The 71821-nt window shown below is 45.5% G+C and overlaps 1 protein-coding gene and 1 pseudogene across 6 annotated transcripts; both read right to left on the bottom strand.

Annotated features, from left to right (window-relative positions):
- Positions 1 to 22877: 22877 nt before the first annotated feature.
- Positions 22878 to 55738, bottom strand: SNX19 (sorting nexin 19). Of its 6 annotated transcripts, none has more exons than XM_036353477.1 (11): positions 53511 to 55738; positions 51250 to 51388; positions 50099 to 50199; positions 49862 to 49981; positions 47909 to 48039; positions 46596 to 46692; positions 45992 to 46172; positions 42312 to 42441; positions 25266 to 25450; positions 24431 to 24518; positions 22878 to 23401 (listed from the first exon to the last, which is right to left on the bottom strand). In XM_036353477.1, exons 1-11 carry the CDS (start codon positions 55218 to 55220, stop codon positions 23269 to 23271), a joined length of 3015 nt encoding a protein of 1004 aa, XP_036209370.1. In that variant the 5' UTR covers positions 55221 to 55738; the 3' UTR covers positions 22878 to 23268. The 6 variants fall into 6 exon arrangements, with proteins under 6 accessions (XP_036209370.1, XP_036209371.1, XP_036209375.1 ...); XM_036353478.1 differs by having other exon boundaries at positions 53715 to 55738; XM_036353482.1 differs by lacking the exon at positions 25266 to 25450.
- Positions 55739 to 67751: 12013 nt separating this feature from the next.
- LOC118678575 overlaps positions 67752 to 71821 on the bottom strand; it is a 6003-nt pseudogene continuing 1933 nt past the window's right edge.

Here is a 71821-nt window from a genome sequence, read left to right as displayed (position 1 = left end):
CTTTTCCCCTCTGACCATTGAAACCTCCCTCCCAGGCGACATCATTTTCCCATCTTGTCATTACCCATGCTTCCATAGGTCTGTGGCTGTCTCTCTCCATGAAGGTGCCCACCATGGCTCCCATCCCTCTACCCTCCACCTCCACTGACTCTCAGAAAGGAATACACTTCTCACAGAACGATTTAAGACCAACCTTAAGAAATCCATTCAGGTCCCAGAGCTGTGACAGATACAGTTGCAGATAATTTGTGTTCTGTCTAGCCCAGCAATGATTCTTGCCAACATATGAGAAATCTTTATGGGAAGATGGGGCCCTGGGACCCAGGCCTTCCGGTTGCAAGCAAATAACAAACCTTCTACCTGAGTTCTCTGGGGGCCAAACCACTTATAAGAGCATTTTAATCCTCATAATTGAGGTGTTTATCATCTAGAACAGCGGTTCTCAACCTGTGGGTCGCGACCCCTTTGGGGGTCGAACGACCCTTTCACAGGGGTCGCCTAAGACCATCGGAAAACACATATATAATTACATATTGCTTTTGTGATTAATCACTATGATTTAATTATGTTCAATTTGTAACAATGAAATTGGGGGTCACCACAACATGAGGAACTGTATTAAAGGGTCGCGGCAGTAGGAAGGTTGAGAACCACTGATCTAGAAGCACAGCCATTCCCCTGTTGCCAGTTCACATAGCAAGACCTCAATGCTGAGGAGATTGTCGAGTTATTAGGCCACTCATTTGGATGCGTACAAAATAAGGCTTTATACAACAGTCTGGGCAGGTGCTGGGCAAGAGGAGAAATCTGTTTTAACCCAAGGAATAGATTTTTATTTGGGGGAAACTCGAGGTACCCCATCAGCAGAGGGTAGGAAATTGTGTGCAGGCATGCTTGTTCTGTCCTCGTGGGCTTCAGACCTTCAGAGTTGTTCACCACGTCCATGCCGTTTGGAAAGGTGGAGATGGCTCGAGGACCTTCCCGTGTTTAATAGTGAACAGAATACAGTCTTCTCAAAATTCCTCTGTGGCTTGGTTTATTCATTCCTATCATCAGCAAACGTTTGTTTACTTGGGCACCAGATACTCAAACGTAAGGGCGAGCCTGCCGTAAGTAGTTTAGACTATCAGAGAGAAGCACATTTGAGGGCTAAACAAATAATTGCAGCACAGGCCACTAAGTGCTGTTATTGAATTAAAGTAGAAGGAGCCGAGGCGACACAGACACAAGGGATTATGGGTGGTTTCCTGGACAGTTGCTTTGAAGGAGAAGCTTGACACTTTCGCCGAGAGGTAGGCGAGAGGGGAAGCCGGGGAGGGCATATTTTAGGCAGAGGTAGGGCGACCAACCATCCTGCTTTGCCTGGACCTGAGGGGTTTCCTGGATGCGAGGCTCCATTGCTAAAACCCAGATGGTCCCAGGCGAGCCCGATGCTCCATCCCTAAGCAGGGAATGAATGCCAAGCATGAGAACGGCTGGGTGCTTACCAGCTTACAGTAATGACATGTCCCATGTAGCCGATGCCCTTTGTGCTTTTTAGGGCGCCTTTTTTCTGGGCTAGCAAGAATTCCGCTTATTATAAGCTGTTTACAGTGAGAACTTAAACAACATACACCTCATTGGGTCTCCTCAGCAATGAAGTCCTGGGAAATAGAGACTTGAGATGTTATCGCCCTGTCTTCCCTCCCCCTTCCTCTTTCTCTTCCTTCTGCCCCTTCTTCTGCCTCCCTCCTCCTCCCAGTCTCCGTCTCCCTCTCTAGCACCAAGCACCTCCCAACTTTCTCTGCAGAAGTAGCAGAGCATCTGGCCCAGAGAAGGTCATTCCTGGGTTCTAGAGGCGGCCGTGCAAGAACTGACCAATGAACTTGCATGCATATATGCATAACCCATGGACACAGACCATGGGGTGGTGAGGGCGTGGGGCGAGGGGGATGGGAGCAGGCTGGAAGAGGTTAATGGAGGGGCGGGGGGGGGGGGGGGGGAAGAAAGCCCTGAGGTATGTAACACTTTCAACAATAAAGATTGAAAGAAGAAGAACTGACCTCACAGATGGGGATTAAACAAGCCCTCTTACAGTCTCCAAAGGAAACTATGTGACAGTGAAACAGTAAGAGCAGCAACAGGGAGCCGGTTCCCTCAGGGGCACGCCAGGGCCTCACTGGCTGCGGACCTTGCACAGGGTCCAAAGCCATCAGTCTGCCCACAGTATCTGCAGTGGCTCTTTTTCAGTGGCCAATCCCTTAATGAATCAGTGTCGGCGGGAACCCATTCACGCCCTCCCTCTGTTAGAAGCTAGAGATGAGAGTGGCCACAGCCTCTTTGGTCCCAGTGCCCATCCTCACGTTTACAAACGCTTACCTCCCTGACGTAGACTCAGATGCCTTGCCCCATCTCTTGGGCTATCGGGCCACATACACAAGCAGAGCTCTGGGCAGATGAGGCATGGGACCCCGCAGAAATGTCAAAAGCTGTGCCAAATGGCCTAGACCAGCGGTTCTCAACCTGTGGGTCGCGACCCCTTTGGCGGTCAAACGACCCTTTCACAGGGGTCGCCTAAGACCATCCTGCATATCAGATATTTACATGACGATTCATAACAGTAGCACAACATTACAGTTAGGAAGTAGCAACGAAAATAATTTTATGGTTGGGTCACAACATGAGGAACTGTATTTAAAGGCCCAGAAGATTGAGAACCACTGGCCTAGAGAGTACAGGGAGGAGCTGAGACCTGACCTGTAGTAGCTCTGAGAGCCCCCGCTGAGGGGAGTCCTCAGCCATGGTGACCGCCTCTTGAGGGAGAAAGGGGAGAGCAGGGCCCACGGGGTGGTCTGCAGACCCTGCAGCATGGCCCCAAGGCCTCGTTCGTCAGGGCCTCCAGCACAGGGCCTGGGGCAGGCCAGTCTCACTGGGATCTGTTGACTTGCTGATGAGTATGCAATGGGAGAGATTCAAACTAAAGACAAGGATCCTAACTGCCCAGCAAACAACACTATGAGCAGGAGAATATTATCCACCAGTTTTTAAAAATACATATATCTTTTTATTTCAGAGAGGAAGGGAGAGGGAGAGAGAGAAACATCAGTGATGAGAGAGAATCATTGATCGGCTGCCTCCTGCATGCCCCACACTGGGGATCAAGCCCGAAACCCTGGCATGTGCCCTGACCGGGAATGGAACTGTGACCACCCAGTTCATCTGTCAACACTCAATCAATGAGCCACACCGGCCGTAGCTATGTCACTGGTTTTTATAACCCTCTTCCCAGGATCTCAGTGCCCTCTTGACTCCCCAAAGCGGTGGTGCCCCTACAGAGCGTGTTTGCCAGGACACAGCTGGTATTCCCATTTTCCTGTTTCTTACGTATTCAATGAAGATTTGGGAGCCAGCAGGTAAAAGTGATGGGTTTTAGCATCAAACACGTGTGGGTTCCCCTCCTCGCTGTCTTTAGCTGTGTAATTCTGGGAAACTTGTTGAGTTACTGAGATGCTGTTCTTTCTCTAGAAAACAGTGGTCAAAAGACTTGTGCAGAGATGAGGACATCGGGATCCGCGGTCATCACAGCCACGCAGGCACCGGGGCGGGCCAGGCCAAGCAGCCATCCCCACCAAGGTGGCCAGTGGCTGAGCCAAGAGGGAAGGGTACTCTGAAAGGTCTCTCATTAGCACTTTAAATAGGTAACAGGCCTAGGTGTCTGGTTGGCTAGAACCAGTCACATGGTGCCACCCACCACAAAGGCGTGGACAGTACAGTTCCCAGGGGCACCAGGAAGGCAGAGAGCAGGAAATCTTGGGCAATTAGTGCGATGTGTGAAGTACCTAGCGCCATGCCCGGCATGCTCCCAGCGCTTGTCCATGGAGCTCTATTTCAGCTTGAATCTGTTAGAGAAGAAATGGTGTGTGTGTGTGTTATTTTAGTATGTTCAGCAGTGTTAATGGCTGATAATTGATGTGTTATGTTTTCCCGTTCAGACACACCTACAGTTCAATAGATTCTTGGAAACAGGATAGTAAAAGGCAAGGACTAAATCTCGCCGGGAACTCAGGGTGCAAAGATCCAGGTTTCCCGGAGGAGGCAGGACCCGGACTGGCTCTGACGTTTGGGTAGCGGCTCAGGATCAAGCAGCCCAGGACAGCTCTGGGTGTGTGGCACCGAGCACCGAGGTCTCTGCCTAAGGCCTGGGAGTTTGTTTACCACTTACTCACTGGTTTACTTACTCACCTACTTATTCATCGAATGCTTACTCCACGCCCGTGTGTGCCAGGCACTGAGGATGTCATCGGAGAAAGCGAGGACGCCGCCTTCCCAGGGCCTGCATTTTAGTAGCAGAAGACACTGAACAGCAAGAGTGAGCACATATGTAGCAGCAGATATTGTGGGTTGTTTTTTTTAAGTATTTTTTTTATTGATTTCAGAGAGGAAGGGAGAGAGAGAGAGATAGAAACATCGATGATGAGACAATCATTGATCAGCTGCCTTGTGCACACCCTACACGTGGATGGAGCCCACAACCCAGGCATGTGCCCTGACTGGGAATTGAACTGTGACCTCTTGGTTCATAGGTTGATGCTTAACCACCGAGAAACACCGGCCGGGCAATAGCAGCAGATGTTGACAGCTGTGTCTATGAACACAGTGCAGCATGTTGGACATGCCAGGGCTGCAGAGGGCAGGAGGGCGCTGCCCTTTTATTTGGGGTGGCCAGGAAAGGCATTGAGGGAGCAAGCCCTGCGGAGATGGAGAAGTGCATTCCAGACTGAAGGACCCACAAGGGCCAAGGCTCCCCATCCAGAGCTTTCCATCGAGTTAAGAGTCAAGCCCGCTGGAACATGGATTCGCTTCGTGGGGGGGTGGGGGGGGTGTAGGCGTCGAGGAGATGCGATGTTTTTAGGACAGCGCGGCACCTCCTCCGGGGATCACCCACTGCACCCAGAGGCGCTCCGGGTCCCACAAGAAGGTTCACAGCCCGCCCCAAGCTCGCGCCTTTCTCCTCGTGTTGCTTAAGGCAACAGTGCCACCTCCTGGCCACGATGTCACCGCTTGTGGCCTGACTTGGGAGGTCTTGGGCGCCCTCTGGTGGTTATTTCCAGATCACAGCTAACAATGAAGCCCCTGGGGCCACTTATCCCTTTGATGTTTGCCCTGGAACCAAGTGGAGAAAGAAGGCTTTTTAACGATCAAAGGTATCCGATGTGATAAGTTGCCGGGCACTGATGACAAGGCATGCTCTCTGGAGACAAAATGTCGACACACCCCCTCTAAGAGGCACATACAGCACTGAACACAGTGGCAAGTGGTGAGAAGAGACTTGTGGGCAATGATGGAAAGAAATTGGGTAGAGAATAGAAGTGGAGGGAAAGGAAGGGGGATGCTACTCTGACCCACATTCCCCTCCTCCAAGACTTCAGTCCCTGAGGAGGCCTTTTAAGCCCAGCAGGCCCGAGTGTGAAAACCCTTTCCCCCAGAGGGGTTGTGTGGCATTTCCAGGTCCCCTTGTCTGAGCCATTTGGTAACATCCTTGGCCCCGCATCTTCACTCAGCCCTGCTGTGCTGTTGATGGTCCCTGACAGCCCTGGCAGGGCTCAGCCTGGGCTCCGCCATCAGCCCTGCAGAACCTCGGGCCAGCCCCGCTTGAAACGCATGTCCCTGAGCGGCTTATTGTGATTTGGGACAAATCTCATGCCAGTGTGTCCTGCCAAGAAAGTATTGCTGTTGGTTTTCATTGCTGTCAAACAGAATCTTCCAGGGAGAGCAAGGGAGGAGCCACCCTGGAGGGCCGCTGAGAGAGAAGGCTTTGCCTGGGTGGGTGGGACTGTCTAGAACCCTCTGGAGAATTTTTTTTTCTTTAAAGAACAACTAGAATGGCTGTTTTCTGATGAACACCGACAGGAGCAGTGCAGCGAACCCCTGACCAGCGGCACTGATTGGCCTAGTCCTTCCTCAGTGACCACTTGCAGCTTAGCTTGGGGCACGTGCTTCTTTATTCCACATTCGGACAGTCCTGGAGGGTCTGCACAGAGGTTGGAGAGAAGAGACAGTTTGCCAGTATTCGTGCAGGTCTAGGCTACTGAAGGGACTCTGAAAAAAATCAGTGTAGATGCTCCCTTTTCAGCAATGCTTCTCAAAATACTTTGGAGGCATGGAAGGGTGAAATTTTATGCTACTGGCTCTGTTCTCTCTTGTTTGTTCTGTTTTTTATTCTGATACAAATTGTTTCTTGTGCCGTGCCAGCACGGCCAAGGGTGAACCTGCGTGGGGGCGGCTGAAAGGCTTAGAAAAGACAGACAAGAGAATGAAAGCTGGGTCTTGGTGGGACGCTGCTTCTCTGAGAGACAGCGACCACGCCCACAAGCCGTGTCTTTATTTTATAGCAGATGCCACGAGGCAAAGTAAGGGCGTGATCAAGATGTTTACAACATTCTCGTGGGATTCAATCCTACTCAACTACATGCACCTGAACTCTATCAAGCCCACCTCACTCAGGCATGTGGGGCCACGTGTTCGGACCATAGGTTCAAGCTCACAATTGCAGCTGTTGGCTATCATTGTGCTGGGAGGGCTCTGCCCTCCAAGCTGGGACTTGCACGTGGCCACGAGAGGCCTGTGCCCTCTCATTAGTTCAAGGCTTGAACCTGTCCAAAGACTATAGCCACTCTCCGGTTTCTAATGGAAAGCCAGTAGAAAATTGAAAGCTCAGCATCTGTTCAGATGACTTTTCACATGAGACCTCCAGGAAGAGTTAACTGTTAGAAATCAAAGACATTAACTTACCGAGTGTTCATTCCATTTATTTTCCCTCCTGGGACTCAGTTTCCTTCTTTGCACAGTTGGGGGTTGGCCTCTCAAGGACCGTCATAGTTCGAATGCCCTTTGGTTCTTTGAAAGGAAGCCTCTCTCATCCCAAAGGTCTACAGGTCGCATGGTCACACACAATGGTTCTGACTTGAGAGAGAAATGTTCATTTGCTCATGCCTTTTCCCATTCAGTCATTCAACAACTAGTGAGGGCCTTCCATAGTCCTGACACCAAGGACGAGCTGGAAGTACTGCAAGGTCTTGGCCCTCAGGGAGCTTTCAGTCCGATGAGGGTCAAACACAGTAAAACATGCAAAGATGTGCAGTATAATGGGGTGCAGTGTAGAGTGATAGCATGCAGTGGCAGCTGGTAACACGTGCTAGGAAGAGAAAGGAAGCAGGAGAGGGCTAAGGGATATGGAATGTTATATAGACAGAGCGATCAGGAACCTCTTCTCTGGGGGGATGGCATTCGGGCAGAGGCAACGGAGTGAGCGTGGGGGCCTCTGGAAGTGCCTGGAAAGACGATGCCAGGCGGAGGGAAGAGCAAATGCGAAGGCCGATGCCGGTTTGCTGGGTGCGTTGGAGGAAGACGAGGAGACTGGGAGGTGGGGGAGGCGGCTGCACCCCTGATTCCGTCTTATGTTTTTGTTATTTAATTTGACAATGGCTGAAATTGCACGTGGAAAATGTCTTTATTTTTAAAAAGATGTTTTTATTTATTTTAGAGTGAGAGGAAGGAGAAGGGAAAGACAGAGAGAGAAACATTGATCTTCCTCCTGAACTCCCCCTCCTGGGGGTCCAGCTGGCAACCTGGGCCTGTGCCCTGACCCAGAATCAAACCTGAGGCCTCTGGGTGCAGGGGACGACACTCAACCCACTGAGCCACACCGGCCAGGGCCTGTCTTACGTTTTGATGCTGAGTGTGATGGGTCGTCATCAGCGAGCAAGTATGTTCAGAAGGAAGAGTCACTGTTGGGGGCACGTTGCTAGGCACTGCGAATAGCAAGAGATGCGATACCGTCTGCGCTGAGGGACCCGGGGATGAACGCACACCGACCCCCACACTGACGGAAAGGACGGGGGAGTGGTGTGTGCCGGGACACTGGGTGGCACGGACACTAGATCCGAGGGGGCCCAGGACCTGGAGGGCCTCCCCAGCAGGGCCCTGGAGAATGGCGAACAGAAGAGGAAGCTTTCCAGGCAGGAAGGACCGGGCACTGCGGAGCTGTGGGCAGGGGGCGTGTGGACACCGGCTTGGCTGTGATGTGAACGCGCCACCGAGGAGGAAAGGGCGCGGCCCCTTTTAGGCTGGATGGGCAGGTGCCTCTCTCATCCCTACGCTCTTCTGTGATGAACACAGTTAGGAGCCAAAGCCCCTTATTACTCCTTGAGAGCTAGTGGTTTCCCTTGGATGCCTCCTCCTCTCCCAGTGCTGAGAGGGGTGGTTACCGCATAGGCCCGGCCGCCCTGCCAGTGGGGAAAGCATTCCTGCCTCCAGGGGCACAGCTGAGGAAAGACAGCAGCTTAGCGCTCATACCCAGTGCCCTGGCTTTTGCTCACACCCAGTGCCCTGTCTTGCGTCCTGCGAATCGAATCGCTGCTCTCTGCATTCTGACCAAGCCCTCCACTTGCTCGAGGGCCTCTGCACCAGGGCTCCCCTTTCTGCAAACCATCAGAGTTTGTCCAAAAATGAGCCTGCCTCCACCTCGGCCTGTGTGTTTGTCTGTGTCTGCTGCTGGTGTGGACATTTACTAGGCACAGATCGGAGTGGGGGACTTCCGACCATCTGTCCGCCGAGGACTGTGGGGCGCTCCCAGGGCCGGATCGGAGCCGTGCCTGCCAGCAGCACACTGGTGCCCGCCTGCTGCCACCGTCTATGAGATCATGTCTCTCCATTTGGGGACTGTGACATGGTTATATCAGGCCTCCACGGCCAGCGCTCACATTCCAGGCCCAGACCGGTGTGGCCGCAGAGAAACCAGAGCTGCGAGGGACATTCTCCGGCTCCAAAATCACAGACCCGACAGGGAAAGGCATTTGATCAGAAAACGACACCATTTGGGTTATTTTAAAGCTCTGGATTTGCGCTGCCCTTTACGTGGGGCCCCTCCTGTCACAGGACGACGGTGCCAAGTGATCCTGGTGGCTGCCTCTCGCTTGTTTTTCACTGCAGAACAAGGTCACGTCTGGTTCGGGGGCACGATGAGGTTGTATAGACAAGAGGGACAGCCCCAGCGCAGGCCTGTTTCCTGCTCACGGGACGTGCAGTCAGCGGCCTGGGCCAGGTTCTGAGGCTCAGGGGCCTGTTGTGAATACAGGGAGAGCTTTCTCCCCTCCTCAGCCCCTGCTGCTGCCCCAACACACAACTCCTGTGCCGGGGTCCAACCCCAGGGCCCAGGGGTTCCCAAAGGTATGGATGGAGTTGGCGAAGAATGTTTTACACGGAGACAGCGTTCATAGCTCTCTAGCTCTCTTTAGTCTCCGTGGATCTTCCTGTGCCTGGCTGAGGCCACAGAGAAAAGATCCCAGGCAAGCTGAGCCTTTATTTTTATAGTCAGAGGTAAACAAGGTAGTGGTTACCAAAGTTACACTGTTCTTGTGAGTTTCACTTGTTTTTGTTCTTGTTGCACTTCCCTCAGCCCATTAGCTTCCCAGGTTAGGGCAGCTGTGGGCAAACTACGGCCCGCAGGCTGAATCCAGCCCGTTTGAAATGAATAAAACTATTGAAATAAAAGACCGTACCCTTTTATGTAATGATGTTTACTTTAAATTCATATTAGTTCACACAAACACTCCATCCATGCTTTTGTTCCGGCCCTCCGGTCCAGTTTAAGAACCCATTGTGGCCCTCGAGTCAAAAAGTTTGCCCACCCCTAATCTAGGGAGTGTCATAACGTCTAGCCTAATTATGCTAAGAGGACTGTGCCCTCTTAGCTGGGACTTGTTTGTGACTTTGCCAACAGGTCAGTCGGAGGCTTAATCCTATATCGGCTCCCCACACTCCTGAAACATCTACCCACGTTCAGGGTACTACACTGTGGTGTCCAATGCCATCGAGGCAAGTTCTTCGACCATTCTGAACTTGCAGCCAAGAGGGAGGGACCATTGTCAACCACTTGGAGAGCCCACTATCAAATAATCAACTCATGTGTCTGCGATATACTGAGGACTTTGCTATGTGCACCAGAGAATACAGACCCCCACACAGCAGACGTAGTCTGTGCTCTCAAGGAGGACGTCAGGAAGGTGCAGAGGCAGGGCTTGTACTTAGGGAGCTGTAAACAAGTGGTCAGATGTTGACGGGTCTGGCTCTGATGATGACTGCAATAGGAAGGGGCAGAAGAGAGACTGTTCCTTTGGGCGACAGCGGGAGAGACCTGTGACACACCAGTGAGTCACCCTCAGCCTTTTTCTCTCTTAAGAGTCCCAGGGGTCCTCAAACTACGGCCCGCGGGCCACATGCAAATACAAATATTGTATTTGTTCCCATTTTGTTTTTTTACTTCAAAATAAGATATGTGCAGTGTGCATAGGAATTTGTTCATAGTTGTTGTTTTTAAACTATAGTCCGGCCCTCCAACGGTCTGAGGGACAGTGAACTGGCCCCCTGTTTAAAAAGTTTGAGGACCCCTGCTTAAGACTGACGGCAGAAGACCTTTTCTCCAGAAGAGTGGGCGAGCCTGCCTTCAGGGTGTCAGCAACATGGAAGGAGAGTGCTGGGTTTATCAACTTTAAAAACCCAAGAGTGTTGATGCCCTCCTCAGAGCAGTGAAGGGCAGCATGGTTTAATGGTGAGCGGACTAGACTTCCAAGAGACCTTAGCTTAGACCCAATGAACAGAAAGGCTTTGGATGAGCTTTTCCTTTACCAGTGGTTCTCAACCTTCTGGCCCTTTAAATACATTTCCTCATGTTGTGACCCAACCATAAAATTATTTTCGTTGCTACTTCATAACTATAATGCTGCTACTGTTATGAATCATCATGTAAATATCTGATATGCAGGATGGTCTTAGGTGATCCCTGTGAAAGGGTCGTTCGACCGCCAAAGGGGTCACGACCCACAGGTTGAGAACCACTGATTTAGACATTGAAGGCTTTAGGTTGTCATCTGCATATCAAGGGTAATGTTGGTGTAGGGCGGCAGAAACATCATGAAGCTAGAAGGGAAGGTTCTAGTCGCGGCCCTGCCAATGATAATAAAAAACTCACTCTGCATTGCGTGCTAGAAGTTGTTCTACGAATCCTGAGGACACGAAGATACAGAGGGTGTAAATCCCAGAGCTCATCAGTGGCAGAGCTGGGATTCCCACCCGTGTCTGGCAGAGCCAATTTCTTAACCCATGGGCTGCTGCCTCTTGAAAAAATGGGTGAGTGATCTTGGGCAAGAGACAAACTCTCTGCATTTCAGTTTCTTCTTTAGTAAAATGGGGACACTGTTCAATTCTCAAATGTCTTAAAAAGCGATTCTCAAGCTCAAGATATTGGATATGAAATACTTTGTAATTTAGAAAATCCTATACATGTGTAAAGGATTACATTCCTCAGAAGAAAAAGATAAAATGAGAGGGTTGATGAAAAATACTCTTAGAAGTGGAAAAGTATAGACAGTACTTTGATTATCAATACTACTATCATCTTGAGAAAGGCCAGTTGGAGGTGAATAGGTCCTTGGACTCCATAAAAAATTGGGGTGTAGCTTAATTTGATTTCGGCAGGCCAGAGAAAGTCAAGACCCTCCTCTCAGGAAGAGCATCTCTGTGCCGAGCCGGCACGGCCATGGGTGAACCTGAGAGAGGGCGGTGAAGGATTTAGAAAAGACATAGAAGAGAAGAAAGCTGGGTCTCGGTGGGACGCTGCCCCCTCTGATGGAGAGACAGTGCCATGGCCTGCAAGCCGAGTCTTTATCTTATAGCTGATGCTACGAGGCAAAGTAAGGGCGTGGTTAAGATGTTTACAACGTTCTCGTGGGTTTTGAATCTACTCAATTACATGCACCTGATCAAGCTTTGTTTACTTGCTGCACCTCCCACAGCCCATATCACTCAGCCACATGGGACCACAGGTTCAGACCATAAGGTCCCAGCTTACAACTATAGCCTTTGGTTGTGCTGGGACTTACATGTGGCTTTGCCACGAGAGGATTGTGCCTTCTCATTAGTCCCAGGCTTGAACCTTTCCAAACGCTGTAGCCGCTCTCCACGCATCTCAAAACTTATTTCCTTCCCTCTTCACTATCATTACTCTGCCTTCTTCAAACTGAGACCCAAATGAGGTGGAAAAAAATCTCTATTGAGATCCAAGACAAGATGAAATCTAATCATTCATTTATTTTCATGGCAAGTGTTTAGAGAGCATTATCAGTGTCCTAGAAACGGGCCCGGATGGAAGGAGAGAGTCTGTACTCTCTAAGTGATGTTCTGGAGCTCGGCAGGGCCTTATCTCTGACCCAATCCAACCTCTGGAAGGAAAGAAGTCCAAGTCCAGAGTAGTGAAGAGATTCGTCCAAGTTCACTATGGCCCATGACTAGAAGCCAGCTCTGCAGATGCCCAGGCCAAGGTGTTCCACCCATTTCATTGCTTCCCTTCTGGGTGAGTTTGGGGCGAGTGGGAATTTGTTCAAGATACTTACTGTGTCCCTGCGACAATTCCAAACAATGTCAGGGGATTTTTTTTTTTTTTTAACTCACCTTTGAAATGGTTTCTTTTCGGCCTTTATGTGCCTGAAGAACTAAGTCGGCACAATCTATTTGGGGTTCATGTTTACTGTTAATCCCCTGATTTCCTGTGGCAAAGAGTTTTCCCCTTTAGGACTGAAATCTGCACCCATTTAGGGTGTTGTGTGTTCCTGTGAGCTGAAACAATCAATCACCGTCATTCAATGTCAGCAAATCCCAAGGAAGCAGACTTTCTGCCCCCCTCCCTCTCTGCCTTCTCTCTTCGCCTCTTCCCCTCCCCATGGACAGGAAGGCAATTCAAGTGCTTTGATGTTACCGCTCCCCCCACTTTAGTGTAACCTAAAGCGGAGGAAAGGACCTTTTACCTGGGTTGGGTTGGAGGTTGGAGAGTATGTCTCTCAGGGGGAAATGAACACCATCATGTTTTGAGCCCAGAAGTCATCAGATTCCTCCTTCCGTGGTAAAGGGCCCTTTCCCTCCAGCTCCCAAGTGGTTCCAGCTGGGTGTGTGCTCACAGCTGGGTCACCGTGAAGACTTTCTGGGGACATTTCTACCTTTGCAAGTTTCAGGAGCTGCTGTTACTGTGGCAACGGGTCCCCCAGAGTTTCCCCAGTCTCAGCAAGGCTGCCCCACCCATGAACACGCTTAGTGTGCAACTGGGAAGCGGGTGTATTTTCTCAACCAAGGGGCAACAGAGGAGACGGGCCCGGGGCTTCCCTCGCTCTCATGGAACTTGTGTTCTGTCATCTGGTTTACTAGTAGTTAAGGGGATTTCGCAGGGTGTGGGCTCTATGTGTAGGAAGATGGAAAGAAAACTGCCAGATGGCAACAAGGATTCCAAGCCTATCAGAAGGAAAGAAAAACATTACTCACGGACACAAGAGGGCTGCCAACTTCATTTCTGGAAAAGGCAACTGGGCGCAGGCAAAGTCTGTTAGGAGCCTAGGTGGAGAGGAACTGTGAGATGACAGAAATTCATTTCTCACAGTTCTGGAGGCTGACAAGTCCAAGGTCAGGATGCTGGTGGGGTAGGTTTCATTCTAAGGCCCCTTCTCTTGGTGTGAGGTGCCCACCTCCTCATCATATGCTCCCATGATGTTTTCTTCATGCGAGTGAGGAACGAGGAAGCCATGGTGCATCTTCCTCTTCATATAAAGGCACTAATTCTTTCATGGGGGCTCCACCCTCATGACCTCATCTACATCTAATTTCCTCCCGAAGGCCCACCTCCTAATACAGTCACATGAGGACCAGGACTTCAACATAACAATTGTGTGTGTCTGAGTGTGTGTGGCGGGGTGGGGGGGAGGGTGGCACAGACTGTTTAATCTTGGGTTGGAGGATATTCTGATTTCATAGAAGGGAATACTAGGGCAATCTTCCTCATAGAATATAAAATGTGGAGTCAAGGACAAGAAATATTATTATATTTACCATTGACATGTAACCTTAAGTCAGCTTCCATATTCATTTATCCAAATGACAATTAGCCTAGTTAGGCAGCCAAGTTAACCCACAAAGATTGGTTACCTGACACGGGAGAACAATTTTGGGATAAAGAGGAGGTCGTTTTGGAGGGGCACAAGAAAGAGGAGAAATGGCAGAGAAATGAATTTTTTTAAAAGGTTTTCTTTTCTGTTGTTACTTAGTTTTGTTTTGAAGGAAAAGGTTTCAGAAATAAACACAGAGAAGGAAGGCTACTGTGAACGCCATATGCCACTCACAAGCCCACATCTAAGCCAGGAACACACCTGTACATGGGGCAACTCCCCTTTCAAACATCAGAGCACCCGCTTTCTCTATCTCATCCAAACAGATCATGGAGAAGGAAACTTTTTGGGTCCTCACCCCTATGCAGGACGCACAAGGCTGTCTGCAACAGATCTGGTGCTAATTGCCCAGCGCTCCCCACTGGAGTCCATGGTTAATTCCAAAGAGTTCACACTGGAGACTGCAGACTCAAGTCTTGGCTGCAGAGCTATTCCACACCATGTGCTCTGCAAATGTGCCCTGGCAGAAGGAAGGGACTCCGGCCCACATCAGGCGGGCTTCTCGAGCAGGCCTGACCCAAGCACTAAGTCATCTAGTTCCTTCTTCTCCTGAAATGCACCGTCTTCATTCTCACTGAACTTCCTCCTTTGCTCCTCTACCAGCTCTTGCCCTCGTTCAAATCCTGGTCTGGAGGCTTCTTCTGGGGCCCACAGACAGCCAGTGATTTCACCCCCACAGGGCCAACGCCTTGGCCTACACTGATCCAGACGTCTTAGATTCATTCGTGTTTTTGGTTTTTTTCTTATAGTTTTGATCTGTTGTGTTTGGGCAAATAGTTGCTGCAGCAAATGTGGTTGGAAAACCAGCAAACGTCTGTAAGAGGGAAGAGGAATGTATGTTATTTTCTTTTCTTCAAGGTTATTACTTCGTCTTTGAAAAGCTTTCCCTGTAGTGTCCTAGAGGTGGTTTAGATGAGCTGTTAGAGGTGTGAAATGAAGAATTTTAAACCTGAAACCAAAGGATTTCCAAGATAACTCAGAGCAAGTGGAGGATAAATTTATCTTTTTCTTCATGGTAATTGTATTCCTTTCAAATTTGTGTCTGAGGCAGGGAAAGAGTTGAGAGTATTTCTTGCAGGCAGATTTTTTTCTTTTTTCCTTTCCCTCCCTTCCTTCCTTCCTTCCTTCCTTCCTTCCTTCCTTCCTTCCTATCTGTTTCCTGATCCCAGTGAGGTAGAATAAATGAAGGTTGAAAACTGGGGAGTAGACAGTGTATGTTAGGTATTTTTGTGACTGAATAATTTTTAAAAACTCTTTTCAAATCAGGACTGATTTTCTTTTTTTCTTTTTTTAAATATATTTTTATTGATTTTTTACAGAGAGGAAGGGAGAGGGATAGAGAGTTAGAAACATCGATGAGAGAGAAACATCGACCAGCTGCCTCCTGCACACCCCCTACTGGGGATGTGCCCACAACCAAGGTACATGCCCTTGACCAGAATCGAACCTGGGACCCTTCAGTCCGCAGGCCGACGCTCTATCCACCGAGCTAAACCAGTTTCGGCAAGACTGATTTTCTTTAAAAGTGCACAGCTTTAGAACCTTGTAGCCCACGTACTTAGGCTGCAAACAGTACTGTTACAAAACCGTGTGGATTTTGGCATAGGAAATATAAAAACAAACTTCTTTCAGTTGACAGTTGATGTTGAATAAAGACATAAGGTCCTAAAAAGAAAATTTGTCTCCCCCTTGTCCCTCTCTACATCTTATTTCCAGCAAATTCTTTTTACTGAATTCATTCTCACATTTTACCTCCTAAAAGTTAAAAATCTTTACTTAGATGAGCTTCACTATTTATTTTGTACCTACTATGCACTAGGTATATACAGGTAGGGGGAAAAGTAGCTTTACAGTTGTATCAGAAACACAGTTTATTCTTATTTTATTTATTAATTATTGTATTATTTTCCACACAAACAACTGTAAATCTACTTTTGCCCCGCCCTGTATATGGGAAAGTTGAGGAGACATAGGGATATAATGAGAACCAGAGATACAGGATATATTCCTTGCCCTTGAAGAAGCAGACTCTTACTGAAGACTATATCTATTATCTATCATTTATTTGTCTATCATCAATCCATCCATCCATTTATCCATCCATCTATCCATATATCTATGTATCTATCTACCTACACACACATACTTATCTGAGAGGCAGTGTAAGTAATTCTGAGGAAAGGGAGCATTTTGACTGGCACAATCAGCTAAAGCTCCATGGAGAAGGTGGGACTTGAATTGGCCCTGACAGATAGAGGGTGCCCACCAATGCCCAGCTGAAGGCAGATAATCTGCCTGGTGGAAAGAGGAGCATGGGCCCAAATACAGAAGCAGGAAAGAGCAGCTAGACGAAGCCCCCGGATGTTTGCGAAACCATCTCCCTAATACGTGTATCCCCAGGTGAGAGTCCTACTGCCAACCAAGCCCACGTGATGCTCCTAGAAACATACGAAGCCTTCAGGAAAGGCGCCCTCGCTATCTTGAAAGAACCCTTTGTGGTTATGGATAACAGAAGGCGAACTTTGGACACAGCCACTTGAAGCTGGAAAGGTACTGGCTTGCCATCACTTTGTTGAATTTGGACTCCATGTGAGTATTTGCAAAGGCTATAAACACCACAAGAGTTTTCTGCTTTTGTTAATAAGGTCTGTCCTCCCTAATGGCAAGATACGGAATGTAGACTTTTTGCTGCATCACAGTTAACCTTGCAGTAGGTACAGGGGCAGAGTGGTTCCTTACCAAGGGCACAGGTAAGGGGCTATTTACTGGGGTTCGCAGATCACCAAATCCAATTCAGAGAGGCTGCAGCGTCTGCAGATCGTGCCTCTATTGTGCAGCTCTGTGCTCATCGAGCTTGGTCTTGACCCTCATGGACTCATCCAAGTGTCTGGAAGTAATTAGAGCCAGCCCTCCGCTGCTCATAACAACAGGGTGCAACAGTGACATGGACCATAAGGGGAAGGAAAACAAAGCTCCGGTGTGGGTTTCTATACGAGCCCCAGACTTCATCATTGAAACACCCTCATCTCAAAATTCGTTTGCCATTTCCCAAACACTGACTAGCGACTGAGGTCTACTTGGGGTTAAAATGAGTAGATAATGTCACTCCAAGAAATGTTTTCTCAGTCTGGATCTTGATACTATTCCTTTTTTTTCTGTCATTTTCCCCTTCCAACTTTCCACACAGTAGGGTCTGTAGGGAAACCAGATTTTGCCATGCTGGTGAAGAAACATCAACGTGACAAATGTGCGAGCAAACCATTGTTTCCCAGGAGTGGTTTTCGGTATTTCACCACATGCTTGTTCTCACTTCCGAGGAAGTGGAGTTCAAGTGCACATTCGGGCCAGAGACAGGTGCAAAGTGACAGGGAGGCGGCAAGAACGCTCGCTTGGCAAATGTGAGAATAGACTGCAGGCGCCCAAGTTGCCTCCACCACCTCAGAGCTGCCTGGTTTCCATCCCTGTTGCTACTGGGTCACAGCCGGAAAAGAGTTCTGTTTTCACTTGCTTCTTGCTTGACACATTTTTCTGGCTTTATGTCTTCTGTCTAAACCAGCCAGTGTTGTCTGTGTAGTAACGAGCAGGGGAGTCTTCGGCTGTGAAAATATTGTTTGGGGCCGCCTCCCTCACTCGCTCGCTCCTGAGAAACACGAGTGTAGCGGCGTCTCTCATCGTCTACCCCAAAGGAGTGATGGAGGTGTGCTAGCTGAAACGTACCCAGCCCTGGTTTCATCCTCTGGTCCGCAGATGCAGAGCAAGCATCTGCTGCCTGTGATTTCTGGCGCTCCCGGTTGGAAAGGAAATGACCTTCAACTGCAAAAACATCATGGTTGCCTCCCTCCCCAAATACCACTCCTTCCCTGGTTCCCATTCGCACTTGTACCCAGCAGGTTGGCTCACCTCCCTTTCCTTCCCGGGAAAGCACTTCTTGCTCCAGCACAAAGGAAGCCTAGAATCCACAGCCGTCTGAGGGGCTTTGTAGCAGCAAGGCCTCGCCAACCTCTCCCCGACAGCAGAGGCCTGGGATAATGATGCCACTGCATTTCAGAGAATAGCACTTGCACTGTATGAAGCGTGTTTGTATACGTTATCTCATTCATTTCTCAAAAAGGCCGTAATGTATTTGTCCCCTTTTCTAAGACACGTGAAGCTGGCTGACCACGTCCTCACAGCTGGTTAAGTGCAGATCTAGGGTGTCAATCAGTTCTCTATGATCTCTCAAGTTCATTTTATGCCACAAGGCCCTGACGCTACCTCACATACAGGAAGCAGGGGCAGACTTGAACACGTGAAAGGGGGTCAGAATATGACTAAGACAGCAGTCAAGACAATAGGGACAGGACGAAGAGCAAACCCGTTTCCCATGAACTCTGAGGACTTGTAGCCAGGAGGAATACTCTTCGGGAAGTCTTCCAATATTCCCACGGTGTAAAGGGGACCATCCCAGGTTCCTGAGCACGCCAGGCCAGGCAGCTCGTCCAACTCCACGTCTTTCCCGCCTCTGACTGCTCTGTTCCTGCGTACTGTACGGCACCACATGCAGCTTTCTGTCTTTTGTTTAGAAATTTCTTGGAGTGGAATATGCATCACATGAAACTTACCACCTTAACCATTCTGTGCACAGTTCAGCAGGGCCATGTATGCCTACACTGCTGTAAGGAAGATCTCCAGAACTGTTTTTCTTGCAAAATTGAAACTGCACCCCAGTGCCTCTCTCCCCTCCCTGGATCCTCCCACAACCAGCATTCTACCTGTTTCTGAGTTTGATTGCCCTAGTGCCTCAGTGAAATCATACGCCTGTCTTCTTGTGACTTCTCTTACATGGTTCATTGTTGCCTCCATCAGGACACCCTCCCCATGCTTCCACTGGCTAATTTTGATTCATCCTCCAGGAGTCCATTTAGAGAGTATCAACTCAGGCTTTCCATGGTCCCACAAGCTCATTAAGTGCCCTCCCATAATCACACCCAACTGGGCTTGTCTGTTCTAACCCCTGGATACTCAAAGTGTGGAGGAAGAGGGGCATCCTCCTTGGCATACATCTGGGAGCTTGTTACACACGCAGCACACCAGGCCTTTAAGAAGATCCGGGTAAATCTCACACACACACACACACACACACACACACACACACACAGACACTCACTCACACATTCACGTTTGATTCTAATTCACTAGACAAGGGGTCTGCACAGCACTCACGAGCCAAATCTGGCCAGTTGCCTGCTTTTGTAAATAGTTTTACTGGAGCACAGCCAGAGTCATTTGTGTATGTATTGTCTATGCTTTTATGCAACAATGGAAGGGCTGAGTAGTTGCAACAGAGGCTGCCACAAAGCCTAAAATATTTTTTCTCTGGCCTCTTACCAAAAAAAATGTGCTGGCTCCTCTACTAGATTACAGGCTCTGCAAGAGCCCGGTCTTATTTTGCTTTGAAAGAAGAAAAGCAGCTCAGTATAATGGTTATGATGTAGACTTGTGGGTAGACTTACATGATTTACAGCTGCTTCTGCCTTTTCCTTGCAAGTGACTATGGGCAAACCACAAATTCTGTGCCATGTTTCTTTCATACACGGGATCTACATATATAAAAGACTAAGCGACCGGTCGACCTTGCTGACCGTCCAGTAGCTATGACGTGCAATGACCACCAGGGGGAAGATGTTCAATGCACAGGCATGGAAACATGGAACAGACTGATGAATCTCAGAGGGAAGGGGGAAAAGGGGAGGGCAGGAAGAGATTAACTAAAGATCTTATATGCATACTAGAGGCCCGAAGCATGGTCCCTCGGCCTGGCCTGCGGGGATTGGGCCAAAACTGGCTCTCTGACATCTCCTGAGGGGTCCTGGATTGCAAGAGGGCACAGGCTAGGCCCAGGGACTCCATCGGTGCACGAATTGGTGTACCAGGCCTCTAGTATATAATAAAACCTCCCATACAAGGTTGCTGTGTGGGTTAAATAAGTTAATGTATGTGAAGTGGTTCAAGTGTCACCTTCAGCTGATGTTACCTCTTAGCAGTACAGGCATTTTTAGAGTATCATGGGGATCTGTTGATGTTGGCAGAATGACCCTAACAGACACTGTCAACACTCATTCTCTGCTGCCTCCTTGCTAACATATAACGGTAGTTCTTAGGCATCTAACCTTCCTGGAGGGTGACCTCCTCTTGGAGGGTCGGGGGGAGTAAATACTAGTGCTAGTCAATCCTGATAATGCCATTCTCAATGTCAGCGGATTGGTTTACGGGTGGGAAGTTCTGGCCAGTGAGATTCTTGAAGAGCTTCTGAGAAATAGTTTCCTCTTTAAAAGAAAAAAATGAAGGTGATGCCTCGATTCTTTCAGATATTGTTTTGGTAAGAATGTGATGCCCTAAACTGTAACCACCATGAAGGACAGACTTGCATGTTTACAATGGCAGAGCAGAAAGATGGAAAGAATCTGGCCATTTCTGAGGTCAGAGCTGCTGAACCATTAACCCCCGGGGCTCACCTACTCAGGTACTAATTTTATGGAGGAAAATACATTTTCCTCGTCGTTTCAGTCCACAGCATTCTAACTCCTATCGCCAGGGGCCATGTTTACACATATTTTTACTCCACCCAGGACCTAACAACTGTCGTTGGGTGCGATGAGGTAGTTGGAAAATGAATAGGCTGGGTAGGGAAAAAAAGGATAAAAAAATGTTCTGGCTTAGTGCAGGCCCAGTTCTTCACTGGCTTTTATCACTCTCAGCTGGGAGTATATTCTCCTGAAACCTGTGGCTCTCTCCCAAATGCCAATCAATCTCCCTCGTTGTCTGAACTTGTTACCGAAGTAACAAGTTGGCAGGCTGTTTCAAGGCCAGATGGGTTTTGATGATTTCTTTGGCGATATCCATGATTTCCCCTTTGGGCAGAAGGAGGGTATGAGGACAGCTTTATCTTTTTGGGGCAGAGGAAGTATAGGTGGGGTCTCTTATATAACATGAAATATATGGAAGTTTTCTTTGGGTTGGAAGTGCCAAAAGATTCCTTAGAATTTACAGCCACAGGGTTTTTCTGGTGTGTCAGCTTCTGTACTGGCTTTGTAGCACTTCTGAGCCAGGACTAGTAACAGAGATTCGAAGCAATGTAGATTCAAAACGAAATACATATCAGGGTCAAGTATGGGGAGACGGTAACAGAAACGAGGCTCCCAGCTGTCACGAAGAGTACCTTGGTCCTAGAGGAAAGAGGTGAAGGACCAGCTCCAGGAAGTCAGCCGGACTCCCTGCAGTGCCATGCCCTCCTAGTGCTCACCAAAGACAGACCCGCCAGTGAGGGTCTCAGGTAACTCTGAAGCCCCTGAAATCACTGTAATGATCAACTGTTAAGGCTAGAAGGCTCCCGGAGACACTATCTCACTTATCTCCTTGCCTGTAGGCAGTAACATACCTGAAGCCTTTCAATTACAGTAGCACAAGTTTTATGTTTAAAAGCCTGGAGGGCGGGTGGAAGGAGTAAAAGGATTTCACAACTTTCCCATAAACCATTGTGTGCACATCACCTACTTCAGAGTTGAATAGAATCTTGACTCTTGTTCTAGATCTAGACCTACCCATTCTCATCAGTCTAACCCAGGGGTGGGCAAACTTTTGGACTCGAGGGCCACAATGGGTTCTTAAACTGGACAGGAGGGCCGGAACAAAAGCATGGATGGAGTGTTTGTGTGAACTGATATAAATTCAAAGTAAACATCATTACATAAAAGGGTACGGTCTTTTTTTTTTTAGTTTTATTCATTTCAAATGGGCCGGATCCGGACCGTAGTTTGCCCACGGCTGGTCTAACCCCAAGACCTGCCCCCAAATGGGAGGATCCATAATTCAGGGAAAGCAGGCCTCTAGCAGGCCGGTACTGAAGAATGAAGGGTGAGCAAAGGTCTCAGTGACACCTTTCAAACGTTTTTGTCAGCTACTCACCTGCATTTAATGTCACCACTTTCCTTGTGACCCCTCTGCTCCCTTCTCTACCAACACTTTTTCCTAATTGTTCCATTTTTATTTTTAATGATTTGAGAGAGGAGAGACAGAATGAGAGAAAGATCGATTTGTTTCACTTATTTACACATTCACTGGTTGATTCATGTGTGTGCTCTGACAGGCTTGAAAACGCAACCCTGGTGTACCGGGATGATGCTCTAAACAACTGAGCTACCTCCATGGCCTAATTGTTGCATGTTTCTAAAGACACTGCAGCCTGACACAGCCCCTTTGCCTTCATCATTGGTGTTCTTAAAACCTAACTAGGTCCTTAGGAACAGGAAGTTAACATCTTTCTATGGGCAATCAATTCCCTGTAGGTTTGCTAACATTACTGGTTCTGATGAAAAGTTCCCTGTGAGACTTGTGAGGAGAACCTGCCCTTTCCTGGGGTTCCTACTCTCTGGGCATTCTCAGCTCTGGAACAAGGGTTTCCCTTTCCTTTGGAAGCACTGAGCTGAATATGCAAATTGCCATGTGATTTTGTGGAAGGAAGACAGACAGGTCACAAAGGCCCAAACTCAACTGCTCCTGGGGAGGAGACTAGGAGGAAATAAAATCAGCAAAATCTGTGACCCAACTTTCTTTCAGGAAAGGGTGTGGAAGGTGGGCTGGCAGTCTGCTCTGAAGTCTTCATAGGAGAAGTATACCCCGCCCAGGGAAGCAGCCTTCAATGATACCCTCCATAGGGCTGATGTGCCGGAAAACAGTCAATCAGCAAGTAGTCCCTTGAGAAATGCTTGCCCTCCCTCCTCTAGAATTGTTGGGAAACTAGGGGTCTGGCTTTCCAGAATGGTCCTGACTGAACTTCCAGTTTCCTGGTGGGAACAGAGAGCTCAAAAGATTATATTCGCCTCCAAAGAAATCTATTTTTTTTCTTGGTTTATATAGATTTGTATGTTGGTGGATTTGGTACATGTCTGCACAGGGACAGGCTACAGGCAAACAATCTTATAGAGGAAGGCAAAAAGGGCTCACAGATTCCTTATTCAAAGGAAACAGAATCTACCCACCAGCAATGCCCCAAACACCACAAAAAACATATGACACTTGGACATGCATACAATTGGTACATATATCCCTCCATCACTTGCTGCAGATGGAGTAGAACTAAGGGAACGCTGTGCTAGTGAGCCCCGTGTCTTCTGAGCCACAGCCCAGAGGGCAAGGCCTCCTACTGGTCCCTGGTGGCAGAGTGACCCTCCTTCCCAACCTTCGAAGAATGGGTAATGACCGATGGCTACGGGGAGACACCCATCCTCTTGGGGTTGTCGGGGGTATCTGAGGCAGAGGTGCTTATGGTAGACTCCTCAACGGAGGCACTGAGATCCAAGAATTCCAGGATGATGTCCCAGAGGCAGTAAATCAAATGCCTGAAACAAATGGACAAAACAACTTAGAGGAAGGGCTGGCTCTGCCAGGGGACACCAGGTCTTATTTATGACACTGACTTGCCCTCCCCTCGCCCCCATTACTGATATCCTGAGTGGACTCGAAGCTTCAGTAGCTGGGCCCATCCTCTGCCATGGAACCAATTTGTTGAACTAAAAAAGGCTGTGGCCTCAGTAAAGATAGAAACAGAATTTGAGACTCGATTTTAGGAAATTCCATACTTATTTACATAGCTGTTAGCATGGCAGCACTGTTGCTGTGAGGGAGGGACAGCAACTTTCTAAGAATTTCAGAGCCACCGACTACTGCTGTTTCTCATAACTCATTCACTACAGAGTCACTGGTCACCTTACCGGCAATGAGGCAAAGGCCAGGGCCCTGAGGAATGGGACTTGGGAAATGCTCTCTCCTTCGGGACAGGGTTTGAGAGAGGAGTGGAAGTACTCGATACTTTTCAGAAGCATTCTATCCCAAGGCACCAGCCAGGAAATACCTACCTACCTCTTTTGAATTATTCTAGAGTATTCACCCAGTTTTTCTGGTTGCTTTACCAAAGTCCAGCCTCATTATCTGATCTACCTCATAGTAAACAAAAACTATTCCTGATCCTAATAGTAATCATAGCTTTGCAGTGAGGCCAAGAACCCGTGGCTGACAATCATTATACGGCCTGCAATGCCCAGACCAGGGGACGCGCTTAGTGTTCACGGGTGGCACAAAGAACCATCAAACACACTGAAAGGCTGGAGGGTGACCAGGCGTTTTTAGTAGCTCATGGGGGGCCTTCCGAATGCAAACGCAGAGGCTGGTCCAGCACTAGCTCACTACACAGGACAACCTGCTCAGGAGCCGGCAGCGTGGGCTCTACTTAGTGTGTGTGGACCTGGACATTAGTCTGCAGTCAGGCCGAGGGCAAGGAGAGACTGCGACCCGCTCTTCTCAGCGTGGGCACCTCTGAGACCAGAGATGGCTTCGGTTACGCTGAAGCTGGGGCACACTTTTCAGCCTACCTGTTGATGAGGGGTTGCTGCAGTGACTCCAAGACTAGACTCCAGCTCAGCTGGCATTTTTCTACCCCAAGGATCTGCACTACAGTATCTAAAGAAGAAAACACAGATACGGCTTTAGTGTTGCAGTCACATCTTCTCATTGTATCTTGTACCTCTAGCCACTTGGGGGGGGAGAGAAGAGCAAGGTCACATAAACCTACTATCTTTATTCAAATGGTGATTTCTGGCATACCACTGAACTACAGAGCCAAACTAAAAATCCTCAGGAAACAGAAAAGCTAAGGAAAAAAATATTTATGTAAAATATGCTTTTATTGCCCAGCTGGCATGGTTCAGTGGTCGAGCATTGACCTATGAACTAGGATGTCACAGTTCGATTCCTGGTCAGGGCACATGCCCAGGTTGCGGGCTCAATCCCCAGTGTAGCATGTGCAGGAGGTAGTCCATCAGTGATTTTCTCTCATCACTGATGTTTCTATTTCTCTCTCCCTCCCTCTCTCTGAAATCAATGAAAGCATATTTTATTTTATTTTTAAATATATGTTTTTATTAACCTGCTCACAGTTATTACTCCGATAGCTGCGGGATTCGCACCGACTGTTTGTGGTGTGGTCACAGTGATCCTTTCCATCCCCGCAGCATCACTTGGGTGAGGAGTAAAAGAATCGCAGCCCTGATCATGTTCCCATTAGCCTGAGACTCGGTGGGTCAACAGGTTTTGAGTCTGGCCATATTTCAGGTCCTTTGAAAAATGGGGAAGGGTGTGGGATAACGGTAGCAAAGCTTGATTGGAAGGGAACAGTTATTAGGATAGTCAATCTCATTGTCCAATTACCTGGCAGGATTCCCATAAGGCTCTGTAAAGCCTGTTTCTCAGCTGCCACCTTCTGCTCCTGGGTCCTTACAGGCCGTGGGTACTTAGGCAAAACCCCACCCGGCCAGATGGACTCCCGGAGAAGTCGGAGGTACCGCACCCAGCACTGTGGACATGTTAGATTAGCTACCTGCACCTCTAGCCACCTGAGGAGGAAGAGAAGAGAAAGGTCAGATAAACCTGAAGGAAAGGGCGTAGTAGGTATCAATTATGTGACAATCAGAATAGGGCAAAGCAAAGTTAGCACCAACTCTCCCAAATGAAACCAAGCCAATGCAACAACTTGGCTCACGGAATTTGACGTAATAATAATGATGACATTATTTACTGAGTCTCTACTATGAGCCACATCTCAACAGGGTTTCACAGAACACAACCAAGGGCCCCTGTCTCTGGGCCAGGCTGCACCTCTCCAACTCAGTTCTAGTGCAGAGCATCGTAACTTCTCAGTAACGAGCACACACAGGCTTTATAGTTATAGCTTAGATGGGTTTACACAGATCCCTCGCCCTTGCGACCTTGTGCACACCCAGTTGGTCTTCAAGCCCCATGACCTGTCGTGGGACATCTGCCCTTTGCTCATAATATTCTCTCGCTGACAAGCCCCTCTCCTCTCCAGTGGCAAGTCCACTCCTCTGGCAAGACCTGTTTAAACGTCTCCCCTCCACGAAATCCTTGACCACTCCAGATAGAGTGCTTTCCCTCCCTTAGACCTCCACCAGCACAGGGTTGAAACTAATAATTTACTTTGGAATAGATATTATCTTCTCATGTGTTTACAGCTTTACTTTTCCAATGAAATTATAAGCACCACAGGAGTTCTATGTTTTATACATGTAAAATATTTCCAACTGTGCTCAAGAAATGTTGATTGATGGTGTAACTGTTCTTATAATGAAAGTTCCCCTCTTTGTCTAAATTTCAAAAATCAGTAACTCTGAGGGGCAGAAATACCAAGTCTGAAGTTCTTGCAAGGCCCTCTCACCTTGTTCTTTGTCCCTGCATTTTTTTCAGAGCAGTGTGGTCACTAGCTGAAGTTCAAGACCTCAGTATGTATGGTTGAGACTGGCGTGGCTATGATTGTAATGGATGGACCATCAACCACTGCTACTCATGCACGAAGGCTGTTTGATACAGCACCACATGGCAGCCCATGCCACCGCTCCTATACCCAAGTTACTGTCGCCTACCCAAGAGCAGAGGAGGCTGCCAAGGCAAACTTTATTTAACCTCCACTCTACCAGACAGTCTGCATTCCACTCAAGCTAGGCATTCCAGCCTCGGGGGCTGCAATCCCCCAAGTCCAGGGCTCACAAATAATTCTAAGAATAGGAAGTCTGAAAGGTAATGGCAGGGCAAGAATGGCACACGTCGATGGAGATCAAGAGCGGCACAAAGCTGCTCTTGCCCAAAATAGCCATCACGATCGTATTTGTTATTATTAGGGCTGCATCTCCTTTTTATAGGGCTTTCATTCAGCGAGCCTAAGACGCCCGATGAAAGGGATCCAGTAGCAAGAATTCCTGTTCCTGTTTATAGAAGAGAGCCACCAAAGGGGCGGATACAATGACCTGATCGGGTTCTCTGCAAGGAAGCAAGTGACCCAACTGTCACCCCAGGTTCTCTTCCTCACCTCAAGCCACAAGAGCGACTTCTGCACTAGGGTCTCCTTTAACTGATAGGAGGGAGAAGGGCTAGCACTATGAAACGAAAATGTGTAAGTCCTTCAGAGAGCCAGAATCCTAAACAAGAAACCTTCTGCTGGAATTAGTGCTAGCTCATTTCTCACTCACATACACATAATAGTAAGTCAGTCTGCCCTTATTTTTGTGCTCTGGGGCCAATAATGCCTGTGACTCAACTCTTCAAAAGTATCTCAGCACCCACTCAACCCTCCTGAGGCTTAGCATAATACCCACCGGCAACTCTGGGTGCCTTGGTCACCTCTGGGCATGTGACATGTCTCAATGTATGAGCCTGCTTACTCTGAATTCAATGTCAATTCATCTGATAGGAACAGGACTTCTCGCATCCTCTTTGTTCTTTCACGGTAAGTTAGTGACTCAAGCACACAAGTGCAAAACAAATTTTAGCGTGTGGGAAATATGAATGTATCCATTTATACAAATCTTCGAGACTCTAACTTACCAAACTCCACATGGGAATGTTCAGAAGAAGAATCAAATTATGAAAAAGTCAAAATAAGCCCTTGATAATGAGGTGAGTCAGTGAGTCAAGTCAAACTGTGGGATTTAACTAAGATAATATGCAGAACTAACAGAGGCGATGGAAACCTCCAAGTAGAATGTCAACTGCTCATGCAACGAAGGCACTGTGTCAAGTTCTATAAGCCCTGAGGCCAGAACCAATCAACAGAGGCCCTAGAAGAGTCAGGCCCAGGAATATAAGAAATACGTGTGCAAACTGGCAGAAATAACAGACTTCATGTCTAAGAGGAGGAGGAGTTTAGAAAATGGCTTCTATTTGCTAGCTGCTGCAGTTCTTTCTCCTTATTCTCTCTCATGCCCTGAAGGTGAAAGCTACACACCACAGGCACTTCTACCAGAGACTTAAACATTCATTCCTCAGGAGGCTCCTCCCGCCCGGGTTCTTCCTCGCCCCTCCCGGAAAACAGAGGCTTCTCCTGGACAGGAGCCTGGAATTAGTGCCTTTCATTTCCTAGCTGCAGGCAGCCCATGGAGGAGACCAGGGCAATAAATCTCTCTTGTTCACAGAACTTCTGAGATATGGTATCTTGTCACGAATGATGAATATCCCAATCTGGAAGGAAAAAATGATCAAACCCAAACCAAGGAAATCACCACCACCACCCCATCTGTCAGTACTGCCCTGCCCTTCAGACAATACAAAAACTGGGTGAGCTGCAGACCAGGCTCTAAGGCAGGCTTTGTTATTACACACATTGCCTTTCCTCAGCTGTCCATGGCCCAATCAGGACTTCTGGCTCATCTGCCGTGCCTATCACCAAGCACAGAACTGACTGATAAGCATGAAGAAGATAGGCGTTTCTTCAATCATCTCTTCTCTCCTCTCCGCTCCCATTTCCCTTTCTTTTATTCTACATCCTTCTCTAGAGTGAAGATCCATATGCCACCAGTACTGGGTCTAACCTTATTCATTCCCTTCGTCCTGCTTAGATTATTCTGAAGCTGAGCTAGAGCAGAAAAAGCAGAGAGATGAGGAGCTGGAGGACTGAAGGAGAGACTGATGTCTTAACTCCTTGTATTAATCATCACCCAAAGATGTTTTTATTGAGTTTAGAAAGAGGAAGGAAGGAAGAGAGAAACATTGATGTGAGAGAGAAACTTTGATCCGTTAGTTCCCTCCTGTATGCCCCTGACTAGGGAGCAAACACTTATTAACCTAGGTATGTGCCCTGACATGGAAGTGAATCCACAACATTTTGGTGCACAGGACGATGCTCCAATCAACTGAGCCACCCGGCCAAGGGCTTAACTCCTTTTCATTAGTTTTCTTCAGCTCTCTATTTTACAGGTTGTCTTTCTATACTTGACCTGGGACTGAGAAGGTTAAAAAGAAATCTGTGTCCCTATTTTTCTCTTGAAGAAAAAGGAATGAAATTTATGTGCTGAAATTTCTGGAATCTGTTGGTACCACTATTATGCTAACAGAAATCTAAAGTTTCAAGGTAGATATACACACACACACACACACGCCTCTGACAATGAATTACTTATAAAAAATAATTTACTAAATCAAATTGCAAGAGGCAACTATGGTAGAGAAAAGCTTCAGACAGAATTGGTTTTATTTCCAACTACTATTCCAGTTCTGATATTTGACATCAAGATACCTCCTTCCACCATCCTACATATTTTCCCAAACAAAAGAGGAAAAAAGCCAAACCAGGTCTGTTCTGTCAGGCCATCTGAATGGTTCAGGGCAAATGGAAGCCTTACCAGTGGGCCGAGAAATAGCCAATAAAATGAGAAAAAGCAACAACAGATTGACATTGAGACATTCAAGAGCTTCTTTGATGCCAGGTGTGGAAGGAGAAAGGATGTAGGAATTAGGGAGTGCTTGCCTCGTCCATTTTCAAAGGACCCTGGTCTAAAATAGCTACAGATAGAGGAATGAAGCAGTGGCTAAAAAATGAAACAGTTTAATACTAGGCTTAAGATGGCACTTCAAGGTTAGCCGAAGGTCATTTCCCATCAAAACAGCAGAATCAAATGTCATGAGTAGGGGAGAAAGCTTTAGGGACCATGTCTAATCTCATTAACCAAATTCCCTTCACTTCTTTTCTAAGAGTTGCTATGGCTGAGTGAGGCAGGGTCCTAAGTAAATATGGCTTCATGGGGACGGTGGCGGGGCAAGGGGAAGGTAGTGAAATCAAAACACAGAAAATATTCCTAAGAGCAATAACAATATTCTAACAAAAATGCCTGGTGCAATCTCAATAAAAGAAAATAGACTCATTCCTTGTACCCTTTTTATTCACTGGGTTGTAACTCTGTAGACAACACAAGAGTAACTATACTCCAACTTCATCTTAATGTACCAAATACTGTTTGTTTGTTTGAAGAAAATGAGAGAAAAGAGCAGGTCAAAGCTTCTCTCATTCTAAATAGATGTACAGATTAGAATTGTCAACTCATCGTACTACCTTTAAGCAGCTTTTCCAACCTTGACACTCCTAATTCTTTGTGTGAAGGGCTGTCCTGTGCGTTGTGAAAGGTTTAGCGGCATCCCCTCGATCCCAGTACTAGTTGGGTGACAATGCTCCCTCTGGGGGATAAACTACTCTCAGTTGAGAATCCTGCCTTAGCTTAGAACCCTTTGCATATAACGTATCAGGCCATTTTTAAAGTCACTTAAAACTGGTAGTTGTAGCAGGACATTTTCAAATTGTGGGATGAACAGCAGCAGAGGCCATGTAATCAACTTTGTGGTTTGTGATATTTAACTACATTTCAATAGAAATAGATTAGAACATGAATCAAAAAGTGCATCTCATATTTTGAGACCCTTTTGTTTCATATATGTATATAACCACTATATGGATATATCAGATGTGCATGTATGTGTGGGCGTGTGTTCATAGTGGGTCATGATTTAAAACATATTTCTCATTGTGGTCTAAAGTTTTAGAAAAGTTTGAAAAACACTGATATAGGTATAAGAAATTAGAAATTCCAAGAAAAAGGGCGGGGAGCACAAACCACCTTTTTGGCCTCCTGAAAACACTCCCCACCTCCACCACCCCTGAACCCTGTAGAATGTTTATAATGGCACAACCCATGAACACTGTGTTCTGTGTCCACAGTCCTAGCACAGCACTATGAGCATTTGCTCATGAAGTCAGTAGCACCAATCTACAGGGTAGAAACAAGGAGCTCTTGAGGGTGACGGTGTAGATCCATCGCATTTCCCATTAAGCAAGTTATTTTTGCCAAGATCACACCTGATAAAAGTAACACCTCTCTTCCCTCTGATTCCTTTCGCAGGCCTCTTGCCTTCCTGCCATAGCCCCTTCTTGTGTTTAGTCAGTTTCTCTCGGCGGCTCCCAGCTCTGGGCTTCTCGGCCCTGTAACTACCCAGACACAGGCTCCTCAGCTGTGTCTGAGGAAGTTCAGCACTGGGACCCTCTGACTATGTATCTAGGTCACCATCCCTTCCTGTTGGGAGAAGAATGAGGGCAAAAGGAACTTCAAGGGCAAGAAACTCCTATTTCTTTCTCCCAGTGACTTGTAAAATCAAATCTAACATGGCTCATGGAGTCTACATAATTTCTTCTTTGATTTTTGCTTTTATGTTTTAAATCACAGATCCACATCTTTAAACCATGTGCTTCAAGAGTAGACTAAATACTGCCTAAACACTACAATTTAAGAATCTGAGTTCCATACTTTTATATCTAGCCACAGAGTTTTTTGGTTTTGATTAGCAATGTACAAGTTATGGCTATAAAATATATACTAAGAATTGAATCATTATTAATCAAGACAGGAAGTTAAAGAAATCATCTGTTGAATCTTAAAGGTTATCCATTCCAATTTCATCCATTCCCATAAAAACACTGATAACCTATGAGTATTTCATGGCAATAGGCTACTGCAGAGCTGGAAGAAAATGTAGAGGTTACCCCCATCTAACCTCCTCACAAAGTAATATCATGGCATAGCCAAGGGTTCTAGCCTGTGAATCTAGAAAGTTGAGCTTCTATTTTAGCTTCACCACCAATTAGGAATGTGACTTTGGGGAAGTTGCTCAATTCCTGAAAAGTATAATTTCAGTTCATTAGAGATGCTTCTTAAATAATGGCAACCAAAGTCCGCCTCCTTGCAACTTCTAGTCATTGCTCCTACCTGTACCCCCGAAGTTAATAAGAGATACTAAAGTTACCATGTCAAATCTTTCCCACAGACACTCTGCATTTTTAAATATATCTACTAATGCTCCCTAACTTTTTTCTACCAATTATACATCCTTGACTCCACCAACTTCACAGTTGAGTACACAGAAGACACTCAATAAATGTCTGATGAATGAAGGAGATGAACCACGCATCATCCTGAGTGGATGCTGCTTTGCTATTCTCTTAAAATGGAGTGCCCACGACCAAACACGATCTCCAGATGTGCCCGACCAGCGAAGAATGCAGAGGGTTAGTGCCTTCCTTAATCCAGACACTACACGTCTATTAATATAGCTGAAGACTATGTTGGCTTTTTGGGCACATACATCAAAGCACCGACTCATACTGCGTTTGCAGTCAACTAGAACTCTAAGTCTACATATGCACTCTAACAAAACATCACATCCCCCTGTTAAGCCTACTAAAAACTACCTAAATTCTGATTTATGTAATCTATTTCTATTAAATTCCATCTTATTGGTTTTAGACTATCATTCTAGCCTTTCTAAATCTTTTTAAATCTTAATTTTTATTATCCAGAGTATTAATTATACCTCTAAGGTTGGAGTTACTTGCAATGCTCTATCACTAGAAATTGCCCTCCAGGTTGACATCAATTTATTAGATATTTTTGGAATAAAGATACTCAACTTGCTACAAATCTTTAAAAGCACTACAGACTAGGCCACGTATATCTATTTCGTTCATAGGGATATTACAAAAAGATGGTAAAAACTTGTTGAAATTCATACACAATGTAACAACCAATGCACTCTTTTTGTTTAATGTCTAATAATCCTGCTAAAGAAATAAAAACTATATTTACAAGCAGGACAGGCTCCCATTGAATGCGCACTGGTTTCAAGAGCTTGCCACTTTTTTCCCAAGTGTTCACAAAACATCTATTTAACAAAGTGCTTCAGAAATTCCCAGAGACAAATGTCAGGTTCAGTATCCACTTTTGAAAAGGCATGATACTTGTCCATCTCCAAACCAACGCATCTCCATATGGCAATTTTCAGTGTAACCTTTGGCCACTCGTGTTACACATCATTTAATTAAATTCCAAGTCAAACCTGACTTATTTGAGTAACACAAATATGCCATCTATTTTACCTTTAGTGCTCTATTCTTCAATGTTTCTTTTCTTTTCTTTTTTTTTTTAAAATATATTTTTTATTGATTTTTTACAGAGAGGAAGGGAGAGAGATAGAGAGTTAGAAACATCGATGAGAGAGAAACATCGATCAGCTGCCTCCTGCACATCTCCTACTGGGGATATGCCTGCAACCCAGGTACATGCCCTTGACCGGAATCGAACCTGGGACCTTTCAGTCCGCAGGCCGACGCTCCATCCGCTGAGCCAAACCGGTTTCGGCTCTTTTCTTTTTTAAAATATATTTTTTATTGATTTTTTACAGAGAGGAAGGGAGAGAGATAGAGAGTTAGAAACATCGATGAGAGAGAAACATTGATCAGCTGCCTCCTGCACATCTCCAACTGGAGATGTGCTTGCAACCCAGGTACATGCCCTTGACCGGAATCGAACCTGGGACCTTTCAGTCCACAGGCTGACGCTCTATCCACTGAGCCAAACCGGTTTTGGCATTCAATGTTTATTTTCAACTTCCCTTCATCCTTTAACTCCTATCTCAGATGTCCTCTCCTCTGTAAGCCTGCCCCAATTTGCTCGCATAACTGATGCCTGAGTCCTTTCTCTGAATCACATATAGAATTCTTTTTAAAGTCCTAACTTTATTCTACATGTCTTTATTTAGAAGATTGCATCTCCAAGAGGATATTGAACTTCCTAGGGTAAGAATTTGGAGTCTTTTTGTATTTTGATCCCTTAACATAGTGTCTGGCACAGGGTAAGTAATCAATAGATATTAGTTACTGAGGGAATTAATGCCGTATGCGGGACAAACACTGGTCTGAAAGCATGGCGCATGGCTCAAAATAAGCTTTGCAGAAGGTAATCGTCACAATACTTAAAGCAGCAGCACAGTGAGCTTAATTATTCATGCTTATGGAAGATAACAATAGATTAAAGAAATAGTGGGCTACCTAGAAATTCTTTGAATCTGGAGTTTTATAAGTACTTACGTAAACATTTGGCAGGTTGATTTTCCTAATCATTTTTTGTTTAGGCTAAGCTGAGTGCCAATACACCAGCTGCAGGGTGGATGCTGTAAGAAGTACACTGGGCACTAAGTCAGCTGAGCTAGAATTAAGAATTCGGCATGAATAACCCATGCAATGCCACCTGGTTATGCATCCCCCGAGAAGGGAAAAAAGGTGGAAGGCCAGGGAGTGGGTCAGCCATGCTTCATCTCTGACAGTCTATAAATCCTCGGGAAGACTGTCAGCAGCTATGTTTTTGTCAGTTTTCCGGGTAAGTACGCCCACAGGACAGAAGAGACTGAAAGTCAAACAAAAGCAAAGGGGTTATAAGGACCGTGAGTCACACTTGTATTTTGGGAAGTGCCCCTGATGAATGGAACTGCATCAAACTGACTCCAGCCCATTACTTACAACTATTAAGAAGAAAAGGAAAGGAGGTAGCAAGATGCTGGGGGAAAAATGGCCAAAGGAAAGGTCAGGCTACCTTTCCATCAACTACAGAATGGAGGGACACGCTTGGGGGTTCTATGTTCATGGGACAAATGAGACTGCAAAGGGAGATCTCTAGAAATTTGTTCTAGATTTGAGTCGTGTGATACCCTTAGGATTCCAATTTGAAAGTTTATTATGCAGATATAGAGTGTAGCTCTAAAGACCTTCAGATCAACTTTTCTCAGTACCATACCATGTCGCTATCAATGCACCATAATCCAGCTCTAAAAAATCAGGGCTGAGAGACTTTGAAGCTAGGCAAAATCACAGTCATACTTTTTGGATGACTGCCTACTAGTCATTTGATCCAAGTAAAAGCAGCAGCTGGACATCTCACTCACAATCAACAAATCCCTCAGGGTCTCTGGAACAGCCAACGTCTCTGCTCCAAGTCCAACCGATGTCTCTGTCAGGAGAGGCCAGCCAGTTGTCACCCCAAGGGTGAGCACACAACAGGTTCATACCTCTCTGGGGAAACTACCAACTCCACAGCCCGAAGAGCTACAAAGAATTCGCACCGGCAGTGTGTCGTACTAAGTGAAAATAACACTGAAAAGACACAAACAGTTTTGAGCCTGGTTTGACCACTTAAATGCTGAAGGGACTCTGCATTCTGGCTTGCTTCCTAATGAAACAGGCTAGTTCTTGCCTTATCTTCTTCACAAATGATCAAGCTCAAGTGCGAACAATGAAGGCAACGTTCCGAGTCTTGTGTGTTTGTGCCTGTGTCAGAAAAACATTCCTTTGGATCCACTTGACAAATCCTACCAGATCCAAGGAACTAAAACAATGGCAGGATCCCGAGCAAGCTTTGTATTTCATGCCTCATTTTTTCCTTTTGTGAAACATTCTCCTAGCAGATTCAGGCAGGTAAATATTAGCACAGTGAACCATTTTTTTTTTTTTTTTTAATGATGTTTAAGAAGATTGGAGAGGACCGACCCTGTGGAGTTATGGGTAATTAGAAGACTGGCAAACTCTCCCCCAGTGAGATGTATATCTAAGACTTCGGTACCCCAAAGGGCCTCGAGTACAGGACAAACTAGTGTGTAGAGAGTACGGACAACATTTTTCACCTTTGGATGTCCAGGTGGTTTTATTACTGTAGACTCTCTGGTTCACTCTGGTTCCTGAGGCAGAACTGTTCTCAGTGAATCAGCTCAAGCACTGAATCCTTGACGAATGGAATGCGCCCTAAGGGATGACTTCTGGGAGTGCACCCTGCTCAGAGAAGCAAGCGAATGTTGAAGACCATCACATCAGAGGGGAGAAGGGCGAAAGGTGAAAAATAACACTTCTAAAACTCAGTGGTACCAAGGAGAGGACAGATAAGTAACTTCTGAATCATGGAGCAAAACAGGAAGGATTTTGATTACTATCACTTCAAGGCAAGGACCCATAATTCCAAAACGCGGCTCCCTCCAAGGTGAATGGGTATTATTTAAGCTGCAGCGCCCCCTGGTGCCCAGAGGGAGAATTCTTGTCTTAACTCTCCCAAGCAGCAATAGCCTGATAGGCTTTCCAGAATACATTTAACAAGACAAAAGGATCTCTCTGTCTTGTGTGTAAGCGCACACACTTTCAGAAAGGGGCTGGCTGAAAATATTCAAAATCTATTTAAAGGTTCTTTTTATTTAAAAGTAGAAAATGCCTCATTCCCCTCTTTAAAAATGTTTCAGTGCCTGGCATATGCTTTATCCTAAACCAGTCTAAATGATACCTATTTTATAAGCTTTAAACACTTACTTTCTTCTATAAAGCCTACCTAGCATTTACCCCATGCTGCATGGGACAAGTATCGGGTCATCTGACCCCATATTGTTTAACATTTCTGCTTCTATGGGTTATCCCTTCAAAGAGGCTGAAAGGACCTTAAAGTAGAAACTGCCACCCTAGGTCTGAAGAGCTAGTACACAGCAAGTACTTAATAAGTACACATAGGCAGCAAATCTTACACTTTTCAAAAATTACTTGTAAAAAGGCCACCATAACAAGAGCTAAATAAAGTTAGTGTCCTGGAAGGCAAAGGCAGAGGGGTGGGAGTACCTGGGTTAAGAAGTAAGTAGTTCCCTGGTTGTGAAGAAACTCAGAGTTTCTGCTCTGAACATGACCGGGGAAGCATGTATGTAGGCGTGCATAGACAGATAATATGAAGAAAGAGATTTGAAGGGTGCAGAAAAGACATGGAGGGCCAGGAAATAACCTGATGGGAACATCTGAACACACAGTTTGAAATAACTCTGTACCTGGGGCTCTTGCAGAAGTCTGCAGTTTTCTGCAGAAGTTGTGCATAGAAAGAGATCAGGAATAAGTTTGCACAAGGCACCAGAGCTGAACTGAAAGTTTATGTAGCAAAGGAAAAAATGAGTGTTTCCTCAGAAACTATTCATCTTGACTTGGATAAACTCTGAGTGCAAAAGGATGTAGGCTAGATGCCCAAGGGAGACTATATATAGTCTCTGATCCAGGAGTGCTTTAAGAACAGAATCAGAATATGCAGACAGAAACGGACTCATATGCTACCATCATATGTAAGTGGGCAGTCAGATAGAAAGCAAGAGAGATTACACGGGAATAAGGCACAGGGACTTTCAAGTGAGGCTGGTTTTAGTGGCCACTGCTTTGTCAGAAAGCTTCCTCAGGGGGAGGCAGTATGGAGTAGTAGAAAGTGCATGGGTTTTAAGGCCAGGATGCCTGAAGTGGGATGATTCTGAGATGCTTATTTAACCTAGATATCCTTTTCCTTACCTGTAAAATGTGGAAACATATGTCCCTTTCCTAGACATGCGCTGCACATTAGTACCTAAAGAACACAGCAGCTTAACCTGGTACAGTTGGTATTGAATGTCAGTTCCTGTCTTATTGCAATTGCTTGTGTTTTTTTGGTAGCAGGCCAGGAGTTTCCCTTAAGACAGGGGTGAGGGACCTTTTTTCTGCCAAGGGCCACTTGGATATTTAGTATAACATCATTCTCGGGCCATACAAAAATGATCAACTTAAAAATTAGCCTGCTCTATTTGATCAAACATTTAATGAACTCACCACTAATACCTTGGCAGGACCAGACTAAATGATTTTGTGGGCCATATATGGCCGGCGGGCCAGACGTTCCCCACCCGTGCCTTAAGCTATAACCACTGTCAGAGAGACCCTTTATCATCCATCTGCTACACAACCATGTCCACAGAGCAAAGGCTCCTGAATGGACTATACTTAGAGAAAAGCTAACAGTGGAGGCAAAAGAGTTCATGATCATGTACTCATAACTGTCCTTGCGGAGGCTGAATGCTCCACCTGGGAGTACAGGGCTCTCCAATGGTCCCATACTCTCTGCCAACAAACCTTCTCCTGACCTTGCCTGGGAGATGGTGGGAGAGACCTCTCCTGTAAGAAAATGATTCCATGGCATAGCATAAGGTCCAGAGCTTGTCATTTAATTTTCTCTGGGGTCCACTGCTTGCTGGACCTTTACACCTACTGCAATTTTTCTTTTCTTCTTCCTCTCTATTTACTTCCTGACTTGGCATACTTACTTTTCTACTCTCCTTTGCTCACAGGTCACGGAATCTTCTCTTTTCTCCCTACTCTTTTTTTGCCACGCTATTCCATTCCCACGTGCCCCCAACACACACACACACACCACACCCACAGTCTCTCTCTCTCTCACTACGAAATCCTGACGCAGATGCCAGGAATGTGTCTGCTGCCCTTTTGACACAGAGTCTGATGCCATCTTGGGGCCACGGGAAGGGCAGAGCCACAGGACGTGGCGTTCGAGTACTCTACTGCTAGCCTGGCTCGTATTTTTATCATGGCATTACTCTGGGCATCCAGGCAGGGAACGGGTCCAGCTGCTTCTCATTCCTTCACTCCACATCAGTACTCCATAATAATCTCACTTCTTACCTTGGCTGGATCTTCTTGCCCAAACCTTCCAGCATCAATGAAGCACGGTACCTCTCCTTTCCCTCCAGCCTAGTCTGAATGTCTACATACTTGTCCAGTTTCCTGAACCTGATTCTGATGTTTGCAGAAATATTGTCAAGTTCCTTCTGTTTGCAGACATGAGCAGTTCACACAAGCTGGATTTACTCCTTGGCGTAGACTGCTACCCCCACTCCTCTTCCCCTCATTCCGTCTCTAAATCCGAATAAGGAGTGCTCCTTCTTACATAATTGGATGTTCCCGGCACAGAAGCTGACATAAGAGGTCAGGCGCGCATGTGTGCAAGACTCCCCTTTGACTTAACAATGCCTTTTTTGGGCATCTAACTTCTCTTCAGCTCCCCTCCCCCACTTTCTCCAAACCATCAACAATCAAGGGAGATTTATGAAGCTTGGCTCAGATCAGAACTCTTTCAACCTTGGCTTAGAAGGAGGGGTCATGAGGTTGAAGTTACTCTTTTTTATTTTATTTTTTCCTTGCAGGGGAGGGAAAAGGGAGGGAAGGAGAGAGAGCAAAGAAGGAATGGAGAAATGAAAAGGGAGGGAGGGAACAAGGAATGAAGAGAGGGAGAGAAAGAGAGGGAGGGAGGGAATAAACGCTTAAGATCTGGCACAAGTCCCTCTGTCCAAGGGAGTTATGTACATAGGTCTTGCTTAAGTTACTATAATTCTTTGTATGTCTCAGTTCCCTCTTTCATAGGGTTTTGAGGGGACTAAATAATGTACAGAGGTCTTTTAAGGAAGCAAGGGGAGTAAACAAAGCTGGAAGCAGAAGAAATTAACTCATCTCCTTGGAGATGATAATGCTGGAGATTAGAAACTGGTAACATTTAAGGTGGCGATGCATCTAAATCCAGATGGCTGTACCGTCCCCGATAACGCAGTGTCTTCAGGACAAGAAGCGGCAGTAGCTGCCTGTGGCATTAATCCCCATTCTGCTTCTCTTTGAAGTGCAGAGCCCAGGGCAGAGAACCCGAGTCCTCTGCACAAGGACCTGACTCAGGCTTGTGGTTTCAGAGAGAAGAAGCACGCTGTCTCCGGGGCAGCAGTCACGGGGACCATCTCAGGGAGGTCAACACTGAACTGCTGGGGCCACACCACACCTCTTCTGGTAGGAGGAGGAGGAGGAGTTTGGGGGTGGGGGTGCTACAGCTTTGAGGAGATCTCAAATTCCATTTTATTTGCTTACCAAGGCAAAGCCAAAGAATGCGGCACGGCATGAACCTCTTTTTAAAAATAAAAACATGCAAGCTGTCAGGAACAAGTAACATAGGCTGACTTCAGGCTAGTGCGGTGCCTTTTGTGTTGTGAGCGTGCATACGTGGAAATGCAGTTTGGATTTTACAAACTGCATGTAATATCCTCTTGGGGAATTGTATACTACCCTGAGTCACAGATTTTTAGACTGGCTTTTATCCCTTCAAATTACGGGGTAACAGTCTGATCCTGAGAGACAGCCATTAGAGCTGAAAATCAAACAAACCTGGGTTCAAAATCAGCCTGTGGTGTACTCATAAGCTCTGTGATCTTGTCTAAGTAATCATCTTTCTTTGTATGTCTCAGTTCCCTCATCTTTGAATTGGGGATCTTCATTCCTCTTTAATAGGGCTTTTGAGGGGACTAAATAATGTACTATGCTTGTAGTGTTCAGCAGTGTCTGCACAAAGCAAACTCTCAACAAATGCTTGCTAGATGGTAAATACCATGAAGCTGATAAGAATATCATCAGTGTCTACACACAAATCCTGAAATAAGCCCCATCATTCCATGTGTACCACGTACATGGGAACTTGTTGGTCTGAGACCACAGGCCAGATGCATCAGACCCTTCGAGCCTCTGGAGGGGGAGCTGGGATTTCTCCTCCATGATCCATGACTTCTTAACCCCTATCCTAAGGAAGCTTCTAGAACACTGTGAACCCAGGATAAGAAATTTGAGAAGAGGGCCAAGCATATTCTGTATAACTCAAAGGGACAGGGACAACAGGGATAGTGGTAGCTGAAGGAGGAGCTGGCATGGGGGGCAGGCATTCTGAAGACATAAAAAGCGGAACAAATTTGGGGGCACTAGCTGGAGGAATTAGACAGAGAAAATACTTTTTACCCTTCTTTCCTTTTCCTGAAGAGCAAACATTAAACCCTAACATTTATTGGGCATGCTCCATGCACCTGAAGACATAGGATAGCATTATTATTCCTGTTTTCCAGATGAGGAAACCAAAGCTCAGGGAGTTTACACATAGCAGATACCAGTGTGTTGTAGAGGATAAGAATATGGGATGTGGACTACTGAGTTTCATTTCTGGCTCCACCACACATTAGCTTTGTGGTCATGGATATGGCCCTCAGTTCTCACCCCCACTAACTTGAAAAATTATGTGAGAAGTAGGGACTGCATCTGCTTTGTTCACGATGAGCCCTTCCTATTTTTTCAATGAATAAGGAATAAGACCAAAACAATTCCCCAGTTGGACAGTTATGAGTACTTTAAGATAAAGTGGGTTGAGTGCTACAAAATAGCCTGGACAAATTTCTATCAGTGAGACCAAGAAACAGCTTAGACTAGAGTGCATATGCATGTTGTATTTTCTTCTTTACACACCAGCCACTCCACTTGATTCTCGTCTCTTCCCTATCACTAGAAAGTGTATAATCATCACCCACTGAAGCAATGTGACCTGGCCTGCAATGTTCACAGCCTGCAATTCCCTTGCATTTAAGGTTCCTGTTTTATATCTCCACGAACCCTAGCTGCATATCATACCACTTCTTCAATGATCTGCCTGTAATCCCCAAATATATATTTCTCTCTGTTTGGTACTGACCCAAGCCCTTTAATATTGAGTTATTTAAATTTCAGGGGATGTCTTCCTATCTTTTCTATATATCAATCTCAATCTTTTGAAATTTTCCTGACTCGTCTATATTTTTTGGTTCCTACTAAATTAACCAAAATGGACCTTGCCAAGCTCTATTTTCTTATTTTGTAAATGAACTACCTACCTCACTTGGATGCTATAAGAAAATATATGCAAACAAGAGTCAGATGCCAGCATATGAGAAACACTCAGCAAATATAAATGTGCACCCTTCTTCCGCTTAGTCTCTTCCCGCGCAACTTTTGAGCGTGAAAAGGAAGATTTAACTACTTGTTGGTGATGGATTTTCTACATGTCGTAGGATGGAGCCATAGTTCTTCTTTTAAAAGAAGTTTTTATTTCTGGAGGGCCCATTAGCATGAGCCACATGCTAACAGAAGAGGTCAGGATTTGGCTTCTTACTTTGTGATGTGCCAGGACGTCTCATGAGAGAGAAATCAAAACAAGTGGCGAAACCTCAAGCCCTCGGTGTGTCTGGTTCAGAGACAGTGTCTGGCCTTCTTCAGTTTAGCAAAGCTTGCATGTTTCACTGTGAGGAAGTCAGCAGCCAAAGACTTTGTACTCTGTGTACAAACCTTTCTGGAGTTTCCAATGGTATTAGGATTATAAAACCTAAATTATAAAATCCAAGTTTTAAATCCAAGTATCCTGTCCCTTACCATCCTGTGGCAGTAAGTGCTTCTTTAATTGTGAACATTTACACTCCTTCCCAAAAAAATAATCTTTGAGAGCACCGATCTGTTTTCTCCTCATCTTTCTTATTTTGATTGTCACTGACTACATATTATCACTAAAAAGAAATGTCCAATGACAAAAGGTGAAAGATACAGGGCTTAGGAGTATAACTGGGTAGAGAACTGATCCTGGAGTGGGAAGAGTTTGGATGAAGTATTTTAAAATCATAGGCAGTGTCTGTGACTCAGTGGATCAGGTCAGAAGCCTTACAGAAGCAGAGTCAATTCAAACGTAAGACAACCAGGTGATGAACCCAAGCTTTCTGGTACTCTCCCGGCAGTCTTCATTTCTGTACCTCTGTAGCAGAGACTCTACCTTCCTTCATGACCACAAGTTTCCTGGACTCTCCCCTTTCCCTTCCTGGTGGAGAATGCAGTATTATGGCCACCCCATCCAATGTGAGGCTCCAATGTGAGGCACTCACCAGTCTTACCTCTGAATGAGGGTCCCAAAGGTAAGATGAAGAACTTTCTGCATGCTTTCGGTGCACAGCCACCTCCACTGTTCCATCATTAGCAAGAGCAGCAGATCGAGGGCTGTGTCAGCTAACTCCGTCTCTGTTCCTGGAGAATAAAAAGGCATCAAAAGTAACTCAGAAGAGACCCACACTGGAGGACATCTTTCAATGCACTTTATCTTATCCTGTATTTTTGTAATCCATCAGTTCTTACATCATATCAAGAGATACTTCATATCTAAAAAGTTCAGTGATAGGCTCAGTATTTCTTTACAATTCTTTTGTTTGTGTTAGTCACTTAGTAAAACATTTTGATCTTTTTAAAAATATTTTGTACACCATTATTTTGCCTAGGTCTGTTTCTTTTGTATTTCCCCCAGGGAGTAGATATATTTTGTTGCAGGTAAGTGCTCACAACTGGTGACTAACTAGAACTGGCAAGGCCCAGTCTCTTCCACACTTATATTCCACTCGCCTCCACAAGGCATCAGAGAAATGTGTGGGCAGCAGATTTGGGAAAAGACTTTGGATTCTTCTCCTGTTAAAAAGTGCTTTGAAAGCAACTCCTTACACAGAGCTGTTGGGTTGGGATCCAGGAAGCTGCAGTTTGATTTTGAGATGACATGTGGTTCTAGGAAAAGCACTACACCTTTGGGAAAATGCCGGGACAGTGACTGATTTCTTTCCTATTCCAAAGACTGGCCACAAAGGAGCTCACACCCATGCTAAACTGAAGTCTCCTGAATAGAGATAGGTATGGATGGAAGTATCTGTTCTCTAACCCTGTTCAGGGGGTCCCATGTCACCTCTGATTTGGTTCCCTGGAGACTTTCTCAGGAGCACATAATATTCCAGAATGAATCTTAGCTATCTGATGCTATTGCTGTGACTAATATTACTATAATTAATCGTCAACAATAATTTTGTTAGTCTAGGACCAATGGGTATTCTCTTAGCTTGCCCAAGTTCCCCTCCCTTAAGGGTTCTTTAGAACACAAATGACGTCAGATTTGGATGAATCTATTAGAAATAAAACCTACCTTCTTAATCCCATCCAAAAAATATTTTCTTTCTTCTGCACTGTATTTCAAGGGGGCCTGAGAGCTGATGTGTTTGCTTTCTAGTCATTTGTTCAAAGATGGGCTATTGAGTTCCTTGGAAAGTAGCATCATTCTGAGTCTTAGTCATCCTCCTGAATTCTATTACTTTCTCAGGGTTAGTATTTACACAGAGCTGCCATCATGTGGTGACAATTAGTCATAACAGTAAGAAATAAGAGAAAGCAAAACAAGGCATCAGGTGCTCTTGAAAAAAAAGATAAAATTTCTATCAATGAGCATTTAGGGCTAGAAAAAGGGCTACTCAGGCACTAGCTACTCCTTTAGACTTGATCTTAGGCAAAAGGACCGGAAGCAATAAACTATTCCTTTAGAGATATGTTGTTCAAAATTTATAGTCTTGATTTGGGCTGGATTATTAGTGTTTTACCCATTCCCTCTTATTTATAATTTCTTACAGTTTTCTAATGCGTTTGGTGTCAAAATACTTGGTTTACTTAACAAGTGAGATATATGTGAAGAGATGGGGTTGTAAATTCCATTTTCCACATAGCTAAGTTGAGAGAAACAATGATGAAATCAAACTTTTATTTTCCTTCTGAACATAAGATTTTGTGATCTTTTTTTCAATGGGAGCCTTTATCTTTTTTTTTTTTTTTTTTTTTTTTTTTTACTTTTTTTTTTTTTTATTGCTTAAAGTATTACAAAGGGTATTACATATGTGTCCATTTTATCCCCCCGCCCTAGACAGTCCCCTAGCCTCCCCTACCCCCCAATGTCTTATGTCCACTGGTTATGCTTATATGCATGCATACAAGTCCTTTAGTTGATCTCTTACCCCCCTACCTCCTGCCCCGCAACCCTCCCCGGCCTTCCTGCTGCAGTTTGACAATCTGTTTGAGGCAGCTCTGCCTCTGTATCTATTATTGTTCAAAAGTTTATAATGGTCTCTATTATCCATGAATGAGTGAGATCATGTGGTATTTTTCCTTCATTGACTGGCTTATTTCACTTAGCATAATGCTCTCCAGTTCCATCCATGACGTTGCAAATGGTAAGAGTTCCTTCCTTTTTAGAGCAGCATAGTATTCCATCGTGTAGATGTACCACAGTTTTCTAATCCATTCATCTACTGATGGGCACTTAGGCTGTTTCCAGATCTTAGCTATGGTGAATTGTGCTGCTATGAACATAGGGGTGCATATATCCTTTCTGATTGGTGTTTCTGGTTTCTTGGGATATATTCCTAGAAGTGGGATCACAGGGTCAAATGGGAGTTCCATTTTCAGTTTTTTAAGGAAACTCCATACTGTCTTCCATAGTGGCTGCACCAGTCTGCATTCCCACCAGCAGTGCACAAGTGTTCCTTTTTCTCCACATCCTCTCCAGCACTTGTCGTTTGTTGATTTGTTGATGATAGCCAGTCTGACAGGTGTGAGATGGTACCTCATTGTTGTTTTGATTTGCATCTCTCGGATGATTAGTGACTTTGAGCATGTTTTCATATGTCTCTTGGCTTTCTGAATGTCCTCCTTTGAAAGGTGTCTATTTAGGTCCTTTGCCCATTTTTTGATTGGATTGTTTATCTTCCTTTTGTTAAGTTGTATGAGTTCCCTATAAATTTTGGAGATTAGGCCCTTATCAGATATGACATTGGCAAATATGTTTTCCCACGCAGTGGGTTTTCTCGTTGTTTTGTTGATGGTTTCTTTTGCTGTGCAGAAGCTTTTTATTTTGATGTAGTGGGAGCCTTTATCTTGATGTAATTAAACATTTTTCTTCTTATAAATTCTAGTTTAGCAAACATACTGATCTCCAGGACTCCCAATTTTTCCTCTTCATTCCTCTGGGAAGCAAACCTGCCCTGCCTCAAATGTTTATAAGGAGAGAATGGTGTCCTCACCTCTTCTCCCTCCCTGCTCTTTCTCTGGTAACTGGGTGGTGTCGGTTGCCATGGCAATAAATAAAATGAAAGGGATAGATCCAGGGAAAAGATGAATTCCATTTTGCACATGTTTGTATGTCACTGCCCTATGGAATATCTCAGTGCAGATTTCCATAGGTAAGTGGGTGGAAATACATCTGATATTAGGCATCATAGTACACGTGGTAGAATTAAAGCCAATAGTCCTAATGAGATCACCAGGCAGAGTGTGCAGAGTAATAACACCCGAGAGCCAGCAATAACTCTGTGGAAGGCTAATAAGGGAGCTAACAAAAGTGACTGAGAAAGGACCAACCAGGAAAGTGGTACCACAGGTACTAAGGGAATAGGTAAAGGGAGCAGTTCAAATGTAGCTGAAGCACGCTAAACAGAACTTCAACAAGGTAATGAGACTGCAAACATGGGTCTTATTTTGCTAGACTGGAACTCCCTGCCTTTCTGCCCTGTTCCTCTGCTTGGCTGCGCTCGGCTTGGCTCAGCTCTGGGGATGTGCCGTATTCTTTTTTGCATCCCAGCACTCAGCACAGAACCCCAAACACATGGCTTACTTAGCTGAACAGAAGATAACTTAAAAGTGATGAATCCCAACTGTCAGAAGTCCCAAGTGAACAGTGCTCTGGCTCCCTTCTCTGTGGTGCGATCCTGTCACTCACCCGGGTCACTGGTGCTGAGGTCTTGGGCTGGCGCGGATGCATCTGACACGTCACCATCCACACATCCTTTGGGCGTATGGTCAGGATCCTTTTCTGGGGCATCTGCTGACTGCATTTCTAATAATTTTGTCTGTTTTTCAATAAAGGCTTCCATCCCAGACATGGATAGGACCTCCGACTCCTGCAGAAAGAGCCAGCAGCACATCACATAGAGTGCAGAAAGCAGAGGAGCAACCAAAGCACTTCAGGTTTTCCCTGTTCCTTCCCTGAAGACGAATCTTGAGCAAAGAACCCAACTGATGTTGTGACCACCTCAGCAAAGCTGCAAGTAAACCACTGCCTTGTATTCACATTTGCCACAAACACTTTTGGGTTCTCTGATCTCTCCCAGGAACGGGTTTTCTTTCTCATTCTGTCATACCCAGGGCCCTTGAGAAGCCAACCTTGCAGAAAATAGTTTTATACTAAATAGAGACCCAGATGCTGGTAAGTCCTTTAGCAGGCACCTAAGTCTTTTCTGACTTTGGAGAAGGTCTCAAGTGCCTATAACTGCAGGATCCACATCCTGGCTGCAGATGCCAGGAGCTCTCTAGGAGCTTCTCACCACAGTGCCTTCCTGGAGACCATAGAGGACCTTCTCTTGTGCGTTGGCCAAGTTCAGCGCTGGAGCGATCTTACTGGATGAGAACCTCAATCTGGACCTGGTATAGAAACAAAGAGCAGAAACATGATGCAATTCGTGATCTTGCCCTAGCATATGAAGGGCTTACAAGTATTAATACTCAAAACGAATATGCCTATACTTATTCTGGGAGTTTATAGGGCTCAGAGCTGCCAGAACAGCCCTGGCCCTGAACTCTTCCAAACAACATATATTTTGGAAAGTCTTAATATACAGTGCAATTCTTGCACTAAGCTGTCTACAGTGCATCCATAAAGGGGGTTTAGCTAATGCTAACGAGGGACCAGTCTGTCATGTCGTACTCCCAGAGGAGAGAAGAGTGCTAGCACACACTACACGCTCATTAAATATTTGTTGAAGGTCAGACAAGTGGCATTTGTTGCTGCTGTCAGTACCTTTATGCACATCCACTTATCTTATTCCTCTCGTGTTCCAAATAAAACCGGGGAAGGGACTCCAAGTGCAAACCCCAGTGTTTCAAGGGACAGGATTCTTATAAGCACCGGTCAAAGTATAGGCCCAGGAAAAAAAGGCCAAGACTTGTGTTATTACCGGCCCATGATAGATGAACAGAGACAAAGGCAGACAGTCAGCCAGACAAGCAGACACACACACAAACACTCCACGCTCCCCATTCTCTCTCTCTCCATCATGGCCCATATACAGATAGGAAGTTTCCAGTAAGGGTAGGTGTAGTGCTCTTCCTTTCCACATGCCGGCTCTGAGTACTGCCAGGAAACATCTGAGACCTGGTGCAGGAGAGCAGCAGCCATAACCAGTTACTAAAATGGGCGCTGCAGGTGGCCATTCGGGCCCTTCCCTGTTTATTGCTAGCATATGCAACTTCTGAGCCAAGATTTCCAGAAAAGATGGTAAACAGAGATCAGTTATAAGCCTTAGCTCTTAATAGGAAAGAACCTCTCAATTTTCCAGGAAAACACAAAAGGAGAAGATCCATATTCTAGAGTTTTCCTTCTAGTCACAAATCCCTCATCAGTTGGGCCCTGGGGGTTCTCACGGCAAGACAAACATTCCGCGGAGCTGCCTATGCAGGATCTCAGGCTCCTTTGAGTTGAGCACTGAAGAGTTCAAGGTCTAGCTGTGCATAAAAATTAGTATGTATGGCCCACCTCTTCTCTTCTAGAGCTTGAGAGTTGGGGATGGGCTTTGGCTGAGGATTGGGGATCAACCTGAGAATTGGGCAAGAGTCCCTGGGCGACTGAAGGGCTTCTCACTTGCCAGCCTTCTTGCCTTCTGTCTGGGGCTTGCTTTCTGTCTCGGCCTCACTCAGCTCCTCTGTGGGGCTCTGGGGTTCAGAGCGAGGAAATGCTGTCTTCAAGGTGTCCACGATAGCATTCACCACCATCTGCAGGGGTCAGAGGAGCAGAGTCAGACAGAAATCACCGAATGAGCAGTTTTCTCACGGTGCTTTATGCAATCAGGATGGGGAGACAGCTAGGCTATCTGGTGGAGCCCTAGCCATCAGCACAGTCAGATACCAGCTAGTAACTTAGTGGCAACTGTTCTCCCCTTTCTCTATGGCCATAAACAGCTTCTTTCTCACAGAGTAAGATAAACAATGGCTTGGGGAAAGAGGCTGAAACAAACAATGGGATAAATAAAAAGCTGAGAGTTCTGAAGGCTGGTGAAATATTTTCCATTTTCAATTTCTTTCTTTGTATATAAAAGAATGATTTTTAGTTTCCAAATTGATTCTTTCACCAAGATATGAAAAAGCAGAAGTAATATAGGTGAAAATATATGAAGAATAGAAAGAATGAAGATTATCAAAATACAAAATATGTCTAGAGACATGTAAAATATAAACATGTTCAGTGTAATTCACACAGAGTAAAGAGCTGGCTTTTCCAGTTAATTCAATTTTTCTTCTTTAGGACAGAAAGAATAACAAAAATCACTCAGGTCCAAATTAAGAAGTCTGAAATTGATATAAACTTCGCTACTCAGAAAGACAAATAAAACAATCTTCAATGAAAAGAATTCTATTTTTCAGAATGAGAAAATGACATATAGATATTTGCTAGAAAAATGCACAAACAAATGAGACCCTAAATATTGAAGAAACATTTACTTTCCCTTTGGTGCCTCTCATCAGTTGATACTGCTGGCTCAGAGCAACATCGGAACTTCTTTAACTCATTCTTGGTTAATCCTCAACAAGGAACTAGCACAGCTAAGACAAGGCTATAATGGTTGAGTAAGAGCACAGTAAAGGCTAGGGCATAACAATCCAAGGAAAGAACACAGAGGGTAGCATGAATGTGCTTAACATAGCTTAGACAATATAACTTGCTCTCTGGGCTCATAAAATTGTAGTCTGTGGGAAAGGTCCTTATCTGTGTTGTTCACTGTTGTATCATGAATAGCTAGTACAGTACACAAACAGTAAGTAGATGCTGAAAGAAGCAATGAATGAACTTTGAGGATTTAACCTTGTGCAACCCTCTCTAGTTTGCAGTTCTTTCAGCATAGCAGTCAATGTCTCCCAACTCCGACCATGTGAAATTCCACTTTATCCTTTTTTCCCCTAGATGAGGAGAGAGAGGCCCCTCTTCTGCCAACAAGTAGGTGTTTTCTAACTTTTTAAAAAAATATAAGACATCCTTGGATAAACATAAACCTCGGACTTTTGCCTTGGGGACTGTAAAATCAGCTGGTAATCACTGCTTGCAGGCTCCAATGTGTTTACACAAATGTCCTTCTGCTACCATTTTCAAAGGTCCTGAGATACCCTACTGAAGAAGGTACAAGTCTACCCACACTCTGTTCTCCAGCAGAGAATGACTACACCATCTAAATCCAGCTTAGTGTCCTCCTTAGGGGTTGCTTTCCTGAGTGACCAACATTGGGAATGACTTTCACCTCCAGGAAGGACTCTCCTGCCCCCACCTATCTATGAGGTATAGATCTATTCTTACAACCCGCCGCTAGAATAACTATGTCCCTAGCAGATATGTGTACATTTACACCGTCAGGGATAATGTACCCTCCAAGTTGCTCACTGTAATTCAACAAGTTGGTATCCAACCAATATTTGGGAATAGGTCTTGAAAGTCCTAGTCCATGTTCTACTAACTCCTCTGTGCTGCCTCTCCCCATCCTCCACCTCCCTTATTTTTAAAGCACTGCCTCCACGCTTATAAGAACTAAGGCTGAGCGTGTAGTACCTTGTCTATTCTGGAGACCATGAACGGTTTCTTGACAAAGGCAATACGAGCATCTGTGTTCAGAGCAAGGAACTCCTGCATCTCCTCACTGTTAGCGATCTCAGGAATGGCACAGAGTTGCTGCAAAAGACATGAGAAGGACTTCAAAGAGAAATTCTAGTTCCCTCCATCTCCCCACCCTGGCTTGGGTGTCTAGTGGGTAAAAAGGGCATAGAGCCAAAACAGAAGGATGCTGACCTTTAGGAATGATTCCAGGAGGCTCTTACGGGCTTCTACTCTGTCACTGTCCATGTTACCAAATGGGAGATCTGGAAAGAGCTTTTTGGGACCCTTCACATCTTAAAAAAAAAAAAAAAAAGTGTAGTCACTTAACAGAACTTAACTAAAAACAACAAAGCAGAACTGTTGAATATATTTCCCTGAGATTGTTTATTTCAGAAGTTCCAAATACACCCCAGGGATATAATACATACAATCTACTCCCATTATTAATGTTAATATTAAGATAGAAGAGACCATACACTACAATGGTTACAAATGAGGGCCCTGAAATCCAATTGCCCAAGTTTAAATTTAGGCTCCAATTCCTCCTATAATAACGACCTTAGGCAAATTGCTTAATCTTTCTTTGACTTTTTTGTAAAGTGGAGATAATGATAGTATTTATCTTATAAGCTGTTATGAGAATTCAATGAGCTAAATATGTGTAACGTGCTTAGAAGAGAACCTGGCATATATTTTCAAGTTTGGCTCAGTCATAGCAATTATTAAGAAAGAAAATGCATAACTGAAATCCACAATTTATGCCTAAACTTATTAAAATGTTTATTTGGGTGATCGTTAGCTTTTTAAAATAAACACATTTTGTTTATTTAAAAAATAAACTCGCTGCTTATTAGCATACTTTCAGAGTTAAATTTTATTACATTTTCTTATTGTCCTTGTGTCTCATGGCATATCTAAAAAACCTGGTTGTTAAAGCATAGCTGGCAAGAATTTCTGGATATTTTAATATTTAAAAGCAATTATTGTATGGATCTGGAAAAGTTACTTCCTCATGCTATCTCATAGGCATAAGTGGAAATGTATCCACTGAGCCAAACCAGCTAGGGCTGAAAGTTTCTTTATTAAGCTTAAACTAAATAGACTCCAGAACAAAGAATTCGGTGGCAAAGGAATATCTTAGAAACAATGTGACCATTGCTGTCCAGTACTAAACCCCAAATCATCTGAATGCAAATTGGGGGGAGGGGTGGCAGAGTAAAGGACCCTTAATGCTACATTCTCTCCCTCCACCCTCACCACAAACCAACAGGCCCCCAGCCTCTCAGATCAAGTGACTAGATGTGAAAGCAAGCAGGCTGTCCAGGCCTGGGGAAACTCCTGACTTTTGATGAACTTTCGGAGATCTGATTTCTCCTCCAGACGGGTCTGTAGATTCAGGAACTCGCGGTAGCGGCGATTAACAGTGTGGTATGCCAACTGCTGCAGGTTGCTGCTGTTCTCGCTGTCAAGGGCCGTCTCATACTGTTGAATGAATAAATGTGTTTACTGCATCAGCTCAATAGCCACATCGTAAAAAGAGAGTAGGGGTAAGGAAGGGATCTATTCTTATTCTGTTCCCAAACCTACCAGATCTGATTGCTGCTCTAAGTTGTAATGAACAACTCAAGGTCCAAGGGTGGCTGAATTAAAGAATGAGATATTTTTTCCAACACAGTATGGCCTAGAAAGTGAAAAATGAGTTTTATTGCTCTCTACTCCTTCCATCTCAAAGCTCCCTCCTGCAAACACTTTCACTTATAAAAATGGCTACATAGCTACTTTACAAATCCCAGAGTGTAAAACCGAAGGTACAACACTGATAAAAAAAAAAAAATACTACCTCTTCCACCCCTCAATTATGAAGTTGGGTGTTATAAGGAGATTACCATTTTGCCATTATATTCAATCAGTGATTATATATATTAGTTTTGGGGAAAATAATTCATAACAACTGATGAACAAATATCATTTGTCTGGAATGCATTAAAGGGACAAGTGTTTGTTTTTTTGTTGTTGCTGTTCAGGGCAGATGAATTATTATTCTTGGAGCTAAACAATATTTTTTTTCCTAAGTACACGTCATCTGTATTAGATGTCATGTGAAAATTGGAGATGTTGGAAGGGGTTAAAGTTTGCCGTCTTCATATGTTTGTAGGGCCAGTATATGGGAAAAAAGAACTTTACTGTATGCTCCCCAGAGCCAACACCTTGCACAGCATGAAAGGTGCAACTTAGTATAGGGGAAGACTTTTGGACCCAGTAGTTAAATTACAGTGAAATGCTATGGAAGAACAACGTATGTGCTTGTGCAGTGGTTCTCAACCTTCCTAATGCTGCGACCCTTTAATACAGTTCCTAATGTTGTGGTGACCCACAACCATAAAATTATTTTCATTGCTACTTCATAACTGTAATTTTGCTACTGTTATGAATCGTAATGTAAATATCTGATATGCAGGATGTATTTAGGTGACCCCTTGTGAAAGGGTCGTTCGACCCAAGGGGGTCGCGACCCACAGGTTGAGAACCGCTACAGTAGAGGTATGTTACTGTTGTTTGGTTGAGGTACTATACTGTGGGCAAGTGATATAAGAAACAATCTCTGTTGTTGGTGGGATCTGAGGCTGGTGTTTTAAAAATTTCTAGAGCTATGGAGAAAGAGAGGTATTCATTATGAACTGACATGAGCAAAGCAGTCCATCAGTCTAGGAAAACGCTTAGGTAAGAAACAGGTGGAATTCCAGGTAGAACTTTCAAACTTGGGAGTACCTTGGAGTTATAATGCTTTCCATGGAATATTCTACTCCTTGAGAGACACTATCAATACTTACATTCCCAAACCTGGCTACACCTCAAAATCACTTGGGCTGCTTTTTAAATATGTATATTCTGACAGCCTCTCACATATTCTGAATAAGAATTTCCAAAGTGGGGTCCTAGGATTTTTAAAAAAATACAGCTCTCAGGAGACTTGGAGGAAGCCTATCCTAAAATCTGTTTTAGGGAATTGTTGCTCTAATTGAACCAGCCATCTGATACATAAACTCCCTTTATATCATTTCTGCAAATGAGGATTTTACTGTCTTCTGAGGAATATATAGCTAAATGATCTTCCTTCCAAAACAAGAAGATACTAGTATTTTAAAAAAGAAATAAATCACCCTGGCCAGTGTGGCTCCATTGGTTGGAGTATCATCCCATACACCAAAAGGTGGTGGGTTCAAATCCCGGTCAGGGTGCAGGGGAGGCGACCGATCAATGTTTCTCTCTCACATGGATGTTTCTCTCTCTCAAATCAAGTTTTTTAAAAAGTTTATAATTATTTAAAAAATAAATTAGCAGGGAAAAAGTATGGAAAGAGAATTTCTGGACAAAGCTCTATACTTTGGGAACCACTCAAAACTATGACCCTCAGTCTCCTAACACCCTGAAATTCTAGGATTGTTTGTGGGTATTGCATAGAAGCCTATTCTGCTTTACCGATGAACTTCAGACTCATAGCAAACAAAGAGTAGCCTCTCTCCTTTAGAGTCTTAGCTTCACCAACGGCTTTCCAAACCCATTCCAAAATTAGAGTGGGTGACCACATTTCCAGTCCCGTTACCTTCACCGTGTAGAGCGTGTACGGGTGGGATCCCGTGCCACTGTGCTCTCGGGCAGTAATGGTGCCAGTGATACGCAGGTTCTGGATGACAACTGGGCCATCTGGGCTGCTCAGGGGCTCAAAGCTGAAGGTTGCTGAGCTGAGAGGACCAGCTGGAGAGGAGGACAGCAGAACTGGTGGCAGACTAGGATCGAGGGAGCTCACCCCATTGGTAAGGTCTTTCTCCAAGCATGAGGGTCGTGGTGGGCAGGTCCTTTCTGGACTGGCCAGCAAAGTTGGAAGAGAGACGACATCTTGCTCTACCTCCTTGTCTGCCGTGTCAATCTGGATCTCTGGGCAGGAATTCAACGTGGAGACCAGACCTGTCTCTTTTTCTGTTCCTGGACCCTCCTCAGCCTCGGCTCCTTCAACTCCTTCAGGACCCTCATCATCCTTAGGCTGCAGAGACTGGGAACCCCCGAGGGCACACAGGGCATCCTGGAGCCTGTCAGTCAGGTAGTTGCCTGGGGTCATGAGCATGATGGTTTCTTTGCCGAGTTCAGACAATGGAGACTCCAGCTCCACGTCTTCACATAAGAACAGAGGGCCTCGGATATCTGGCTGTAGGAAATGAGAGGAGCTGTTTCCTCTTCTTTCCTCTGGCGCTCCACCCACATCTCCCTCTACAGCTTCATGGCCTTCTTCCACTTCTGGGGAGGAGCGTAACTGTCCCTCTGGCTCATCACAGTTGAGGAGCCCCTGGGCTGCAGCTGGAGAGGGGGCTCTCGCCTCGGGCAGACTCTGTACCTCAACAACCAGCGGCAGAGATGTGGGCACCGAGGGCTGCTCGGGCCCCGTGGCACTGGGTGGGCAGTGTGACTTTACCACTCCTCCTGGAGCACTCCTGGCCTTGGAAAAGATGCTCACAAGTATAAGGTGGATCCAGTCGGGGTCTGACAGCTTGCTGATCAGTGGCAAGATCACGTTGCAAGTAATGAGCTCCACCACCACGTGGCGTCCTGTCCGAGTCTCCAAGTGGGGCTTTGGCACTAGTCCTTGAAGCAACGAACTCACAATGCGACGTGTGTAGGCAACCTCAGCGCCGGCGCTTTGGACCGCGGGATGTGGGGCGGCGGCTCTGCTGTAAGCCTCCCAGAGTTGGGAGGGCTCCACCCCACCGCTCTGCTTCCCTGCAGCTGCCGCCGCCTCCTTCGCCGCCCGCATATAGCTCTGCAGGTGACAACCGCAGAGCGTCAGGACCCTCTGGGCAAGAGCAGGGCTGTCCACCGTGCCCATCCTTTTCCGCAGCTCCCGGGCCAAGCCTCTCATGGCCGCCTCCATTTCTTCCTCGAAGGCTGGCTCCTGGCTCACGGAGCGGTACCAGGATGACACGAAGTCCCGGATAATCATCTGGATGGTGCGGTTGATCTCCTGCTCCAGCTGCCTCTCCGCCTCGGGGCCTGGAGAGCAGGCGGCCATTGGGAAGAAGCGCTCCAGGTGCAGCCGCCCGGAGGCCCCCACCAGGGCACTGGAGCCCTGCCACCCTCCCAGCACCAGCAGCAGCGCAAACACGAGGCAGAGCAGCCACAGGCTGACCAGGAAGTGGGTGACCAGGAGCGAGCCCAGCACGACCCCCGCCACCAGCAGCTTCCGGCTGCTCAGCAGGTTCCCGAGGCCACAGCTGGGCAGGGCTGGGGGCCCTGGGACCGAGGGCGCTGTTTCTGCCTTCATGGTGGGAAGGACGGCTGCTCTCTTTCTGTTTCGCCTCGCAGTCAGAGATGGGGCATAACTGTGTCCCGGATGCGGGGGGATCTGGGGTGCGATGGGGCCGCGGGCCTGGGCCTCGACGTCCTAGAGGCACTGCCAAGCGATGGCGGCTCTGCCTCTGGCCCTCGCACCGGGCGCTTCCGGCGGCCACGCCGCTCTCCGGGGGACCTCCGCGGCGCTCATGCTGCGGCGTCGGGGCTTCTCGCCGCCTCGGGAGGCGGGGCGGGGCCGCGGGGCTCCCTCCCCGAACTCACAGACGCCGGGGCTGGGCGGATCTCACCCCGCGGGCGGCGCGCCCTGACCGAGCCCGAGCCCCGGTGCACTGGGCGCAAGGATGTCGCCGCCGCCGGCTCCGCAGACGCGCTGCGCAGAGGCTCTCCGCCGAGCTGGGGCGGCCCGGGCGGGCGACTGGGCTCCGCAGCCCAGAAGCCCTCCAGGGAGGCCGGCCCGCGGCCACCGGCGACCGCTTCCGGGTCGCTGTGAGCGGGAGCAAGGCATGCTGGGAGAGCGGCCGCGCCCCCGGAGGCGCGGCGCTGCTCGGCGCCCCCTGGTGTTCGGGAGACGCCACGACAGCACTAGGAGAAAATGTTCTCATTTTATGCCCCCAAATTACCACATAGTGCTAAGGGAAAAAAATGATTTATGCCTTAATACCATTCATATATACATAAAATATATTTTAAAATCCAACAACACATATTTGCACAAACTCCATAAACATGTACAGATCAACTCGTGGGAAGAAATCCTCAATACTCCAAAGGTATCCATTCTCCTCAAATGGATTTGTAATGCAATTCCAATAAAAATTCCAACAGTGCTTTGAGTGGAGCATGACAGATTGATTCTATAATTTATATTGAAATTAAAAGGGTCAAGGATAGCCACAATACTAAAGGAGAAGAAGAATAAGGTGAAAGGGCTTGCCCTTCCAGATATCAAGTATTACTATAAATTTGTGGTGATTAAGATTCTGTGCTATTGGTGCCAGGATAGACAAATTGTCCAATGAAAGAAGACAGAGTCCTGAAAGAGATTGATGAATACATATGGCCCAAGAAGCTTTCAGATCAAGTAGAGGGAAGGAGGGACTATTCAATAATGGTTATGGGATCATTGATTTTCCACAGCAAGAAAATAACATCAGATATCTACTGTACAAAAAGCACAAAAATCAATTCCAGATGGACCAGGGACTTAAATATAAAAGAAAAACTTTAAAACTGTTCGAAGAAAATGTGGGTGAATATATTTCAGACCTCAGGGTAGAGAAATATTTCTTAAAATAGACAAAAACCACTCATCAAGGTAGAAGAATTGATGAATTTATTACAGTAGAACTTAGGATTTCTGTATATCATAAGTCATGATGAAGAGAATAGAGAGCTATATATAAGCAGAAGTTATTTGCAATACATTGTGATTGAAAACATTTATATCTCTAAATATTTTTTAAAACTACAAACAATAAGAAAACACCCAACTAACCTGATGAACAAACTGGTAAAATAAATAAATAGGCATTCTACAGAAAAGAAAATATGGTGAAAAAGCGTTTAAAATTATTTTTAAACTTATTACTAATAAGTAATCAGAAAAATCGAAATCAAGAGAATTACTCTTACACACTTTGGTGGGTATGTGAAATTCAAAATACTTTGGAAAATAATTTGGTATTGTGAAATTGAACTTTTCTGTAGTTTATTTTCCATAAATCCCACTTTTAGATATGTATCCTACAAAAACTCTTCACTGGTGCACTAGGAGACATACAAGATTGTTCAAAAATACATGGACGTATTTTTCATAATATAAAAAAAATCCCTGAAAACATCCTAACTGCTCATTCACAGAACCACACCTACATGTATAACAACTTAGATAAGTCTAAGTGACAAACCAAGTCTTTAGAACAGTGCTTATGAAACCTGAACACGTGGGTTTCTTGCTAAAATGAAGATCCTCATTTAGCGAATCTGAGCTAGTGCCCCATATGGTGCACTCCAATAAGATTTTGGGTGATCCTTTTGCTTCTGTCCAAAGATTAAACTTTATTAGCAAGGTCCTAAGACTACATGTGGTAAATACCCTCTTTATGGAGTTCAAGACCAAGCTACATCACTGTGTTATTTAGGTAAGCAGTACCTACCTATGGCATAAATTAACAAAAAAGGCAATCATACAATTCGGGGTAGTGATTATTAGTTGGGGGAACGGGACTTGGAAGACTGTGTAGATACATACAAGCTATTGGTAATGTTGTAGTTCTTAAGTTGTATGGTGGATCATGGATTTTGTCATGTTGACTAGCTCTGTAATCTTGACCTCAACCTGGTGATACCGGTTCGTAATCAATAAAAAGACAAGATTAGGTCAGTAGGCATTTTCAACCCTCACTATTCACCAGAATCACTTGGGGGAGATTTAAAAACCACCTATACCTACTTCCAATTGCCAGATATTCTGATTTCATCGGTCTGCCTAAAATGTGGGTATTGATGCTCACCCAAAGGTTGCCGTGTGGTGCTAATGTGTAACTAGATTTGAGGGCCATTGTAAGTCACAGGACACCGTTAAAGTTCTCCTTGATGTTAGTAGTCTGTGATTTGAACATAAAATATTTTTTTTCTTATGAATTGCTCTTGTTGGAAAGGGTTTCCTGGTTCAGCTTAAAAATCATGTCCTTCAGTAATTAAAATAGGGGCTTTTAAACTGTAATCTTCCTCACTAATGGGAGCTTTGTCATCTGGCTCACTATTGTTTTCCTGTTTTCTGGTCCAATGCCCAGCCGAATTGTCACTTAATGCACAGGCCTGTAAAGGTACCAGTGAACAATGGTTCACTGAGCTCTGTTTCACTGAGTATTAGCCAGAAGTCTCCTCCAGGCTAATGTTCCTCTCTCCCTGGGCTCCCAGAGCAATTTACATTTACTGCATTGAGGCACTGCTACTTAGTACAATTGTTTGTTTGCAGATCTGCCTCTCCCGCTACACTGAGCTCCTCAGGGCCAGGGTCAGGGTTGAATTAAGTTTAGACCCTTAGAGCTTAGTCCAGTGCCTCAGTAACTGTTTAGTAACGTGGTGGATAAACGATTGTTGAAAACATTTCTACGGTGGATTGTGACCCTTTGCTGCTTTACTTCTGGTCATAAGGTAATCACTCAGGAGCCAGGACTTTGGCAGCAGCAACTCTGTGGGGGCTTCTGGTTCGACTTAATATTTTTTTAAATTGATTTCAGAGAGGAAGGGAGAGGGAGAGAGATAGAAACATCAATGATGAAAGAGAATCATTGATCGGCTGTCTCCTACACACCCCCTATTGGGTTTCAAGCCCTCAATCCGGGCATGTGCCCTTGACTGGAATCGAACCCGGGACCCTTCAGTCTACAGGCCGGCGCTCTATCCACTGAGCCAAACCAGCTAGGGCTAGACTTAATATTTTAGAGTAGTTTTAGGTTCACAGAAAAATTGAGCAGAAAGTACCGAGAGTTCCCTTATGCTCTCTGCACCCCCACATGCACAGCCTTCCTTCCTACCAACATCCTGTACACATGTTGTAATTGATTAACCTACATGGTTACAGTATCATCACTGAAAGTCCATAGTTGACACTAGGGCTCACTCTTTGTGTTCATTTTTAATGGTTTTGATAAATGTGCACTGACATGTAGCCACCATTAAAATATTATACAGAAGAGTTTCAGTGACCTCCACATCCCCACTGGCAACCACTGGTCTTCTTATTGTCCCCCATAGTGTTGCCATTTCCAGAATGTCACGTCGTTGAAATCATACAGTATGTAGCCTTTTCAGGTTGGCTTTGTTCACCTAGGAATATAGTTACGTTTCCTCCAGACCTTGTTGTGGCTTGATAACTCATGTATTTTTAGCACTGAATAATAGCCTACTGTCTGGCGGTTTTGAGAGAGGAGACTTAGAGTGCAGGCTAAGAGCACAGGGTCTTACCTAAGGTCCAGTTTCAGTGACACCAGCTGAAAACTCTGAGCCTTTGGTTAGGCCACCGAACCTCAGTTTTCTAATATGGGGATATTGGTAACATTTACTACATAGGATTCAAATGAGAGCTAAGCAAGTTAATACATGTAAAATACCTTAGAATCTGGTACATAGTAAGTGCTGTATAATATATATATGTTTGCTCTTATTTTTATTATTATTTTAATTTTTTTTCCTTTTCTTTTTTTTTAATCTTTATCGTTGAAAGTATATAAGTCCCCCTTTCCCCCCCATGGACCTCATCTAGCCTCCCCCCACCCCCTACCCCAGGCTCTTATTTTTAATGAGAAGCTAAAAATTCGTTTTTTCACTGGACAACATTTTTAAGGCTCTTGGGCCTCTACATTTTCAAACTCTCCCTTGTTAGGGTGGAAGAGGCAGGGAGAAATTTGGTGAAGAAGGAGAAATCCTTCCAAACATGACAGACGTGGAACACACAAGGCTATCAACAGGATTCCCGGGAGCCTCCTTGCCACTCCATCATCCGCACAAAGCCATGTTCCTGCGGCTCAGGTGTGTGTTCTGTAGCTGTCTGCACCGGGGACTTGTCGGGGTGAAATGAAAAATTTTATCATTCTTTCTCATTTTTCTTGATGTCTCAGTCATTGAGGGTTTCACATTCAGGGCCATTTGGGTGTCATCAACACCTCAAGTTTAAGGAGGAAAGATGATGAATCGTGAATGTTTATGAGGAAATGGCAGCAATTATAATGATGGTAATGAAAAGGGAAGTGAAGAGATTGGCCCGGTGGGATGTTTCTGGGAGCCTAGGACAGTGGAGGGAAATGCTCCGGTGGATGTGGGCATTACCATTGCACCAAGATGGATGGAACGTCTTACCCAGCAGCCCTTCCAGATTCATTATTATTATTTTTTTTAGAACTATGCCTTGTGGAACCAGGTTTGCAAGTTTTACACTGAGTGAACAGCTATTTCTTATGTTAAGTTATTTCAGCTGTGGAATAGAGAATTGTTGAAATAAATGGCTGGGGAATTCGAATTGCATTCATTCTTGACATTGGTACTGACAAATAGCTTCATTCCCCCACTGAAATGGAAAGTTTACTAGACGGAGACACAGGCAGGTTCTGGGGAGAGAGGGGGCATCAGCATTTTATTTTTACTGTAACTCTTCTAAGATGCTGTGAGAGAGTAAAATAAAATGCTATTCTGAAATCCCATTGGAATCCATCCCTTGCCCCATCCTCCACATTCGACGGGAAATAAAACCAATTAAAACGTTAATTTATAACCAGAATAAAACCCAATCAGACAACTGGTTATAATCGCATGAGCATGGAGTTCTCAGGAGGAATGGAGCTGGTAGGTGGTGGAGGTGGCCTGAGAACTCAGCATTCTGATGGGTTGAGCTGGAGCACCTGCTAGTTTGAACCAGCCCACCAGGAGCTGGGCATCTCCATAGAGAAATGATTGATCGTGAGACGGTCTTATGGGATCTGGAAAACAGATTTGCCAGAGCCCTGAAAACTGTTCATATGAAAATTATGGATTTCTCCTTGACATTTCCTCAGTATTGGATGCCTCTCTCCTTCTTGCCAACAGAAATCACTGCAAGGGGAGATGCAAAGAGTGTGGCATTCTATGAAGCCATGACCAGTGGTTCAAATTTAAAGTTTGTTGCTGGATATAGAGAGCCTCACTGAGATCCTTGCGTATTTGACGGTGGTAAATTATTTGAACTTGGCTCTAGGAGTCTCGCAGAAAAATTCTATTAGGTTTTCAATATCCACATTGTCAAGGAATTTTTGTGAGTGCATGATTCAGAGTTTAGACTCTTGGGACTGTGGTCCTCATGGTACTAGAAAGTGTCAAGGCTACTTATTTGACAACTTGAGGCCCAGTGCATGAAATTCATGCGGGGGGAGGGGGGGGTCGTGAGGGGGAGGGTCCCTCAGCACAGCCTGCGCCCTCTCGCAGTCCAGGAGCCCTCGGGGAATGTCCGACTGCCGCGGAGGCGAGAGAGGCTCCTGCCACCTCCACTACGTTCACCCCAGCCATGAGCCCAGCTTCTGGCTGAGCAGCGCTCCCCTTGTGGGAGCACACTGACCACCAGGGGGCAGCCCTGCATTGAGCATATGCCTGGTGGTCAACTGTGCATCATAGCAACCATTCAATCGATTTACATATTAGCCTTTTATTATATAGGACAGTGGTTCTCAACCTGTGGGTCGCGACCCCTTTGGCGGTCGAACAACCCTTTCACAGGGGTCGCCTAAGACCATCCTGCATATCAGATATTTGCATTACGATTCATAACAGTAGCAACATTACAGTTATGAAGTAGCAACAAAAATAATTTTATGGTTGGGTCACAACATGAGGAACTGTATTTAAAGGGCCAGAAGGTTGAGAACCACTGATATAGGATGCCTGTGACACCCAGGCATGGATAAGCTTGCAGTTTCATGTTCTGCTTAGCCATTAGTAGTGGGTTAATTTTAAAGTTTCATAAATAAAGGTTTTGAGGTCCTCGCACATGACATGAGAGAGAAACATCTATCGGTTCCCTTCCATATGTGCCCTGACCAGGGAAGGAACCCAAAATCTAGGTATGTGCCCTGACTGAGAATTGAACTGGCAACCTTTTTGGTGTATGGCATGATGTTCCATCCAACTGAGCCATGGGCATAGTAATTTTTTGCTAGATTTCAGACATTATGACTTTTCGTGGTGTTTGATGCTTTTGTACTTTTGTCAATATTCTTGAGTTTTGTTCTGGGATGTATTTAAGTTACTTGTTAGCAATTTGACCTCCTCCAGTCTCACGTTTAATTTCTGATATGCAGGACTAGAAAAGCATTTAATTGGAAGCTGATTTTTTTCCCCACCATTATGCCAGCAAAACCCTTCTGAGTACTCTTTTCAATGGACTGTTAATTATGAAGCTGTCCCTTATGGCTAGTGAGCACAGGCATTGTTTCCAACCCTATGGGAGCTTTGTGTCTGTTATAATCCTTTTTTTAAAATTAAATGTTATTGGGGTGACATTGGTCAACATGAACATATAGGTTTCTTGTGTGGATTTCTAAATTATAAAATCTGTATATAGCACCATGTGCCCACCACCCAAAGTCAAATCTTCTCCTGTTACCTCATATTAGGACCTCTTCTCCCCCTAACCCCCTCCCTCTGGCTTTATAATGCTTTTGTTTGCCTCTTTTCTGATCTTTCATAGCTTCCTCCCATGCATGTGTCCACAGCACTTAGTTGAATACTGTAGAGGAATTCTTTGCCGAACTCTGGACTTTTCTTTCTGTGCAACTCTCACCTTATAGGCACTCTGCCTTATTAAACTCTAACTGCCTTTACCTCTATGGGCTCCCACCTTCATCCCCTTCATTCAAGGATGGTGCTGGGCTCTGCGGGAGTTCCCCCTTCTGAATCTCTCTAGGCAGCAGACTGGGCAATAATGGGGCTGATTTTATTTCTCATCACTTATCACTGTCCCTTGGTACCTAATGTCTACTGTCTTCAGGGCTCTTATCTCATATATATGCCTTGATTTTTAGTTGTTTTATGTGGGAGCTTATATACTGTTCCTGTTACTTCTTCTTAGACCAGTGTTTCTATTTTGACTATTCTGGGGTATTGATAGACGTACAGGGCATCTCAGCATCATATAGTATGCTGTTCCCTCTGCAGAAAACACTGTTCCACATGTTGTTCACCTAATTAACACCTATTGTCCTTTAAGTCTCAGCCCACATACAACTTTGTTCAGAAGCTTGTCCTATGACCATCTGTTCTTTTCTAACTTCCCCCTTTTAGATGAGGTATGGTATTCTGCACTTATTCACAGCTATATTTCTATTTCCTGTCTTTCTTCACTGCTATATTATAAGTTCTATGAGGACAGAAGCATAGTTTTATTCCCTGCTGAAGCAAAGTAGGTTTAATAAATGTTTGATCAATAGATAAAAGATAAAGCAATTGTGTGTGGCAGAAACAATGGTACCTGGTGGGGAATGGGTATTTGGAGTAAATATTAATTGTTGCTGGTGTGAATCACATGGTAGCTGATGAAAATTACTGACAAGGCTTATCTATAAACATATCTGAGATATTTCATAAAAAAGTCCAGAAATACTTCGGGGCTGAGGACATTCCTCCACAGAGGAATGAGGTATTTCATGGCCAAATTGGGGGGCAAGAAGAATCAGTAAAATGTAGGTTATTATTATTGTAATTTTATAGGCTGGTGTGCTTGGGGATATAATACATTATATCATGCTATATATCAGTACATTCTACATCATAACATATAATTATTATAATACATATAATATATAATGTTATATAGGATAAACATATTTATATTAGTTTGTTGCTTGTTTTACCCTCAGGATGTAGCTCTATGAAGCCAGGTCCTTGGTTTGTCCTGTTCTCTGCCCCATCCCAGATTCTAGGGAAATCTTTTGTACGTAGTAGGTACTCAATAAATTTTGGTTAAATACATGAATAAGATATCTTTGGATTACTCCATTTTAATTTTGCTTAAGCAGTATGCATAACTGCTATTTTTTTGTTCGTTTTTCTAAACACAATCAAGTGGAAATCAAATTACATTCTCTCTTCATTTTCTCGTGCCTATGGGGAATCTGGCTACTGAGATTACAGTGGCTTAACTAGGGCTGCAGTGTTCACCTGGTGGCAGCTTAACTTAATCGCAGTCAAATTACCTCTGAAGAAATTAACAGCCTTTCAAGAGCTGAGCTTGACAACGCAAACACATAGAAGCCCTAGGGTGTCTAGGTGTCCACACTGCGCCTGGCTTGGGAGATGAGAGCAGCACTACATTAAACAGTGGGGGGACATCATTAAGGTGATGATTAAGCTGCCTTGTAGGGCAAAAATTATTTGGCCGAGAGGTGGCCATTGTCCTGCCGAAAACACCACTGCTTTGTAACTTATTACAAATTTCTGGTGATTTTTTTCTTCCTAAATCAAAAATAGTAATAGGAAGCGTTACTGTCTCAACATGAAGGTGGGCAGGATGAAGACTGGGATGTGCAGAGCTGGGTGTTATAGAAACAGCGAATGCACAAGGATTTATGTACACCTAAGAGGTAGATCTGTGGGGTCAGCTAAGGTCAAGTATAGGGTAGGGTGCTCAGTAGGGAGAGTTGAGCGCTGACCCTGAGAGGATCAGAGATATGGCCAAGAAGGACGCCTGAAGATTAGTGGTCTGAGAAAGCATGTGTGGTATGGTGATGAGGGCAGAGTGAATAGTTTCCAGGGTGAGCTGACTTAATCAAGAGAAGAACAACTTTCCCCAGAGCTGCTTTTAGTGAAAAGCTGAGCCCATGGCAGCTCTCGCTGCCTGGGTTGGGTACCACCTGGCTCCCCACTCCACAGCTATCTTGGCTCATAATGACAGTGAGTTCCAGTTGAGAAAGGTTTGACTCTATCTCGGTATGGGATTTGATGTGTCTATCGGGGCAAAGCAGGAAATCAAATACCAGTGCATTCTCTATTCATGGTTGCTGTCAGGGCTCAGTGCACGGAACAGAAGCCGCTTTGGGCATCTTAAACAGAAAGGGACTTAATATGGGAAAGGGCGGGGGCGGGGCGGGGCTTCAAAATAATTGGAATTACTGCAAGAATAGAATCAAGAGTTGAAATTATTGCGCTCAAGGGCATAATGCGAGAGCTGCAATCCAGGATCAGAAAGCCCCAGTCTCTGTCACAAATGCCTCTCGAGACCCATGACACTTGGGACTGGACACAGAAAGGTGACATCTGGCTGCCAGTACTGTGTCTTGATTCTCATGTTCAGGACTTTATCTGCCAGGGTGAACAACCATGGAAAGATGGACACTGCCTTTTCTATAACTGCTGCTTATTTGGAAATGGACAACTTTGATTCTCTTGCAGATAGATGGGGGAGGGTCATGTGCAATTGGAAATAAATGTCTGATAGAGTTGTTCAGTCGCTGACTGGTGTCAGGCCAGCACCTCTGTGAATCTCTTGACCTTTGCTTAATGCTTGCCATTTCTTGTTTTAGAAGGTGGCTGCTGGAGATCCAGGCTTCATGTCCACACCCCAAGGAGCAAGATATGAGAAAGGGGGAGAGATCCTGTCAGGTGCATCATTCCTTTTCCCAACAAAGTACCATCCTCCCCAGGAGTGCCCTGCATGTGTGTCATTAGCCATAAATGTGTCCATCACGTGAACACTGTGAGCTTTCAAGGAGGATGCAGAAGCAACCATTCAACCAGACACCGTGACACCCCAAATAAAACCAAAGTTCCATCAGCAAAGAAGGGGGAAATGGATAATGACAATGTGACTAACAGTATCTAACTCAGTAGGATCCAACTCATTTTTCTTTATGTAGTGAACCAGGTTCCCGGAAGAGGAAAAAACAATTACTGATTTTATACAACAATCTTTAAATCACAGTTCATGGGACTGAGTGAAACAAATGCTAGCAATAGACCCATGCCATCCTCAGAATCACTCTCTATTGCAATGGATAGTGCTGATGGGTTGAGCTCATTTTGGTAGCTGGATGCTTCCTACTCTAACAGAAGTATTGTCTCAGGAGGCTCCTTAGCTACATATGCAAATATATTCCTGTCAAATCCTAACATCAGTTTGACATACATGCTTCACTATAGTTGAACCCCTGTGGAAATTATTCAGCTGAAGAGTAGGGCAGACAGAGAGGATGACACTACACAAATGTGGGCAAGAGCTGACATCGTAAAGAAATAAAAATTCAGTGTAAGTATAAGACGCCATGGAGAGATTGGCTAGAGAGACAGGAAGGGGCCATGTCATGCATAGGCTTGTAGGTTAATGGTAAGGATTGAAGACTTCTCTCTAAGTATAATAGAAGCTGTTAAGATACTTAGCTCATATAGAGTGTGTATTTGTTTTTACAAACTTCACTGGTGTAGTCATCTCTGGGAAAAAACAATTTAAATGTGTTCAAGTATTTTTGTACCATTGAATAAGTACTTTGTCAATTTCAATGAGTCAATGAATTACTTAGGTATCCCCAGCACCTCGCACATCTGAGGAGGAAAATGCAGCCGTGTATACCAGAGAAGCTTTGGTGGAGTTCTCTCTCCCCGCCAATTGCACAGACACGTAGAGCTCTCTGGCAAGTAACCATCTCTTTCATGGGGTCTGGTTTTTCTCTTGTTCTCTTATGCCATTACATAGGAGCTTCATTATCTGTGTGTTTCTTAAAGTACTGCACCTATCATGTCTGTTAAAGACACCCTTGGATATTCTGACTCGAAATTGATTACTTTTGATCAACTTTTTTTTTTAATATATTTTATTGATTTTTTACAGAGAGGAAGGGAGAGAGGCAGAGAGCTAGAAACATCGATGAGAGAGAAACATCGATCAGCTGCCTCCTGCACATCTCCCACTGGGGATATGCCCGCAACCCAGGTACATGCCCTTAACCGGAATCGAACCTGGGACCCTTCAGTCCGCAGGCCGACGCTCCATCCACTGAGCCAAACCGGTTTTGGCTTGATCAACTTTTTAAAGAAAATATTTGGCTCTTTATATTGGTAATGAGGTGGAGGAGGCAGAGTGGATGGGAAGACAGCTGTCACTTCAGTAGTCAGGGCAGAGATTATGGGTATTCAGGTTAGGTTGGTGATGATGGACACAAAGAGCTGTGAATGGTTTGGGATGTATTTTGGAAATAAAATAGAATTAATGATGAACTTGGTTCAGAATGGCACACAGAGAGAATAATCCTATATAATAAAAGCATGATATGCAAATTGACTGAATGGTGGAACAACTGGTCGCTATGACATGCACTGACCAACAGGGGGCAGATGCTCAATGCAGGAGCTGCCCCCTGGTGGTCAGTGCATTCCCACAGGGGGAGCACCGCTCAGCCAGAAGCCAGGCTCATGGCTGGCAAGTGCAGCAGTGATGGTGGGAACCTTTCCTGCCTCCACTGCAGGTGGACAGTAAGGAGCAAGGGGTCCTGGATTGCTAGAGCCCCAGACTGCAAGAGGTATGTCTGACTGCCAGCTTAGGCTCGATCCCCAGGGGGAGTAAGCCTAAGCCAGTAGGTGGGCATCCCCCAAGGGGTCCTGCACTGCAAGAGGGCGCAGGCCGGGCTGAGGGACCTCCCCCCACCCCCCAACTCTCCCACCCTAGTCCATGAATGTCATGCACTGGGCCTCTAGTCTAGTATAATTTCATAGTTGTGGGTAAAATAGTGTGGGCAGAGCACTGATTACACATTAATAATACCTGCTGCATGAATGAGAAAAAGGGATGCAACAGTCACAGCATGTACACCGCCTTACAGCTTTAAAATATTTAAACCTCACATCTTAGGATATTGGTAGGGCAGGGTTTATTATTCTACCTTCTTTACAGATGTGAAAACTGAGGCTCACTCTCTCATAGAGGACTGGTTAGTGACAAACCTGTGATATAGAAAAGGGAGAGGACAAGGCTAAAGAGGGGAGGTTAAAGGAAGGTGAGAATAGCTGTGGGCATGATGAAGTTAGCTAGCGTTATTGGGCTGTGAGGGCAATACGGAGGGAGCACAATGGGCTCTTAGCAGTGTGGCTGTGAGGCATTAATTAAATAAAAGAATTTTGGGGGGTGATTACTTTGAACTGTTGGGGTATTTTTGTTTCTACATGATTCTAGGCAGAGGCTGAATTCATTAAGATATTATTATTAATATTGTTCGGCTACTGTCGTTTCCTTGGGCATAGTTGCGAGAGGTGACGTGCGCGAAGGCTGAGTGGGAAAGCAGGGCATGATTGGGAGCTGTGAAAAAAAGGATTTGACCAGTGTTATGCTGGACTCTGTGAAAGACAAGGTTAGACAAGTCCACTGAATACAGGTTAGGAAAGGTCTGGAAAAAATGTGCCTTGAAATCTTTACGAGCCAGATTTGTTAGAAACTGTCTCTCCCACTGAAAGAAATGTTATAAAATATAGAAAATTATTAAGATAAAAATATTCATAGTTCATCATTAAATTAATATTTTAGGGTATTTCTTTTAGCCTTGTGAATAGGTGCATGATATATGCGTGTGTAAAAATAGCATATTTGAAATTATACTATTCATAGCATTTATAACCTATTTAAAGTGCTCTGTGAACACTTTTATGTTAAACTAGAGGCCCGGTGCATGGAATTCATGCATGGGGGGGGGGGGGGGCAGGGGGGTGCCCCTCAGCCTGGCCTGCACCCTCTCACAATCCGGGACCTTTTGGGCAATGTCCGACTGCCCGTTTAGGCCCGATCCCGAAGATCAGGCCTAAACCAGCAGTCGGACATCCCTCTCGCAATCCGGGACCACTGGCTCCTAACCACTCTGCTTGCCTGCCTGATCGCCCCTAACTGTTCTCCCCTGCCAGCCTGATCCCCCTAACTGCTGGACCCAAATGTCACAGCTGAGGTTCTTGGAAGTGGCCCAGCAAAGTTCCTTCCTGCCTTCTTCCTGCTCTGACCCCAGGTCTATGGCTTACAAATCAGGGCACTAGGCTGGTGCTGAGCACCCCAGGGGCCTTTGTAAACATGGCAGGTACAGGCAGGGGGATCTTGGGGGAACTGCAGGAACTGGTGGGGGCAGCCAGAGCCAGGGGAGGGAAGTGCCCATGGGGAAAGGGGGCATGGGGTGGAGGAGGTATGCTCCTCTAACAGGGACTTAGAGGTACAGAGATTAAGAGAGACAGAGGGGACAGAGATGGGGATAGAAAGAGTGACAGGAAGAGAGAGACGCAGAGAAAGCAAGAGAGAGATTGGGACAGAGAAAGATTCATAAGGAAGAGAGACAGAAAGATGGAGTCCTGCTCTGTATGAATCAGTGGGCTGGGGGCCCGGGGCTTGCACTGGATGTGCCAGTGTGACGGTAAGTGCATCTTGTGTTGCAGGAGGGGGGGGGGGGGGGTTTGCTGGTAATGCAGCACCAGCTCCTTTAGAGACCCGTACAGGTTGTAGGGCTCTGCAAAACCCAAGCCAGTGGCCGTGCGGTGGATGACACAGTGCTGGGTATCGCCGTCCACCACCACAGAGCAGGCACAGCAGCCCCGCTGGCTGCTCTCACGGATGAGGAAGGTACCATCCGCTTGCCGTTCAGCATTTCCTCAGCCTGAGTGCAGTTGACCTTGCCCACATAACAGGTTCGATCCTCATGGTGGGGGAGGTCATCCGCATCCTCCATCAGTGCATACTGGTCTTCAGTCTCATTTTTGATTCCCAACCACTCGTTGATTTTCTTCTGCCGGGCGCCTTTCTGACTGAGCCATACCAGGTACTTGTCTCGGATCCTGCGCAGCTGCATGAGGTCTGGCCTCAGGCTGCTCATGCGCTGATCGATCTCCCGGTTGTCCAAGGCCTGTGTCGGCAGCTCCTGTTCCAGCTTCCTGCGGCTCTCATGGGTCCCGGCGATGAGGGACATGAGTTCAGCAGGATCCTCTGCATCTCGTTTTCATTGCCCTCACGCCAAGCGCTTCAGGTACTCCTGGCTGCACTTCTCTTGAGTCTGGCCCTGCTCTTCAAAGATCTTGATGGTTTCATCTGCAGCTCCTGGGAGGTGCGTGTGTGCTCCTCGTAGAGAGGATCTTACTCGTGTCTCTTGTCCCAGCTTCAAACCAAGGCAACAAACAATTTCCTGCCAGGGGTCACGTCCAAATACTGCGAGACTGAGGACTACAGGGCTGACTACGCACATGCGCATTAACAGGCCCACGTTCTAACTGTCGGCGCCCAGGCTCCTCCACAATCCCACAATCCTCTAGGCGCCCAGGCTCCTCCACGATCCCACAATCCTCTGGTCGCACACTTCCGGTTTTTCTAGCTCCTCCTTAAGTGGTGTTTCCTTCAGTCGCCTTACAAGTCCAGGGCCTCTGGCTGGAGAGGGTTTTTCTGTTTGGCGTTGATAGCTGTTCACTGTTTGGAGTCAGTGAAGTTTCGGGAGCACAGCCGCTGCCATGAACATGTGGGTCCCAAGCGGACTCATGAGACAACCGCCCGTTCAGTCCCCGGCTGGCGCCGTCCTGGTTCGCAATGAGAAAGGTACTGTGCTGAGCCCTTTCCCATCGGACCTTCCTCTTCCTTCCCCAGCACACTCCACACCTACTCCGGGCAACCACCCCAAACCCGCAGACCCTTCAGACCTTCCCCCCTGTTTCCTCGACTTTCCCCCATCAAACTCGCACCCTATCGCGTTGCCTAGGGGCGCCCCTAACAGCTCCCTGGGGGGCGGGCCAGCCTGGGCCAGGGGCCTGGTGTTCTGGTCTCTGGTTGTTACCGTAGCTATTTTTTTATACACTGAGTGGCCAGATTATTATGACCACCTGACGTTTGTAGGCAAATTAGCCGTATACTGCATCGTATGGGATATGGAAGCCGAAGGCCTGTTCGAACAGCTTTGCTGTCTGCAGTTACCAAGATAAAACGTCTCCAATTCACACAGGAACACAAGGATTGGACAGTCGAGCATTGGAAAAAAGTCATGTGGTCCGATAAATCACGTTTCCAGTTGCATCATGCAGATGGCAGAGTGAGAATTTGGCGGAAACAGCATGAAAGTATGCACCCCACATGCATGAGTACAACCCTCAGTTGCAGTGTCATGGTTTGGGACATGTGTTCCTGGCATGATTTGGGCCCTTTAATTTGTGTGGAACAACGTCTGAATAGCACAACATACCTAAGTATCATTGCTGATCAAGTTCATCCTATCAGGTTGATGGCGTATCCCAATGGAGATGGCTTCTTCCAACAAGACAATGCGCCATGCCATGGTGCTCGTATTGTGCAGGAGTGGTTTCAAGAACATGAGGGAGACTTTACCTTGCTTAGGTGGCCCCCATAATCACCAGATCTCCATCCAATTGAGCATTTGTGGGACGAAGTTAAAAGAGCCATCAGGCAGCTGGTTCCACAACCATCAAATCTCACAGAACTGGACAGTGCTATTCATCAGGCATGGTGTCAGATTCCTCGCATCACCTTTCAACATCTCGTGGAGTCAATGCCAAGAAGAATTGCCACAGTATTGAAGGCAAAAGGTGGCCCAACGAAGTACTTATGGGGTGGTCATAATAATCTGGCCACTCAGTGTATGTGTGTGTGTATTCCACATACAAAGGCTGTTAAATCACGTTGTTTACCCATATCTTCAGGAAAAAAACACTTCTATTGTTGTGGTAAACAACCTGCTTCCCTATTTATAATGGTCAGGCCCTCTAGCAACTTCAGTGTGAAATTATAGCTAATTTGCCTACAAACGTTAGGTGGTCATAATAATGTGGACACACAGTGTATACCTCAACTGAAAAAAAAGTAATGGGCACTTTTAGAACTCTTGGTTGATATTGCCAAAGGTTTGGATCCCTTCATACACCTTTTAGCAGATGATCAGATTTCCAATTTCACTGCCTCCTCCCCAATACTAGAATTAACGTTTAAAACACGAAAAATAATGTCTAGTGGTTTAAATTTGCATATCTTTGTAAGCTTTGACAATTTTCATGTGCTTATTGGCCATTTTTCTCTTACAAATTAAATGTACGTGT

Source organism: Myotis myotis, unplaced genomic scaffold, assembly GCF_014108235.1.
Source record: "Myotis myotis isolate mMyoMyo1 unplaced genomic scaffold, mMyoMyo1.p scaffold_m19_p_20, whole genome shotgun sequence".
NCBI classification, from domain to species: Eukaryota; Metazoa; Chordata; class Mammalia; order Chiroptera; family Vespertilionidae; genus Myotis; species Myotis myotis.
Note: the sequence above shows the minus strand (reverse complement) of the source record. Positions and strands in the feature narration are given on the sequence as shown.

What these genes read in the sequence shown, in the direction of transcription:
- SNX19 (XM_036353477.1), bottom strand. Translation starts at nt 55,220, where the DNA reads ATGAAGGCAGAAACAGCGCCCTCGGTCCCAGGGCCCCCAGCCCTGCCC. An exon ending in TCTCCGAAAGTTCATCAAAA is followed by an intron (nt 50,200 to 51,249) that starts GTCAGGAGTTTC and finishes TTTTTTTTTAAG; the next exon opens with ATGTGAAGGGTCCCAAAAAG. An exon ending in CCTTATGGGAATCCTGCCAG is followed by an intron (nt 24,519 to 25,265) that starts GTAATTGGACAA and finishes TTTCTTCTTTAG; the next exon opens with ATACTGTAGTGCAGATCCTT.